Raw genomic sequence first — 72,089 nt, 5'->3', positions numbered from 1 at the left:
TTAACACAAATTCATTAATGAATCTGAGAAGAAGTGGATGATTCATGTCAAATATCAGGACTGCATTATTAAGTCTAGTCCAGTTCTTATTCCCAGAGTCCATGCTTTGTGCTCCAATAGAATTCCTCAACACAGATAAAGGTTTCAAGACTATAAAATCCGTGTCTAGGTACACACCACCATATTTGTACAGAACTGCAAGTCTCATCAAGTTAGATAGGTTCTGAAACAGAGAAATCTTACCTGGGTCCTTCTTCCCTTTCATCAACTCATTCAGCCATGCTTCAGCTGGAGTTCCCTTGAAGAGAAATGGCAAGTCTGGGGCCACTGCTTGAACTCTGAACCTCCTATCAAGAAGTGGCTTCAGGATCCTATAACCAAGAATGGAATCCAAAGTCCTTGATAGAATCGCCAAACAAGCCTTGGGATGCACCTTGAAAAGACTCTCTATAGACAACAACTCTCTTGCTTCAAATGAGCCTGCAGGGTACTCCCAAGTCATGAAAAATTGAGACTCACATTCATGGCTGAAAAATCCCAGAATCCGAGCATGAAATTGCCTACTCAATCCATCCGACTGGAGAATCTTGAACTCGTGAAGCTTCCCTTTAAACCAAACAATTCTTTCTTCTTCTGTGGAATTAAATGGAGCAACTAGGATTCCTTGATTTCCTTTGCCAACTCCTTCATTCTGTTGCATGGAACGTAAAGGGGAGTGTGTGAGAACAAGAGTTGACCTTATCCCCTCTCCATTTCTGTGAGGTCGAGCTTGCAACACTTCTTCTGGTCCTTTGGTTGCAGAAGGGCGTAGGGAATCCTGGTAAATAAGATCATCACAAAGGATAAAAAAAATTATGGCTGAGAAAGTGATTAGACAGAAGATAGCTATCTTAGAACGTTTGAGAAGTCGGTCATCAAACATTCTGTTACAAGTTAAAACTCTTTTTGCGATGAGAATTGCAATTGGAAAGAACTCATGCAGAAGCAACATAGCCTCCCACGCTGGACATTGAACATTAAGACTTAACTTCAACACGGGAAGTAGAATGTTGAAAATGACGATCAAATATGAATATTGTTTGAAGTCTGTGATCCTTTATTTTGGTCATTGTTTGAAGCATTCAAAGTGTTTATGTCAGATTTCTTCAATTCCAATGTAACATCCCGATTATATACGTCATGCATATATAATAAAGACGTCATCATGCATAATATAGGAAAGCAGTCAAGAGTTAATTCAGGATTACAGTCATCCTTAGAATAGTACAGAAATCACGACTAGAGTACAAGGGTTTCTCCAAGGGAAATACAGGGAATTTAAAACTTAAATTACACACGAGTTCTCCCAAACATTAAGAATTCACGAAATAAGACTAGTTATTCTGAGCTGCAACACTGCCGTCTTCATCAAGAGCTGCTCCCAAAGTATCCTCCTCACCATCTGCTCCCATCCAAGTGGATGATCATCGCCAAAGAACATACGCAAGCAAATACAAACAAGCAAGGGTGAGCTAGATATAAAAAGCATGTTATAAAATTTCACATGGCATGCAAAAGTCATCCAAACCTAGTAAACTCACATCACTAGACTTATTACTTTATACCCCGACTTGTTGCTTTATAAACTGACTCGTCCGGACTAGAATGATTGCCGAGCTATGGTGGGTCGTGCACTTGTGGTGGCCTCTACTGCTTTGCAAAGCCATTGCCAATGGGTTTCACCCTACCACACTCACGAGGTTAGTCCGTTATTACTCACCTTGGAGCATACTGGAAGCCTCCAAGACTAGGACCTCCTGCTACTCCTCACCACATGAATCAATCTTCTCTAATTGAGAATGACAGACCATTGGAGTTTCAGGATAACCCCCAAGACTGAGCTCCCATGCAAATCATCCCACACACAATAAGGGCAACACCATGTATCCTCTCCTTGAAGATCATGGAATTACGTCCAATAAAATAGGGCACCACCATGTAATCTCCCTTGAGATTCATGGAATTACGTCCATGAATTATAGTGTTACTTTGAACCTTATCCCAAGTCATGAATAACCCGAAAGTACCGTATTATCCCAGTAAATCTAACATACCTCATACTATTCACATATTTCATATCACAGCATATATATATATTTCAAACATTCTGCACATAATTCAATTAAGAGAGAAATGAACTTAAAACAAAATTACTATTTGGACGAACGTTATTCGCCGAACGGTACTGGACGAACGCTTTCACCAAAGGCCGAACGCTATTTCCCAACAAAGCCGAACGCTGAGATTGATATTTAGGCCGAACGCTGGAATCGAGTACTGAGGCCGAACGCTATACTCACCAGAACGAACGCTCGAAGAACGCTCAATATATATCTTAAGGACGAACGCTCAACATGTCACTAAGGACGAACGCTCACTGGGACGAACGCTCATTGGTACGAACACTCACTGGGACGAACGCTCACTGGACGAACGCTCACTGGACGAACGCTCACTGGACGAACGCTCACTCAGATTGAAGGACGAACGCTACACTTTAAGAACGAACGCCAACGCTCGTCAAACTGAAAAGCGAACGCTCAGCATATTATGGCCGAGCTTTGTGGACGAACGTCTCAAATTGGCCGATCCGGACGAACGCTCAGAACGAAAACCGAACGTTCAGAATTTGGTTATTTTGGACGAACGTTCAGAAAATACCGAACGTTCAGAAATTTGGTCGACCACTATTTGGTCGAACCCCAATTTTTAGACGAACGGCGTTTCTGCAGAATCGCGTGCAGTGTTCCAGAAACTCAGAAAAACTTCATTTTTCAACCCAAAAATACCCAGATTTGCTTCAAAGACAGTAAAATTCAATAATCAAACGAATAAAATCTAACTCCCCTTACCTCTTGAAGACTTCCCTTGTGAATCTTTGAATTTATCCCCCTCAAGGCTTGCAGCACCAAGCAACTCCAGCAACTCTAGCAACTCTGAACTTCACCTCCTTCACCAATTTTTGCAGTAAGGCAGCAAGGATTCTTTTCCATTACAGAACCCAGCACCCCCTTATATCTTCCACGTCTGCAGCTTGTTGAATGGTGCCAAAACATGAGAGGGGAATCACGGACGTTTGTCTCCCTTATTTTCTCAATAAAACAAAACTTCATTTCTTTCTATAGCCTCCCACGCTGGACATTGAACATTAAGACTTAACTTCAACACGGGAAGTAGAATGTTGAAAATGACGATCAAATATGAATATTGTTTGAAGTCTGTGATCCTTTATTTTGGTCATTGTTTGAAGCATTCAAAGTGTTTATGTCAGATTTCTTCAATTCCAACGCTGTCATCACATCAAGTCTATGAATTGTTATTGACCAATAGTAATGAAAAAGAAAATTCTTCACAAATTCATATTATTTTAAACAAAATTTAGAAATAAAAGTTTGAAAATATTGAATATAGTAAAACTAGGTATAAAATTAATCTATCTTGAGTCTAAAACACACATAGAGTAATACATTTACAATAAAGACTGATACAACTATATATGACAACTAAACATAAATACGGTGAATAGAAGATTTGTTAAAAAACAATATCAACAATATCTACCAATATCAAACAATATCAAAAGTTCATATTTCCTTAATGGGTTAAATATGTTTTTCGTCCTTTAAGTATCACATGAATTTGGTTTTAGTCCCTACTTGAAACTTTGATGGTTTTTAGTCCTCATAGTTTTGAAACTCTTACTATTAGTCCTTAAAATTAGATGGCGTTAACTTTTAGTAGATGTAGCAAACGGCGAGGCCACGTTTTATGTCAGCTGTCCTCTTCATTCTCTGCTACGTTGGTTGTTTAAGTTTTGAAATGAGATTAAGAGTGTTAATTGTGCATTTGGTTGAAAATAGGTTAAGAGAAGAGAAAAGGGAATTTGAGCACTGGGAAGATGCATTTGCGAAAATTTGAAGATTCATTTGGCCACCAATCTCGACTCCCCTCACTCTCATTTTTCATCATTCAATCTCACACTCCTCTCTATCAACTCAATAGAATCACCCCATTCGAAACCAATCCCTTCATCACGCACACACGCACAATCCCTTACCTATTGATTTTCCCCTTCAGCCAAAAACACATCACTCTTCACTCACGTTTGCTATGCTTTCCTGGCACCCAATAACGCTACCTACCAACGGGACATTCCAAAAAAAACTCCAACCTTCATCACCTATTTCTCCCCATTTTTTCAATCACCAAGCCAAACTCTCACAATGGGAAACCTAAACCTCTTCTTTCTCATTTACCTCCGCAAACATTTATCATTTGGCTTCATCCATCTAAATTCTTGAAGCATCAAATCCTCTCTTCCAGTTCATCACACATACAGTAGAATACATACATCGATCAAACAGAGAAGGAAGCCTCAAATCTCACCATCTTACTTGTTAATATATAATCAAAACAGAGTTAAGAGAGGAAGGAAGGTGGTGTCACCAACACCTGCTCCATTCGCAGTAGCGGCCTTGGGCGGTGACTAGGGGTGCCAATGAATGCGACGACGTTATGGTATGGCGGTATCGCGGCGTTGTGTTTGCGAGTTCGTGGAAGAGAAGGAGAAGAAGGAGAAACCCCTGCTTTCGAGCCGCGCTGAATCAGAAGTTGACTAGGGAGATCGTTCTCCCTGAGGTTGTTCCGGTAGTAGATGATGGACTGGCGCGATGTTGGCGAAGAAGGCCTATTTCAAGTTGTTCTAGCAAGCGGCGACCGACGTCGTTCAAGAAGGCGGGGGCACTTCCCTCTTACGGTCAAAGATGTGGCGCGGGGAGAAGAGAGAACCTCGGGCGAAGAGGAGAAAGGTTGGTGTGGCGATTGGCAGAATCTATGGCGGCGATTGGCGACGCTGGCGAAGTCTTGGGCCGCAACTAGCGGCGGCCGATTAGGTGGAGAGTGAAGAGAGTGAAGAGGGCACTTAAAACCCTTAAGTCTTGGGCTGCAGCTTCAACCAAATGCACACTTAACATACTTAATCTCATTTCAAAACTTAAACAACCAACATGGCAGAGAGTGAAGAGGGCAACTGGCATAAAACGTGGTCTCGCCGTTTGCCACATCTACTAAAAGTTAACGCCATCCAATTTTAAGGACTAATAGTAAGAGTTTCAAAACTATGAGGACTAAAAACCATAAAGTTTTGAGTAGGGAGTAAAACAAAATTCCTGTGATACTTAAGGGACGAAAAACATATTTAACCCTTCCTTAATTAATACAAGTTTGATGGAGAATAGTATGAGAAACCATAAATTGTTTAAAAGAAATTGAAAAATATTCACAATCATTATCACTTCTCAAAGTTTGAAAAGAAATACCAAACTAAGTTTTAATTTCATTATAAAATGATTGAAAGATAAAAAATAAATAAAAACATTTTTTCATTAAAAATAACCAAGTACATTTGGAATAATAATCAACAAAATAACAAATAATTGAAAACATAAATTAGATTTAATACAACTAGGACCCTAAATGTCAAAGTGAACTAAGGAAAAGGGGACAAAACATGTTATGAGACACTACTAGGAAAGGAACTACGACTATGTTTCCCTAATTGACACGACTCACATACCAAACTAGACAATTTGGAAAAATTGGGAACAAGTTGTTGCAATTTGGCCAGACTAGGATGACCTTGCTAATCATGAAGGAGAGATGGAAACTCTATAACTGTGCCAAAATGTGTAGAAGGACAGAGCTGATAAAGACCATGAGACTCACATTTGTTGCCAGTCACCTGTCTCAAACTCCAGTCTTGTAAACAAACAGAAGTTCTAGTAAAAGAAATAGCACAATCAAGAGAACGAGTTAGATGACTAATGGATAATAAGTTAAAAGGAGACCCAGAAACATAAAGAACATTATCAATAGATAAAAGAGGAAAGAAGGTTACCAGTCCCAACTTCATGAGTTAAAACCCTAGACCCATTAGTCATTATAAAAAAAAGGTAAATTATCCCAAGAGAATAAAGTGGAAAACAAATATTTATAACCAATTTTGTGATTTGTGGCTCCTAAGTTGACAACCTAAGGTTTAATAGACGAAGATTGAGTCAAACCAACAAAAGATGTACCTATGCGTGCAAAAAAGCAGTGGAACTAAAAGGTTGATTATCCTCACACCATTTAAGAAATTAATCAAAAATAGAAGATGATTGTGAAGGGGAATCAGTCTGAGCAACAACAACAGAGTGAGGAGGACAACCATGTCATGTATAACACTTGACAATCCTATGGCCTAGCTTGCCACATTCACTAGGAGCAATATCAGTCACTTTTTGAGTAAGATGATCAACATACCCTTGAAGCTCAAGCCAAAGTTTAATGTTTGACGCCCAAGTCGCATAACTATTGTCATCTAACTTATCAATGGGAAGGTGCACATTGACATAGTTGTTGGTATCGTAGGGGGTATTTTTCGAAGAGTATAGCGCAGCGGAATTAAAACTCAGAGAGCGGAAAGCGTGTTCGATCACAATTAAAATTAATTTGGTCCTTTTAGTAAAAATAATTTTCTTTCAGAAAATTAATCAAACAGTTGATATACGTAAAATAATATGAGTGTAGGGAATAGAAAAATCACACAGATATTTTTATACTGGTTCGATTCAACAGAATCTACGTCCAGTCGTTAATCACTATAAATAGTGATTAACAGTTCCACTAAAAATGGTTTAACAGATTACAATCAAATGAACAGGAATAAAACGAAAAGAACCACTCTACCAACTTGAAGAGAACCGCATTGGCAATCGACCAACGATTCACAAGCTTCTCCTTTCACAAGACCAGACAGAGTACCTTGCTAACTTGAAGAGAGTCTGCTCCGACTATCGACACACGATACGCGAGCCTCTCCTTTCACAAGACCAAGCAAGGGAACAATGAACAAAAAGCTCTCTAAGAACGTTCCTCTGACACACAGTGTTCTAAGCTTTCTCAGTTCAAAAAAAACATTACCTTCTGATTTCTCCAAATCAAATTATATAGCCAAGTACACTGAATGCCAAAGGTCTGCTCCCAACTGCCATGAATAATCGATTATTGTAAGTGATAATCGATTATTCAAGTCCATTACAGAGTTTTCAAAAAAGTGATAATCGATTATATGAAGTGATAATCGATTATTCAAGTATGACTTGTGATAATCGATTATTGCTTAACCATAATCGATTATACTAGTAAAAATTACAATGTTTAACATTTTCCTACTACATTCAAAATCTACAAGTTGCTTTTTTTAAATATTTTCCTACTACATCCAAAATCTATAAGTTGCAGCATCATCAAAACACATCTTCAGGTTTTACCAATACTCCTTATTGGTAACAATAGTTAATAAAGACTGATGGGTCAGACACACTAGTGGTAGAAGAGATACCAAGAGACGACATGGAAGAAGATAGAGAAAAACCCTAAAACACCAAGGTTCTTCATTAATTGTTGCCCAAATGATACAATCCTATCTAGGAAAGAGTACAATCGTTTTTGAATTTGATTCCTCCTATAGGATAAACAAAGAAAATCATAGAAGAATACGAAAATAAGATAGAAACGGAGACGTTACAATCTAACAAATTTGATACGCTGTCATTGTAGCTATCAAATTAATACTACTTTTCAAGACAACTTTAGTATTGTCAAGTCAGTAGTCAAGAAAGTAGATAGGGTTAAAGTAACCCTAAGTCGTCTCCCAAAGAATACGTAATTACTTTTCAATATTTGAATCTTATGAATGTTATGCAATGCTCAAGAATAAAAGTGAGAAACTAAGCTAATAGAATTAATGTTTGAAGAATGTTTCAAGAACAAAGAGGAAACTTAGAAACAATTATGATGAAATAGGCAAGTTCCACTGCTTTCCCAAGATAGATTCATCATTGGTTATCAACAGATCATTGCTCAATTGATTATTGTTCAAGTTTCAAATTAATTAAAGTACATTTTTAATTAATGTGAGAGCGATCATGCAGTTAACCAAAGTAGATTCTCAATAAAATGCAAGACCTTTCTAGATTATTCACAATGAATTCAACCAATGTACATTCTGAATCAAATTCTATTGTGTTTAATCATGTCTATTCTTATATCTCCTAACCAAATTAAAAGCTAATTAATCAAATTAAATTCTCAAAATGACATAGATTCCCTTTTCACTCATAGAGAGCTTCCCTTAGGCACACAACTCTAATACTCTCAAAATGAAAAGTTACTTCCTAAGAGTTGTAGAAAACACTATTTATAACCCAAGGTTCAAAAAATGAAAAGACAACTCCCAACTGCCAAATATAATCTATTATCCTAAGTGATAATCGATTATTTGTGTCCGTTATGGGATTTTCAAAAAGTGATAATCGATTATCTTGAGGAATAATCAATTATTTGCGCAACTTGGGCAATACTGACTCAGACTTGAATAATCGATTATTCTAAGCAATAATCGATTATTTGTGCGAGCAACTCTTTTCGAAACAGGCTCGTAATAATCGATTATCTACGCAAAGACTCTCTAAACAGGAAAACTTCTAAGAGTTCTTACATTAACAAAGTAATTCCTATACAATTAATTCTATAAAATGCTTGTAAATAAATACAACAAAAGTCTTCACGTTCTTCATCTTGTAGCATCATCAAAACCATAATATCTTCAAGACACCAATGCTCCTCATTGGTAACAAACTTGTCCTTCTTGTTCTTGACCATCGTGATTCCATATTTCTTGGGAACCATATGTATAAGGCTTACCCAAGTGCTGTCAGAATTGGGGTATATAATACCTGTTTGGAGCAACTTGATGTCCTCTTTCTTTACAACCTCCATTAGTTGAGGATTTGGTCTTCTTTGAGGTTGTTGAGGATTCAGTCTTCTTTGAGGTTGTCTCACTGGTTTAACATCCTCCTCCAAAAGTATTATGCATGCAAAAAAACGGGCTAATACTTGGAATATCTGCTAAAGTCCAGCCTATTGCTTTCTTGTGATCTCTGATAACTTGTAATAGCTTTTTTTTCTTCTCATCAGTAAGCAGTGCAAATATAATAACAGGGAGTTTCTCATCCTTCTCAAGATAAGCATATTTCAACGTCGAATATTTTGGGCTTTTAACGGAGAATTTGCAAACGACGTTATATCAAGAGACTTTAAATTGACGTCGAATTTAAAAAATTCGACGTTAAATTAACGTCGAATTTTGTCAATATACGACGTTAACTTAACGTCGAATTTTGTCAATATACGACATTAATCAATTTTTTTTGTTTTTTTAATTAATTGTGATCCTTTTTACAACTCTACAAGTCCTGAAAAGCAGAAAAATAACAAATTTCAGTTTTTGGTATTTTATAAAGAAAGAACTATGAACGTGTAGTGTAGTATCAACAACAAACAACAACAACCAAAAACAAACAAGTTCAATCAAACAACAACAACAAAAAAGTTCAACCAAACAACAACAAACAAGTTCAACAAAAAAATAACAAACAAGTTCAACAAATAAGTTCTTCAAAACGAAAACGAAAACGAAAACTAACCTTCAAAAGGTGGGTTCGTCGGAATAAAGTATCGTCACCAGTGACAGAGAAAGCAGAATGCGCCTATGAAAGGCAAAAACACAAAAATAATCGATCAAAACAAACAAAAATCATACATAAAGTAGTTAATTAACATGCATTTCTATCAAATGAGAGAAAGATTACATGTGATGGTCGGCAAACTTCGTTCGAGAAAAGTTTGAGAAAAGAAGAGGGTCTCGCGCGCTAAGATAAAGTGAATGAATTTTCAATTTCCCGCTCAAATTTTTACTGAATTCACTAACCTTTTAACGTCTAACGTTGGGGCATTCGACGTTTTATATCCTTTTACTTCGAATTATAATTCTAAACGACGTTTAATAATTGCATTTATTTACAAAAATGCCATCGGTCATTTTTAATGTTGGCTATTCAGTGGTTGGACGTTGAACGCGTGACGTTATACGCTGTTTTTGTACTAGTGTATATTGACACCGCGTCCTCAATATCACCTGCTTTACAGTTTTCTTTGTCGTCCAAAATTAGGCACGACATTTTTGAAAAAGAAAAATGTAAAGATGGAGAAAAAGATGAAAAAATGTCTAAGAAACTAAAAGAAAAAGTGTTTGCAACATCACTCGATAAGTCAATACAAATCAAAGAATGATCTTTAATCGGGTGCTTCCCAGCTTCCAACACGTTGAAGTGAACTTTCTCGTCTCCTATCTCCATTGTCAATGACCCTGCATGCACATCTATCTTGGTTTGTGCTGTCATCATGAAGGGTCTTCCCAAGATAATAGTTGTTGGACTAATTCCTTCATGATCCTTCATATCCAAGATATAGAAATCTGCAGGAAAAATTAACTTGTCTACTCGGACAAGCACGTCCTCAACCACACCTGCAGAGTTAACTGTGCTATGGTTGGCCAGTTGAATGATGATGATGTTGATCCAGCAGAGTTGTGGTTTGAAGGTAGTAGAATGATGAATAGAATCATAAGCAGAGTTGCATTTAGATCACGAGAGGCAGTGGCAGCGGAAAGAAGTGAGGTGTAACAGCAGTGGCAAAAGTGAATTTAGTGGCTGCAGTATAGTTAATGCAGTGGAAACAGATCTGGATGCAGAGATGGATGTAGAGATGGATGTAGAGCTCTATGGTGAGTGGATTATCTAACTCAGAAAGCCTTCACTGGAAGGAAGCTAGAAGGAGAAGGAAAGCTCAATAAGAGGTGACTTTTGGCAGAGTTCTGGTTGCTGGAAAAATGCATCAGCATAGTAAAACTCAATGTATTCAAAAGTGAGATACAAGCTTTGCCCATGAGATTTTATAGATCAATCTCCCAGCTTGAGCAAGCCTTTTACACGTTTTAATTGTGAAATGTTATTACTAATCATGTGCTAAATGAGTAGCTTCCAGTAAGTGTGCTAAATGAATTTTAACATGTGGAGAAAACAATTACTAATGCTACCCCATAGAAGGATAAGCACACCCCTTCTTGTGTGGCAATGTCCACTTTACCCTTCTCCATGTTTTGGCAAATTGGTAGCATCTTCTTGTTCTTCAATTTTCCATCCAAAAATAGCAAAGAGGGTGATGAATCATTATTTTCTTCACTGCACTTAGTTTATTGTGCTAGATTTAATCAGGAAATTGTGCTTAATTGTCTAGTATTTTCCCATTTTACTGAATTGAGCTTAATTCGATCAGAAATTCTTATTTTAATTAATTTGAATTATCTGAAACTAATTATTTATATTATTGAGTGCAGGGAAAATTCTGGATAATATTTTAGGACATTTGGAAGAAAAAAATTATTTAAGAAAACATTGTTTGGCATCAGTACAACACACAGCTATTTCAACCATCACAAAAAGGGAATTTGATTTTTTTTAAAAAAATAGAAAGCATTCATGTTTGGAAAATTAATTTTGGCAAAGGGAAGTTCTAAGTGCAGCCACGGTTTTGGCAAGCATTTGGCAAAGTTGATATCCACCTTTAGAAGCTCACGGCAATTACATCTGCAACTCATTTCTTTCAAATGAAAAATCTTGCAAAAGGACAAAACAAAAGAGCAATTGGAGTCAAATAAGGGATCAAATTTGGTGGAAATTTACGTTGGGAAGTTGCTATTCCCTTGCCATGTCACGGTTACATATCCTAAACCCATGGACAAGTTATTTTGGTGAAAGCATTCAGCAAAAACATCTTTTTGAATGAGGGGGCCACCATTTGGGTCACATTCACGGTCGGAACTGTAAAATGCTGATAAATACTTGTTGAAGTGTAAAGAGAACACGGTCCCACACTTATGCACATCCATTATTCCTAGAATAAGAATGGGAGCCACCAATTATTGGAAGTTCACGGATACTGATTTGGAAGCTGGGAGAAGATGGAGACGGAAGGGGCATCAACTTGGTTGAGCACTTCACGGTGGCTGCTGAAAGAGAAGAAGACTCCCGTCCAGTAGTAGCCATCACCGAGAGGGAGAAGAATGAAGCGTGATGCACGGCCAGCTAAAGATCACCAAAGCAGCTGCTACATACAGTAGTGTAGCTGGTCCAGCAACCCATCGAAGGGAGAAAATGGAGGTGCAGCTGCCCACACTTGCACGTACAGCAGCCTGTCCAGAGATGATGGAGAAAGTGTGCAGCAGCCACACGCCAGAAGAGAACCACGTCCATTTTCATACATCCAGCAAGGGAAGAAGGATTGGTCTTGTCGGTCCAGCAGCTTTGGAGAGCACCATGGTGATTGATGATGGAAGCACGTCCACCAGCAGCAGCAGCCATCAAACGTCCAGCAAACTACAAGCAGCCTCCACGTGCACAGCAGCAAGCTTGAAGAGAAAGGGAGAAGGAGATGTTGAGAGAAATAAAATGAAGAAGCATGGATGAGCTGCACCTTGGTCTTGTCTCTAGAAAGCTCACGGCCTTATCCAGAAAAGTAGAGAGGAGAAAATGCAGCAGCCACCACCTTCATTATTGGTTTATGTGTGCAAATCCAGCAAGGAGATGCAAGAAGGACCTCTCGGTTGAAGCACAAGTTGTTCACGGGAGTTGATCTGGAGGCTGTGCAGTTGCTCACGGTCAATGGCTTGGTAGTAGCTGATCAGAGTTGGAAACGGATGAAGCACACAGCAGCTGGTCCGAGCAAAGAATGGAGGTGTAGTGTCCAGCTTCAACCACACCAAGAGGAGGAGGCCGTGAGAGTCCAGCAGCCCACACTTGGGACGTTCCAGCAAGCTGAAACAAGAAGACAAGGATTAGGGGCCCACTTTATTTTTGGTATAGACAAAATGAAAGAATGTTTTATTAATATGGGTGGAAAAATTGGCTGAAATGGAGAAGTCACGGGAGGTTGCAACAAAAAGAGAAGTGGCTATAAAAGATGAAGAGCAGCAGCAGATTGGAGTATTAGATTTAGGAGTAGATTTTGGTGTTATAGTAGAATTAGTTTAGGAGAAGTCACGCCTCTTCCTTCTTTTCCAGTTCTATTTTCATCATCCAGTTCTATTTTCATCAGTACTTGAATTTTATTTCTGAAGCGTGCATTTCACACTTTGATCATTTCATTTTCATTTTATTTCAAGTGATGAATTTTAATTTAAGAATTGAATCTTCGATAAATTTTATTTTGAGTCAAGTGCTTTTAATTTTATCGTCTCTTTTATTTTACCGCTTATTACTTTTTGAGTCGTTTAATTTTACCGTTTCTCAAATTTACCGCTTTCCGTTTTTACCGTCTTTTACTTTTTGATTTTACTATTTTTAAAATTTGCTTCAGTGTTGTTAAATTCAGTTATTGTATTTAAATTCCAGTTTAATTTATTACCGCAAACAAAAACATCACAAACCCCCCCACTTCGTGTAAAAAAATCTGAGACTAAACCACCAAAATTGGTCCTTGAGAGACGACCTAGGAGTCACTTCCTAGTCCTGTACTGCATTAATTTTGTTGTATCAAATTTGTATGACCGCGACAGTCGTAGCAAATTTTGGCGCCGTTGCCGGGGACCAATGAAGGTTTGGTTTTAGATTTTTGTTGTGTAAATTTTTGTTTTGTTAATATGTTTGTTTTGTGTGTTTTGTCTTGTATATTTTTGTAGGCGACAACGACACCTTCAGCAAATTTTGGCGGCGTTGTCACTTCAGTCCAGGTTCTTGTTTTTGATTTTTACTGTTTTTGTTTTATTACGTGGTTGTAATATATGTTTTGTCTTTTATATTTTTATTGTGTTGTGTTTTGTATTATGTATGTTAATTTAAAAAAAAATTTAAAAAAAAAATATTTATGTTCTGTTTTGTGTGTGCCTGTAGCATGTATAAATGTGTTGTGTTTTGTTTAGTGATTGTTTTTGGAAGTTTCAATTGATGTAAATACTGGTTTTACTCCATGTTATGCTTCTGTATATTTTTTATAATCCTTGCTTGAAGTGAAAGTCCAGGTCTGAGATAGGTTTTGAACTAGAATAGAGAAAATGACAGATTCTCAAGACTGGATGTATGATTTAGTCAAGTGTCTTCCCAAATTCCTTGGGTTGGCACATGAAGATCCATACAGGCACCTCAAGGAGTTTAGCTTGGTGTGTTTGTCTATGAGGCCTGCTGGTGTTTCAAAGGAAACAGTGTTGATAAAAATGTTTCCCATGTCCCTTCAAGATGAAGCAAGAGACTGGTTCATATACCAGTATCCTTTTAATAGTTGGCAGGAAACACAACAAAAATTCTTCGACAAGTTCTTTCCAGTAGCAAAGGTGACCAGTATTAGGATGAAGATCACTGCCATTGAGCAGTTTCAAGAAGAAAGCCTGGCAGATTATTGGGAGAGGTTTAACAGGCTCTGCACAACTTGTCCAAACCACCAAATTCCAGAGCATTTGCTCTTGACTTATTTTTATGAAGGGCTCCTGGACAATGAAAGGATACTTGTGGATGCAGCTATTGGTGGATGTTGGATGGATATAACCCCAACAGAAGCGAGGAAGTTGCTCTGCAAGCTGGCTGGTGAAAGTCCAATTGAGGTAGCAAAGGAAGAACCTGAGCAGCTTGTTCTGGATTCTGACACTGATAGCCCTGAGGATGCAGCTGATAACTTGGAGTTTGGTAAGAAACTTCTCAGTGAGCAAAAACAGGTTTATTCTGAACCTGAGATTCCAATTTTACCTGATTTGCCTACACATTCAAATGCATGTGATTTGATGCACACTGATTCTATAGGATTTATGACTGACACTGATACAATTTTGATTGCCCATTCTAAAACTTTTAATTCAGTGTCAGCCATTGAACCCATTGGTGAAAGTAGCGTCAATATTGATTTTGAAAGAGAAACTGTGCATTCTGATGACTTTATAGAGTTAGGACTAAATTTTGATTTAACACAGTTTTCTGAAAATTTCGAATGTGATTGCAAATCTGGTTCTTGCTCTATTTGTGCTGAAATTGATTATGCATTACAGGCAAGCTCTAAGTTTATTACCGATGCTATTAATTGTGAGTTTGATGACAAGGATGCAGAGTTCAAAAAGAATGCAGGTGATGACATTAAGGAATGCATGATTAATGAAGAAGAGATATTCCTGCAACAGTTTGCTGTGAGAAGAAAGAAGAAACATCTTGCTATGGATGATAAAGCTATACTGATGAAGCAGTTCCTCTTAACATTTTCTCTGTTGAATCATGTGATGGAAAGCATATCCCTGATTGTCCAAATTTGGCAACTGCCACCATAACCAGGGAAGTTTTCCTATTCCTTCTTCCCTTAATTTTCTTAGTTTATGAATTAGGGGAGAATTCTGATTTTCTTAGTTTACGGCTTGTTATTTTTTTATATTTAAAAAAAAAAAAAAACAAAAATTTAAAAAAAAATGTATGTTCTCTTTCACGTGTGTTATTTTCTTAATGTATGTATTGTAAATATGTGTTTTGTCTGTTGTTTTTACATTTGCGTTTTATGTGTTTTAATTTTTTGTGTTCGATATTAGGTCTTTTGTTTTGTTAAATTATGTGTTCTGTTTTTATTTATTTATTTAGTTTTTTTTTTGTTATAATAAAAAAAAATCAACAAAAAGCACAATTAACATGTAATGGCAGAGAGGTGAAGTTTGAGCAGAGAAACTAATCTGAGTACTTTTATTGATAAACATGATACACCGAAAACATCTGTCTTAAACTGTTAATTATAAAATTAAAAAAAAAGCAAAACATAATAAAACATGGGCAGTGATCGATCAGTAATGATCGTTAAGGATTACAGTCCAACAAAAAAAAATAATAATAATAAAAATAAATACATAAAAAGCAAAATAAAAGATGTTCGGGGGTCGATCTTTAGTGATCGTTAACATTACAGACCAAATAAAATAAAACACATAAAAAAAAACATAAAAAACATAAAAACACAAAATAACATAAAGCATTAAAAACGAAAGTAGTTGCTCGGTGGTGATCTTAGGGAGAGCTCCGTTGAGGGAGCCCTGGTTCGGAATGTAGGAGGCCTAGGCGGAGGGATTTGTCGCTCATCTCTGTCGTCGTCGATGATGATCGGGATGGGAAACAGGTCCAGCAGCCTCGGTGCCCTCATTACCACCCAGCCATTTTCTTCTCAAAAAAAAAAAAAAATTGTGTTAATAATTATAATAAAAAAAAAAAAATTTTCAATAAATTGAGATCTGATGAGAGTTCTTACCGTACATATACAGCGGCAGTTGTGAAAACTGAGTGCCAGTGGGGTCTATCTCCGCTTGCCAGCGCTTGACCCGATTGCCGTGGTTATTGAACCAGCAGTGCACGTTGTATTCGCTGGCATCTCCGTAGGTCCTTAGTCGAGACGTGATCTCGACGACTTGCGCTCGGCTTGGATGAGTGACCCCATAGTTGAAGATGTTGGTCATCATCTTGACCTGATCATCTGTTGGGCGCCACCGCTGACTCGTGTATCTCTCGATTTCCATCTCACTCATCATATTTTCTAAATAAAAAAAATATATATATAAAAATAAAAAGAACAAAAACATAAAAAAAAACAAAACATAAAAAATAAAAAAAAAACAGAAAAATAAAAAGCATAAAAAAAAAAAATTAGTTTAGTTCTGTGTTTTCTTTATTTGTTCTTGTTTCCTTTTAGATTTATTTGTCCTGTCTGTCTTTGATTGTTTCTGTATTTGGTCTCAGATCTGTTTCACGGTCCTTGCAAAAGGGTCCTAAACGGATCTACGTCCAGTTGTCCAGTTGTCTAGTTGTCCTTGTCCATATTGTTCTTGTATATTATGTTCTGTGTTTATTTAGTTTTAAGTGGGGTACGTGGCGTTGTTCTACCCGATTGTCTCTGCCATACCTTCAATCGAAGGGAGATTAACGTCTGGTTTCCAGCCGATATACCCCTTAAGTTTTAAGACAATTGTGTTTTATGTGTTTAAGTGTTTTATGTTTAAAAAAATGAAAAAAATTGAAAAGGAGATGATAGAAGCAGGAAATAGAAAATAATCGGCAGAAGAAAAAAAAATATACAAGAAAGCAGGAAAAGGGAGAGGGTGAGAAAAGCTGAGAAAGTGCAAAAAGAAAGAAAAATGTAAATGAAAGCAGAAAGAAAGGTAGATCTAGGTGCAGATGACTTACCTGGAGTAGTAGGCTGGCAGAGGAGCTCCTCGCTGATCTCAGACTCTTCAGAAGGCGCAGTGGCAGAGGCTCCGCGCAGGCTCCAGACGCTCAGAGGAGGAGAGAGAAGAGAGAGAAGACAGGAGCAGAGAGAGTGAGAAGTCAGAAATGTTGCTCGACGCTGAGGAGGTACCCTTTTATAGCCAAAAATTCTGCCACTGTAGCAACAGTTCCGGTCATTGCCACCGAAACTGTTGTCACAGTGCCGGTCATCTCCTTTTTCAGAAAAAAATAAAAAAAAATTAAAAGTTAAAAAAAAAATTTAGCATCTACTGATGGATGCTAGGTGATTTAGACATCTGCTGATGGATGTCATTGACAACATCTACTGATGGATGTTATTGAAAAATTTCTTCCCTTTTTCCTACTTTTTATTGCACTTGTCTATATTATTTGACTGCTCTGAAATTGATAATCTGATGATTGTTACACACTGAGGACATTGTGTGATTTAAGTGTGGTCTACTGGGAAGAAATTCTAATTATTCTGTTATTTCTGTTAGTTTCTGTTAGTATGTATTTTGTGTGTTAAATTTTTTGTTTTTGTGTGCTAAATTTTTTCTGTTTTAAGTTGTTTTAGTGTGTCTTTAGTGCAATAAATTTTACATTTTTCTCTTGATTTCTGGATTATCTAAGTTGTAGATTTTTCCTTCACTTACTTACTACTTATAGATTGTAATCCTTGCTTTTCTTTGCTTGGAAAGATGATTATACGTTTGAGAGGTTGATTTGATTGTGACGAATACCCTGTGTGAGATTTGAGCCACTTAATTTTCTTTCTTGTGTGTGATATGTATCTTGAATGCTTGCACATATGCCTTGGCTTGATTCTTTTTGATATAGTTGATTGATATGCATGTTCAGACGTGATAAAGGCATTTTTATTCTTGAGCCTCTTTAGCCAAATAAGCCTACCTTGTTATTATCCTTTGATACCCCTTTTGAACCTATATTGTATTCATTTCTTTGTTTAAAGCTCATACACTTATCCTAAGTGAAAAACAAATGATTACCTTAACCTTAGGAAGGTCTGGAGCTATAAGAGTATTTTGTGAATAAGTGTGGTCTCCTTGGGAATTCTGATGAATTGGCTAGTTGGTTCCTCATCATGTTTTGAAATGAAAATTTATATCCTGTTGTGTGATAAAAAAAAAAAAAAAAAAAGACAGGATAAAAAAAATGATGAGAAAAAGAGAAAAAAATTGAAAAATAATTTTGTGAATAATGGAGTCGAGAAGAGGATTGAATTAGAGGTTTGGGTGAGATTTCACTGTGTTTACATTTTTTCCCTAGTGCACCTCTATTTCTTCTGAGCTATAGCTACTTATCCAAATTTATCCTCCCCTGTCCTTGGCCCCATTACAACCCAGTAAAGACCTTTTGATCTGAACATGCATATGATTTAAGTATTGATAATTAGAAGCTTGCCAAGTCTACTTGTGTTTGTTTTCTTGAGTACATCGAGCTGATATTATTATTTACCCTAGACACTTGAGAGAAACACTGTGAGTGCATCTGTGAGGTTTTGTTATTTTTAAATCACCTCTTAAGCTGATTAATCATTTTGCTATGTATTGAATTGCTTGGATGATTTCTGTAAGTATGTGCTTTTCTTGACTATGTGTTGGATATTGTCTACTTCTTTTATTTGTCTAGAATTCTTGAGAACTGTGTAAAATTCTGTTTGCTTTCTTGCGAGTTTTTATTTTTCTGTCTGCTGAGTTTGTGTCATTATTCCCAAAGTCCTTTGAACCATTCCCTGATTTGCGTCTTAATTTTGCCCAGGAGTGCAAAAGACTAAGTGTGGTCTATTTTGATGAATCATTATTTTCTTCACTGCACTTAGTTTATTGTGCTAGATTTAATCAGGAAATTGTGCTTAATTGTCTAGTATTTTCCCATTTTACTGAATTGAGCTTAATTCGATCAGAAATTCTTATTTTAATTAATTTGAATTATCTGAAACTAATTATTTATATTATTGAGTGCAGGGAAAATTCTGGATAATATTTTAGGACATTTGGAAGAAAAAAATTATTTAAGAAAACATTGTTTGGCATCAGTACAACACACAGCTATTTCAACCATCACAAAAAGGGAATTTGATTTTTTTTAAAAAAATAGAAAGCATTCATGTTTGGAAAATTAATTTTGGCAAAGGGAAGTTCTAAGTGCAGCCACGGTTTTGGCAAGCATTTGGCAAAGTTGATGTCCACCTTTAGAAGCTCACGGCAATTACATCTGCAACTCATTTCTTTCAAATGAAAAATCTTGCAAAAGGACAAAACAAAAGAGCAATTGGAGTCAAATAAGGGATCAAATTTGGTGGAAATTTACGTTGGGAAGTTGCTATTCCCTTGCCATGTCACGGTTACATATCCTAAACCCATGGACAAGTTATTTTGGTGAAAGCATTCAGCAAAAACATCTTTTTGAATGAGGGGGCCACCATTTGGGTCACATTCACGGTCGGAACTGTAAAATGCTGATAAATACTTGTTGAAGTGTAAAGAGAACACGGTCCCACACTTATGCACATCCATTATTCCTAGAATAAGAATGGGAGCCACCAATTATTGGAAGTTCACGGATACTGATTTGGAAGCTGGGAGAAGATGGAGACGGAAGGGGCATCAACTTGGTTGAGCACTTCACGGTGGCTGCTGAAAGAGAAGAAGACTCTCGTCCAGTAGTAGCCATCACCGAGAGGGAGAAGAATGAAGCGTGATGCACGGCCAGCTAAAGATCACCAAAGCAGCTGCTACATACAGTAGTGTAGCTGGTCCAGCAACCCATCGAAGGGAGAAAATGGAGGTGCAGCTGCCCACACTTGCACGTACAGCAGCCTGTCCAGAGATGATGGAGAAAGTGTGCAGCAGCCACACGCCAGAAGAGAACCACGTCCATTTTCATACATCCAGCAAGGGAAGAAGGATTGGTCTTGTCGGTCCAGCAGCTTTGGAGAGCACCATGGTGATTGATGATGGAAGCACGTCCACCAGCAGCAGCAGCCATCAAACGTCCAGCAAACTACAAGCAGCCTCCACGTGCACAGCAGCAAGCTTGAAGAGAAAGGGAGAAGGAGATGTTGAGAGAAATAAAATGAAGAAGCATGGATGAGCTGCACCTTGGTCTTGTCTCCAGAAAGCTCACGGCCTTATCCAGAAAAGTAGAGAGGAGAAAATGCAGCAGCCACCACCTTCATTATTGGTTTATTTGTGCAAATCCAGCAAGGAGATGCAAGAAGGACCTCTCGGTTGAAGCACAAGTTGTTCACGGGAGTTGATCTGGAGGCTGTGCAGTTGCTCACGGTCAATGGCTTGGTAGTAGCTGATCAGAGTTGGAAACGGATGAAGCACACAGCAGCTGGTCCGAGCAAAGAATGGAGGTGTAGTGTCCAGCTTCAACCACACCAAGAGGAGGAGGCCGTGAGAGTCCAGCAGCCCACACTTGGGACGTTCCAGCAAGCTGAAACAAGAAGACAAGGATTAGGGGCCCACTTTATTTTTGGTATAGACAAAATGAAAGAATGTTTTATTAATATGGGTGGAAAAATTGGCTGAAATGGAGAAGTCACGGGAGGTTGCAACAAAAAGAGAAGTGGCTATAAAAGATGAAGAGCAGCAGCAGATTGGAGTATTAGATTTAGGAGTAGATTTTGGTGTTATAGTAGAATTAGTTTAGGAGAAGTCACGCCTCTTCCTTCTTTTCCAGTTCTATTTTCATCATCCAGTTCTATTTTCATCAGTACTTGAATTTTATTTCTGAAGCGTGCATTTCACACTTTGATCATTTCATTTTCATTTTATTTCAAGTGATGAATTTTAATTTAAGAATTGAATCTTCGATAAATTTTATTTTGAGTCAAGTGCTTTTAATTTTATCGTCTCTTTTATTTTACCGCTTATTACTTTTTGAGTCGTTTAATTTTACCGTTTCTCAAATTTACCGCTTTCCGTTTTTACCGTCTTTTACTTTTTGATTTTACTATTTTTAAAATTTGCTTCAGTGTTGTTAAATTCAGTTATTGTATTTAAATTCCAGTTTAATTTATTACCGCAAACAAAAACATCACAAACCCCCCCACTTCGTGTAAAAAAATCTGAGACTAAACCACCAAAATTGGTCCTTGAGAGACGACCTAGGAGTCACTTCCTAGTCCTGTACTGCATTAATTTTGTTGTATCAAATTTGTATGACCGCGACAGTCGTAGCAGAGGGTTTGACCTTTGGGAGAGTACTCATCTTGTATTTTCTTGATCATCCCTCTTGTGATAGGTCCAATGGTGCTAGGCCTTCTTGTATCATCCCCTCCATCTTGACAGGGATTTGCCCTCAAATCCATAGGGTCTTCATTTTCACTTGCATAACCTGCAAAAGGTTTAAGGTCAGATACATTGAAGGTAGCATGAACACCGTATTCGGGAGGAAGATCAATTTGATAGGCATTGTTATTTATCCTCCTTATTACTCTAAAAGGTCCATCTCCTCTAGGATTGAGTTTGGATTTTCTTAGTTGAGGAAATCTTTCCTTTCTAAGATGAACCCCAACTAGATCACCTTCATTGAAGATTAACTCTTTCTTGCCCTTGTTGTGTTGCTTGGCATATTTCTCATTTTGTTGTTGAATTTGATTTTTAACCTTATGATGTAATTCTTTGATAAACTTGGATTTAGATACCCCATCTTGATGAACAAAATCAATAGCATTTGGAAGGGGTATTAAATCCATGGGTGTCAAAGGATTAAAACCATAAACAACTTCAAAAGGAGACAATTTAGTAGTTCCATGAACTACTCTATTGTATGCAAACTCAACATGAGGAAGATACTCATCCCAAGATTTATGATTGCCTTTTAGAACTACCCTTAGTAAAGTGGAAAGAGATCTATTGACTACTTCAGTTTGACCATCTGTTTGAGGATGGCAAGTAGTAGAAAAAGATAACTTAGTCCCTAATCTAGACCATAAGGTCCGCCAAAAGTGACTAAGAAATTTTGTATCTCTATCCGAAACTATTACCTTAGGTAACCCATGAAGTTTAACAATATCTCTGAAGAATAACTTTGCAATGTTGCTGGCATCATCTACTTTGTGGCAAGGTATAAAATGAGCCATTTTGCTAAATCTATCTACCACCACAAAGATAGAATCAAAACCCCTTGAAGTTTTGGGAAGACCTAACACAAAATCCATACTTATCTCTTCCCAAGGGGTGGAAGCAACATTCAAAGGAGTATACAGTCCATGAGGCATTGCTTTAGATTTAGCTTCTAAACAAGTTATACACTTAAAGCAATGCCTTTGAACATCCCTTCTCATGTGAGGCCAAAAGAATTTTTCTTTCAACATGCCAAGGGTCTTTTCTACCCCAAAATGTCCCATTAATCCTCCCTCATGTGTCTCTTGAACAAGGAGTTTTCTATGTGAACCTTGGGGAATGCAAATTTTTCCTTCTTTAAAAAGATACCCCTCTTTCACATAGAATCCTCCTTGAGGCTTATTGAGACATTCCTCATAGATATGAGCAAAATCAAGATCTTGTGAATATAATTCAAGAATGTTATTAAATCCAAGAATTTGAGCTCCCAATGTGGCTAATAGATTAATTTTTCTTGACAAAGCATCAGCCACCACATTGGATTTTCCTTTCTTGTATTTAATAACATAGGTGAATTGTTCAATGAATTCCAACCACTTAGCATGCCTCTTTTGTAACTTGTGTTGACTCTTCAAATACTTAAGTGATTCATGATCACTATGAATGATAAACTCCTTGGCAACAAGGTAATGTTCCCAAGTTTGAAGAGCCCTCACAAGTGCATAGAGTTCTTTGTCATAGGTGGGATAATTACAAGAGGCACCATGAAGTTTTTCACTAAAGTATGCAATTGGGTGTCCTTCTTGTAATAATACTGCACCTATGCCAAATCCTGAAGCATCACATTCTAGCTCAAAAGTTTTGGAAAAATTTGGCAAAGCTAGAATGGGTGCTTGTGTGAGCTTCTCTTTGAGTAGCTCAAAAGCTTTTTGTTGTTTATCCCCCCAATGGAATGTAACATCTTTTTTCACCAACTCATTGAGGGGTGAAGCAAGACTAGAGAAGTTAGGAACAAATCTTCTGTAAAAGCTTGCCAACCCATGGAAGCTCCTTACTTCTCCTACATTCTTTGGAGGAGGCCAATCTTGGATGGCCTTTATTTTTTCTGGGTCCACATGAACCCCATTTTTGGTGACCACAAATCCAAGAAATATGACACTATCAACACAAAAGGTACACTTGTCAAAGTTTGCAAACAATTTGTGTGTTCTAAGAATTGTTAAAACAATTCTCAAATGTTTTTCATGAGTTTGCAAATTTTGACTATATACCAAGATGTCATCAAAGTAAACAACTACAAACTTCCCAATGCAATCCCTAAGGACATGATTCATAAGTCTCATGAATGTGCTTGGAGCATTTGTAAGACCAAAAGGCATAACTAGTCATTCATATAATCCAAACTTGGTCTTAAAGGCAGTTTTCCATTCATCACCTTCCTTAATTCTTATTTGGTGATAGCCACTTTTTAAATCTACCTTTGAAAATATTTGTGCTCCATGCAATTCATCCAACATATCATCAAGCCTAGGAATGGGATGTCTATACTTGATTGTGATGTTGTTGATAGCTCTACAATCACAACACATGCGCCACTTCCCATCTTTTTTTGGAACAAGCAACACTGGTACAGCACATGGACTTAGACTCTTTTGAACTAAGCCTTTATCTAGCAACTCTTGGACTTGTGTCTCAATCTCCTTAGTTTCTTGGGGGTTTGTCCTATAGGCTGGCCTATTAGGAAGAACTGCCCCTGGAATGAAATCAATTTGATGTTCAATTCCTCTTATGGGTGGAAGCCCTTTAGGAATTTCTTGTGGGAATAAATCATCAAATTCTTTCAAAAGTTTTTGAATGGATGGAGAAGGAGTTGAAATCTTTGAATCACTAGATGTGCATGTAAGTGTCCCTTGACAAAGAAGAAGATATGAAGGTTGCTCAACTTGAAGTGTATTTATTAAAGTCTTTTTGTTTAAAAGGACTTCATGTTGAGTGACCTTAGGTGGCACACTTGTTTCTATACCCTCCTTTCTTTTTGACTTTTTCTTTTGAGCATGTTCTTGCTTTCTTAAAGACTTCATTTGTGCTTGATCCTTAGCCACTTTGGTAGGAGTCAAAGGATGAAGCACAAACTTCTTGTCCTTTTGATGGATAGTGATGGTATTGGTTAGACCATGATGGATAGTTTGATGATCAAATTGCCATGGTCTCCCCAATAACACATGACATGCTTCCATGGGAACTATATCACATAAAACTTCATCTTTGAAGTTCCCAATGGAAAATGCCAACTTCACTTGATTCTTGACTATTATATCCCCATCTTCATTTAGCCAATGAAGTTTATAAGGTTTTGGATGGGGTATAATATCAAGTTTCAACTTCTCAACCAACCTTGTGCTACAACAATTGCAACAAGACCCACTATCAACAATGAGAGAACAATGATTTTCTTGAATTTTACATCTTGTGTGAAAGATGTTCTCTCTTTGTGATATGTGTTCAAGACTTGGTTGGTTGCTAAGTATCCTTCTCACCATGAGAAGTTGCCCATCATCAGCATATATTTCCTCTTCCCTCTCTTCTTCCTCACTCTCACTTGTACTAGTTGGGGTGTCACTTTCACTACTATAAATGTCCTTGCCTTTCAAAATAATGTTTCTTTTTGTAGGACATTGAGTAGCTACATGACCCCTTCCTAGACATTTGAAGCATTTGATTTCACTTGTTCTTGTGTGTGAGGGTGTCTCTTTCTTGGGTCTCTCTTCTATTTTGGCTAGAGGTTTAAATGGCTCTTTTTCTTTAAAAATTTTCTTTTCAAAAGTAGGTTGAACTTGAATTCTTTTAGAAGAAGATTTTCTCAAGTTTTGTTGTTCTACCTTTATACACATTTGAACAAGATCATTCAAATCTCTATAAGGTAGAAGTTCAACCTTATCTCTTATGTCAAAATTGAGCCCACTTAAAAATCTAGCTAAAGTAATTTCTGGACCCTCCACTATGCCTGCCCTCATCATATACAACTCCATCTTTTGTCTATATTCCTCAACTGTCATAGACCTTTGTTGTAACCTTTGGAGTTTATCCATGAGTTCCCTATTGTAGTAGGAGGGAATGTGTCTCCTCCTAAGGGCAGACTTGAGATCATTCCAATAGTGGATGGGAGGGGCTTGATGTCTAAGCCTCTCTTTGACTAAAGCAGTCCACCAGTACATTGCATACCCTTGAAAGCTTAGGGTAGCTAGAGATACCTTCCTCTCTTCACTCACTTGGTGGCATTCAAATAATTGTTCTACCTTCATCTCCCAATCAAGATAAGCCTCTACATTGTCCTTCCCATGGAAGTGAGGCAACACAATATTGACTTCTTTAGGGGGTGGAGGTGCATGTGAACTTCTCCTATGCCTTCTAGAAGTAGAAGGCTGATGAGGGTAATAATCTCCCAGACTCATAGACATCCCTCCCTCTTGAGAGTTTTCACTCTGACTTCCCCTAGACTTACTTTTCCTTATCATTCTCAACTCATCTTGAATAACAGCATTTTGAAGCTCTCTATTGACTTTCTCTTCATTCATTTCTCTTCTCATTTCTTTGAATTCATTAACTAAAGTTTGAAGAGAAAAATGTTCTTTTTCACTATCACTAATCCTAGGAGAATGCCTTCTAGACATTATGATGGATTTAAATGTTGTTCTTGAAGTAAAGACTAGAGATTTTCACTTGAAGCAATATTCCAGGTAAGGGAGGTGATTCACTAGGAATGCTTAAGTACCAAGCCTTTTCCTTGCCAAATATGCTTCTTGCTACTTACTAGAGTCCTTAGATCAAAATCACTCTTAAATCCACTTAAGTCTTAAAGAAAGCAAAGAAAACACAAAGTAAAGAAAAGGCACAACCTAACTCTAAATTCGGACCCCTAAGAGAGCTTCCTATTCGCACAAGATATAGGCTATCTAGTCGAGAATGGAACAAGCAATTAAAGTGAGGTCTCCTAGGTGAGGCTTAGATTTTGGATCTAAGACACTCTCACCGTCTACCAATTTTAAAGTGATGAGACTTTTAGTCAAGTTAGCAAATGAGAGAAGAACACTTATGAGCTCTTCCACTTCACTTGCTTGAAATGGCCAACTTACAGAATTGAAAAAAAAAAAGTAAACACCAAAAATACAAGGGCAACACAAAATTTGGTAAAACAAGGATGTGGTTTGAATGTGGCAGCTTTGGTTGCTCTCAAACAAGTAATGAATCAGCTTGGATTCATGCAATTCTCTCAGCTGCAAGTGAATTATGCTGCTGTTGCAGCAACCAGTTTGATGCAGACCAGTGAAGAATTTGGTTCTGCTGCACCAAAAATTTCAGCCTCAATGTTGATCTTTCCTTGCTCCAATCCACTCCCTAAGATGCTACCAGTGTTGTAGGACCACCTGAGATGATTCTGCACCCAGCAAAGAGCTCATACAGACCACCAATTGATCAATTGTTAAGCCAAAAAAATCAACACTGCTGCTGCCAAAAACTGTTAAACCAGAATGCACAACTGTAGTTTTATCAAACAGCTTATGTGCAGGATTTTCAAACAACTTAAATCAATCAATTAATTGGTTTCCAATGACTGGTGGCACTCAAAATGAACTTAGGAAAGGCTCTAGAGTAGATTTGAAAAGCAAGAAACAAAGATAAGTTGCAGCTTTGATCAATTTCGAAATCAAATGTAAAACTAGGCAAAGTGTTTGATAAAATGCCTAGAAGAAAGCTGAAAAAAAAATTGTGCATCAGATTTTAAATTTTGCTTGGCACTGGTTCACACAGCTTTTTACAATGCAGTTGGTAAGATTTGAATTGTGCACTTCTTTTAATTCAATTGAACCAAGCTTTTGCTACCAATCTAACACTGAATATGATGCATTAATAATACCAAACTCTGAATTTCGAAATCTGCAACTTATATCAGAAAAAGTTTTGAAAATTTGGTGGTTTGAATGGCAATTTTACACAAACACGTTTGCACACTTAATTTTATGATTTGAGCAACTTTGTTTAACCAAATGTGACTTGTTCAAACTGCCAGCAGAGGCTAAAAACTTGGAATTCTGATTTTCACTACTTCAGTTGGTATTTAACACCAAAATTAAACCAAATCACCAACCAAACTTCAGCAGAGGATTCAAACGAAACTGTAAGCAACTTTTATGACTCCAATACAGCAAATTAAACTTGAAAAAGACTCTAGAAATTCATTAAGAGATGTCCAGAAGTGAGTTCTAATCTGAACAGATTCAAAAACAGGAAAAAGACTCAATCAAAATGTATGTAGCTCGGTCCAACTGCTCTAGCAATGAATTCTGGATTCTGCTGACTGATGCAACCAGTTTTTATTGTCTTAGACAATACAATGTTCATATTGTATGCACACAACGCAGTCCAAGAATTCAAACACAACCAGAAAGCAAATTTTCACACGGTGTAGTTCAGAAAATACATTTTAAATCAGATTCAAACCAGATTTAAATTCTGCATTAACGGGAACTGCACTGTGATGGAATTCAAGATGCACAAGCTCATTCATCATTGCTCATCTCATGTGCTTCTATTGAAAATCCAATCAACACAGCAGATTTATCCCAAACCAGTTTCAACTCAGAAATTTGACAAAATAAACCACAACACAGTACTAGACATGACAGAATTGGATTTCCAAATTAAAAGACTCAAAGCAATGGAATGAACCGATTAAAATGATTAACAATAAAGCAATTAAAAGCTGGAACAACGAAATCCAACATTGGAATCTACTGGAATTAAAATTTCAATGAAACAGTGTGCACAGAATGAATACACGAAGGGAATGTTGATGACAGTATATATGGAATGGAAAGAACACTTAGCTGGAGCGTGATGCAGAACCTAGGCTCTGATACCACTTGATGATGTTGATCCAGCAGAGTTGTGGTTTGAAGGTAGTAGAATGATGAATAGAATCATAAGCAGAGTTGCATTTAGATCACGAGAGGCAGTGGCAGCGGAAAGAAGTGAGGTGTAACAGCAGTGGCAGAAGTGAATTTAGTGGCTGCAATATAGTTAATGCAGTGGAAACAGATCTGGATGCAGAGATGGATGTAGAGATGGATGTAGAGCTCTATGGTGAGTGGATTATCTAACTCAGAAAGCCTTCACTGGAAGGAAGCTAGAAGGAGAAGGAAAGCTCAATAAGAGGTGACTTTTGGCAGAGTTCTGGTTGCTGGAAAAATGCATCAGCATAGTAAAACTCAATGTATTCAAAAGTGAGATACAAGCTTTGCCCATGAGATTTTATAGATCAATCTCCCAGCTTGAGCAAGCCTTTTACACGTTTTAATTGTGAAATGTTATTACTAATCATGTGCTAAATGAGTAGCTTCCAGTAAGTGTGCTAAATGAATTTTAACATGTGGAGAAAACAATTACTAATGCTACCCCATAGAAGGATAAGCACACCCCTTCTTGTGTGGCAATGTCCACTTTACCCTTCTCCATGTTTTGGCAAATTGGTAGCATCTTCTTGTTCTTCAATTTTCCATCCAAAAATAGCAAAGAGGGTTTGACCTTTGGTAGAGTACTCATCTTGTATTTTCTTGATCATCCCTCTTGTGATAGGTCCAATGGTGTTAGGCCTTCTTGTATCAAATGACCACACCAGTAGTCTTAAGAGGTCCCAGAGAAAGTGTAGTAAACATTGATAAAGGCATTACATTTATGGAAGCCCCTAAATCTAACATAACTTTGTCAAACTTTGAATTTTCAATAACATAAGGAACATAAAACATACCTGGATCTTTGCATTTAGGTGATACATAAACTCATTTTAATTCTAGAAACTATTTTCATTTCCGTTATTTTTTTCTCTCTCCAAAGTTTTTATAAATAAATTAATCCCAACGTATTTGGACATGTCTCTTGTAAGCATTTGTAGAAGAAAAAAAACTTACTTTCTTTATAAGTTAAAATTACCTTGAATGTAAATTAATTTAAAGTATTATGTTTAATTACGAACAAGACCCATATATCTATGATCACAAGTCTAAAGGTGGTGAATAAAAAGTCAGGTTTAGAAAAAGTAGCAGCTACGAGTTTTCTTTAATATAAGTGTTTTAGGGTGTAGGGTCGAGGTCAACGGTCCAATATTCAGTAGATCGTTCAAGGGTCCAAAGTTGTCTTTAACTCCATGTCCTCTCATAGTCGTTCGTCCAAACCGTTCAGAGAGTACCTGTAAAAGGTACTCTAATGTCAAGGTCAACTTAACATTTGGTAGTTCAAACACTAATGATGTAGTAAATGAAAATCACTTACCTCCTTACCTTAAACCTATATTTATAGATTTTGAAGTAGGTTTTTGAAAAACCTAATTATAGTCAAATTGTTGGTAATCATACTTTACCTTTAAGTTGTTCAACATTAAAGTTAATTGTCTTGACCATTGACCAATCGGTTTGACCATTTGGTTTTATGGCTAACAGGCGATTTGCAATGGGATGAGTGACACTCGCCATTTAGGTTATTCATGGGTGGTTACGATCCCTATTCGTCCATTTAGGGAGCCTTTAGATCGTTCGACCAAGCGACTGACAATCTTTCAAATTGTTTGGAAAATGTGACCGTTAAGGAAAGGGCACATGACACTTCGAATCTCACACAAACCGAAATTCGAAGAGTCAGATGCTGTAAGTCATTGGATCTGGCTTAATCCAGTGGTTGAGGGCAACTAACTAGGGAGCCCTTTTTGGCTATAATACAAGTGAGTCTTGCTTGTCATTTTCACTTTCGCTTTTGATTCTCTTCTACCATGCAAACGTTCTTCGCATTTTTAGGTAATAATGTAGACTATTAACTTGTCTTCTTATGAGGAGTCTACGGAAGGGACGGCCAAGGGAATGTGGACGATGTGTCTTTGTCCTCGATGTCATTGTCGGTCTCGTCTTCGATTTTGGGATCAACCGAGCAAGATGCAGATTCAGTCAGAAATGTATATACAAATAAGGTCGCACCTACCGTTGATGTTGAGGTTAATATCGCATTGGAGATCGATGTGGCCAATGAGGGGGATGTGGCTGCTTAGTCGCTCCCAATCATTGTAGGCTATGACTGGGCGTCCTGCGAGGTGGAGGAATATGTCACCTATTTCCGCATGGGACGTTAGTTACAATGGTGGGATGATACACTATCGTTGAAGCTATCAAACTAATACTACTTTACAAGGAAACATCATTATTGCCAAGTTAGTAGTCAAGAGAATAGATAGGGTTAAAGTAACCCTAAGTCGTTTCCCAACGAATACGAAATTGCTTCTCAATACTTGTTTCTTATGGAGACTCTGAAAGATTGGTAAATGCTATGCAATGTTTAAAAATAAAAGTGTAAAGATATGCTAATGAAATTAATGTGTGATGAATGTTTGAGTTTAATTGAAGAACAAATAGGAAACTTAGAAACAATTATAATGAAATAATTTAATTCCACTACTTTTCCAAGATAAATTTATCATCAGTTATCCACAAATTATTGTTTAAGTTTCAGATTAATTGAAGTACATTCTCAAGTAATTTGAAGGCAATCTTACACTTAATCGAAATAGATTCCCAATGAAAAGCAAGACCTTTCTAGATTATTCACAATGAATTCCACCATAGGACATTTTCAATCGAATTCTATGGTGTTTAATAATGACTATTTTTAAATCTCTTAACCAAATTAAAAGCTAATTAAACAAAGTAAATTCTCAATTAATTATAGTTGAAATTCTTATCACCAATCAAATTACATTCTCAATTAGTAGTAAAAGCTCATTTAATAATATGAAAGTTCCTAAATTCAATCAAAGTACATTCTCAATCAAACCTAGAAACCCTTGAACTCATATGATCAATATGCATGTAGATTCAAACACCTTGTGATGGAAAAATCATCACTTTTAATGTGATTGAGAGATGAAAGACATAGAAGAATGATAACTCAAATCAATTATCAAAAGATACAAATACATTAACTCAACTTAACCTCAGAATCCCTAATGAAATTACAATGGAATAACCTTAGAAGCTTAACCCTCCATGGATAGAGTGGAGTACAAGGTAAAATAAAGTGATAGGAATGGTGGATGATTGCTTCCCAGTGGGAGGAGTCTGAGTGAATAAATGAGTTCTCATTTCTGCTTCCCCTAGGTCTCTTTATATAGGGCTTGATTGGGCTTGAAATATGAATATTTTGTTGATAAAATATTTTATATTATATCTTCCAAATAATTAATAGATTTAGATAATTATAAAAATATTTGGAAGATATTTTCTGTTGATAACCTTGTCTTTGTCCATGGACAACCCGGATCCTGAAACTAAATGGCCTAAACAATCTACATTTTGCAAGCTAAATGAACATTTAGATAGTCAAGCATATAGTTGATGTTGAAGTAGTAGCTGCAAGACAATTTCCAAGTGCTGTAAATGAGAATTCCAAGAGGGGTTGTAGACCAAAATATCATAAAATAAAAACCCACACAAACTTCCTCAACAATCCATTAAAAACATCATTCATCAAACATTTAAATGTGGTTTGTGCATTAACAACAATCTCAACTATCTCAACTACATGCTTCCAATACTATCTCAACTACATGCTTCCAATCACATATTAACAACAATTAAACACTACTCTAACCCATAATCCAACACGAATCAACCACCTAAGCGAAGGTTAATCTGGTTTTCAAAATTGCAAACTAAGCGAATGCAATGCACAAATTCAATCAATTTTGCACCATACAGTCCAATCGACTGAGCGAAGATTAAACACCAATTAGGCAACTAAGCGTATACCCAATCGCAAGCGCTAAATAGATTGAATATTGAGCCAAATCAAAGCAGCAAAATCACAATTACAGTCCATAAATCTCAAGGAAACGATGGAAGTTCGCTAATGACCAACCAAGCACACCTAAGCTACCATTAAAACGAAATTCAACATAGCAAAATAAACTTCAAATATTGAACACAAAACAACATCTAAACTGGAACGAAATTGGCACAAGCGAAAGGGGAAAACGAAAGTAAACTATAAAACGAAATTGAACCTAAATTGAGTGCAGCGAATAGAAAGGCAAATTACAATGAAAGCATGAAACGAAACAACACATGAAATTGGAAGCAACAAAAGAAACAACAAAGGAAATTGGAAACAAGAAACAAAATTGCAATTGAAATTAAAAACGAGATTCATACATTAATTGAAAGGAAAAGAGAACAAAACCTAAACCCCCAAAAGTGGGGGTGGAAAAATGTCCTAATGCCCTAAACCTTGAAGAAGAAAACGAAAACGAGGGAGAGAGGTGACCTAAATCTGATTTGGGTATTTAAAATCCCCAAAAGACGAAAATTCCCTCTAAATGGGCTTCTCCTAAATGTTGACCAAAAATGGGTCCAAAGTCATAAAGTTTGACCCAATTACATTATAAATGAATTCAAAATGAAATTAAACTATAATGTTGACGTGGCCAGGCTCTTCTTGTCCCAAAATATGATTCATAAATTGCCCTGCAATTAATAATTGGAATAATTAAGACCAAATAATTCAAATTAATTAAAAGGTTTAATACCCTATTTTGTCCCAAGTTTCGCTCGAAAATGTCAAATTAGTCCATCCTTTAAAAAGTGCGTCAATTATGTCCTCACTTAATAAAATTTGCATCAATGAAATCTCTTCCGTTAAATCCGTACAAACGGCGTTAACTATTTTTCTCTCTCTTCTACTTTTCTTCTATTTTTCTGTGCAATGCAGGTTTTTGTCAATTTTTTTTTCTCTTCTACTTTTCTTCTACTTTAAATACTTTCTCCTCCCATATCACTCAAATACTCTCTCCTTCCATATCACTCACGTAGCCCCTTACCTCCCATGCATACTCTTCTTTACTTTCCATGTGAGGGTTCAACATGTTGTTTTTTTTTCTGCAATTATTTTGTATCAAAATGTTGTTTGTCCCTTTCGTACACAAAATTTAATGTGGCCCGTTTATTTTAAATAATAACCTGTTTAATAGAATTTATTTATGATTCTTACTTTTCAATAAATTTTAACTAATAATGTTATTATAATGTTATTATTATTTTTCTATATTTTAGTTCTTTTATAACTTTAAGATATAATTGTGTATTTTTTTTTTCAATTATGAGCTATTTTTAGACTAGAAAAGAAACGACTTTTGTATAATAACCTGGTTATTATTCTTCCTTGGGACAAAATAGAGTATTAAACCTAATTAAAATAAGAATTATTAGTCAAATTAAGCCCAATTAGTGAAAATGAGACAATAATGAATAATTAAACACAATTCACTAATACAATATGGTGCGGAAAGCTAAGTGAATAGTATAAAATAGTGATTCATCAATCTAGTGTATTGTAATAATCGAAAAATTGTTCCGCCTTGAAAATCTACTGCAATACGTTGGAACCATCAAAGCACGAAAAATCGATTTTCACATTATGCACCTAAAACGAAGGGGCCTTCACGGTTGAACTTGACGAGGCATCAATAGTGTTCTTCACAATATCATCGATGGTCGTTTCAAGGGTGTGAAAACGCAAGTTGTAGTCAGTGTTCCCAGACTCCATCAGCTCCAAAATCTTTTTAATGTCATTTGTTACTTCCTTGAGACGGGTGTTGTCAGCCATGAGCACACGAGAGCACCAAATGTTAAGGTAAAAGTATCAGGACAAGTAAAAACAGAGCAGAATGGAATATAAATGAAAAGTTTATTGATGGCAGGTTCTATTTTCTTTCTTCTGCTACCATGGATAGTCAGGGTACAATGAAAAGCAAATAAAACAACAATAACAGAAAGTCACAGAGAGAACTTTCTAGAGAGATGAGTCAAGTTTTCCTTTTCCTTCCCTTTCTCTCTTTCCTTTAACAGAATTTGTACTCCTTGTCAACACTCAAATCCACGTAATTTTGAGCTAACCCACTTCACACGTGTGCTTCTCCTACACTCAACCCCTCATTTTGGTCCCACCTCTTTTTCATCCATTACACATAATCAACTTTAAAATAACAATCATTGTTCAATAACAGCACTCAAAAGTAAAATCACTCAAAAGTAAAATACTCTAGTAAAGACTCAAATCAGAACTTTCACCAATGCGATCAAATTCGCCTACAATAACATATCACCTACCAAAAATTATTAAATATACAACAATTATTAAATATCCAATACACACTAAACTCTCCACTTTCCTACTAATCCTCTTATTTATGGAACAAAGACAAGGGGAAAAGGGAAAACAAAGTTAGAGAAAGAGAAAGAAATGATAATACAAGTCACTTAATGATTTGTTACAAGGGTTTAACATCTGAATCCATACACACTAAAGATTTATTTTCAATAGAAGGAAACGAAAATTCTAACTAAGTAATAATTAAAGAAAAATGTTGCTACAAGAGAAGTTCAATTGAAACATACAAATATGAACTATCCATATCATAATTTTTCAACAAAGTCATCACAACTGTGTGAAGGAAATAAAATAAATAAATTTATATCGATAACAACATAATGTTTATCTCCCCTAATTCTAAATAAAAATAAAGCTATTAAGTATCTTCTAAATAAGTCTGTTGCAAGCTTTCAAAAATTTTAAAAGCGTCAGCTCATAAGATACCTCTCTTATGTTGGGGGCAAGGTACAAACAGGGAACTTTGATAGTGAAAGTATAAACAAGGTAGTGATTACTACTAATGATTTTACCACATCTACTATATGTGTGTGCCTAGACATGCTTCATAGTTATAGACTAAGCTTGGTACATATGAAACTAATTTAACTAAGAAAAATCAAATTCATTCCATACATCAACAACAACATTATCATTAACAAAATGCATAAACCTTGAGTTCATGGTTCTACCAACCTTAACACTGCGAATTCAAACTTTTGAGAAAGAAGACACATTTACTCGTTGATGAAGAGTGCGAGAGAGGCGGAGAGACAGAATGCTACAACGCTGGTGGAGCAACATTGGGGAAGGTCACCTTCGAGCTCGCAATGGATGAGAAAGCAAAGGTAAATTGTGAGAGGGACAAAATGGGAAAATGGCGGCACACAAACGAAAAGAGAGAGAAAGGAAGAAAGGGGAAAATGCTGGCAGAGAAGACGGAGAACGGTAATGGGACCAACTTCATCGGCGATGGGGAGAGCAAGAGCGAGACAAATACACGAGGGAGAGAGAGTGAGAGCTTCAGTATACAGAGAAAGTGAGAGCAATGATGGTGTTCACGAGACGAAGAATATGCAAAGCAGAGGGGTTTTCTCAAATGAAATTGCGAAACTTTTCCCTTTCCAAAAGACCCTTATATCACATTATACTTGTTAAAAAAACATTTCAAACAGACCAATCCACACCAGTCACCTGATGTTGTCAAAAGATTGACAAAAATTTATTGTTAAAGAAACATTTTCTTTTATATTCTCTCCACATAGAAAGTGAGAGCAATGGTGGTGTTTACGAGAGGAAGAAGATGCAAAGTGAAGAAATTTTCTCAAATGAAATTGTAAAACTTTTTCCTTCCCAAAAGACCTTTTACGTCACATTACACTTGTTAGAAACACATTTTAAACAAACCAATTCATACTAGTCACCTTACATCGTCAAAAGATTGACAAAATTTTGTTGTTAAAGAAACATTTTTTTTAAATTATCTCCACAATTGCACGCACAAATTATTATCTATATCTATTAATTTGGTTCAGTTTGACGGATGGTGGAGGAGTGAAAACAAAAAGAACTCAATTTAGTTTCCTTTTGTCAGATTGAAAAGAAATATAATTAAAATTGAACACAATTTATGAATACGTTTTATCATATTTTCACGTATTTATTTTTATTTTCAAAATTAAATATTTATTTTATACTTCAATTAGTATCATGATAAAGTGTTTGTTAGCTGATATTATCGTTGAAATTATTATTATTCATTTTCGTAATATCTTCAAAAAGGACTTTTTAAAATAAATAAAATAAGCTTTTATGCAAATTAAAAAAATAAAGGTTTAGAGAAAGTATGTGAATTTTTTTTTATAAATTAAAGTTTACATAAATAAATTAATTTTAACTTATATGAAAAATCATTTTATTTTATTTTTTCATCATAAAAAATATTTTTAGGACTGTAGTTTTCACATTTTGGAAACCAACTTTAGTACCTTGGAGCACGCAATACCATTCACACCAATAAGAAAGAAAATTCTACAATGTCTGCAAATTTTATGTATAAAATGTGCATAGAGAAGTATAATGACATTACAATTGAATTGTTTTGTTGAACATCTTTGATTAATTTTTCTATAAATATTCTATTAACTCAAATTATAGTTTCAGAAATTTCATTAAGATCCTCTCAAAGACTCCAAACAATTATATGATCGTAATTTGATGAAATTTGATGTTCATTTGTTAGTGGGATTTTTCATACTATTATGAAAACATTTCATATAATATATTTGAGCACGATAATATTACAACAGATTATGTCTCTGCCACACAATAGGTATATTATAAATTAAAGTTGCATAAATACACAAGTTGTTTTCATACCTAACACAGCTCCGAATCATAAATTAGTGTGTGGAGATTGTTTTCAACAGAAAATAAATGTGAAAGTGCATAAGAATACTTTTGACTTAAATGGAAATGGACCATCTCTTACCTTATTGATGCAATTGGCAATCTCAATTACTTTTTTTAGTAGCATCATCACCTTAAAACATAACCTGTATCATTTCAGAGTTAGCATCAAAATTTTGCACTTAAAATATGAATCATCCTTGTGCAAGCTCTAGAAACCTGTTGTCACAAATCCTGAATAGATATCTTCTAGTATGGATGATCTTAATGAAGGAATCAGCAATTGCTGCAACTCGTGCAGGAAATGAAACTGATTTGCAAGCTTTACTTGACTTCAAGAATAGGGTAGTAGCAGATCCATTCAACATTATGAGTTCTTGGAATGACTCCCTCCATCACTGCAATTGGATAGGAATCACATGCAACATCTCCAATGGAAGGGTCATGGACCTTAGCCTTGAGCAACTGAGACTAGGAGGCACTCTCACACCATTCATAGGAAACCTCACATTCCTCAACGCACTCAACTTGTTAAACAATAGCTTCCATGGTGAAATTCCTCAAGAGGTGGGTCATTTACTCTATCTGGAACATCTAAACCTCAGCTTAAATAACTTTGGTGGGAGTATTCCAAGTAATCTAAGTCACTGCACAAAACTAGAAGTACTAGGTGTAGGAGGAAATAATCTTACAGGAGTAATCCCAACTTGGATTGGAAACCTTTCTTCTTTGTCTCGCATTAGCTTTGGATTAAACAACTTGATCGGAAGCATACCACAAGAGGTAGGCCTTTTATCAAGCTTGACATATCTTGTGCTATATGGGAATTACTTGTCTGGATCAGTTCCTTCTTCAATCTATAACAAATCTTCCTTATACTATTTCACTTTTACTCAAAACCAACTTCATGGGAACTTACCGGCCGATGTTGGGTTTACTCTTCCAAACATTCAAGTATTTGCTGGTGCGGTCAACAATCTTACAGGTTCTGTCCCTGCATCATTGTTGAACGCATCAAAACTAGAGATTCTTGACTTCTCCGTGAATGGTCTCACTGGAACACTGCCAAAGAACTTAGGGGTCTTGAACAGGTTAACTAGACTTAGCTTTGAACACAACAGACTGGGAACTGGGAAAACAGATGATCTTAGCTTTCTTGATTCTTTGGTCAACTGCACAGGTCTACAAGTTTTACGTCTAGGAGTAAATAATTTTGGTGGAGTATTGCCTAAATCAATTGCTAATTTCTCAAGCCAAATGCACACATTTGCCCTTGGAAATATACCTGGAATTGGCGACGGAATACATGGAAATATACCAGTTGGAATTGGCAATCTTGCTAACCTGGCCCTCATAAGTTTGGAAGGAAACCATCTAACTGGGAGTCTTCCTCATACATTGGGTAGGCTGAAAAATCTGAGAGAATTGTATCTGAATGTCAACAAATTTTCAGGTAGAATCCCATCCTCCTTGGGAAATTTGTCTGTATTAACGAAAATTTTTCTGGAGGAGAACAACTTCGAGGGAAGCATCCCTTCTAGTCTTGGAAACTGCCAAAATTTATTGGTACTCAGCCTTTATAGCAACAAGCTCAGTGGCACCATACCACCTGAAGTTATTGGCCTTTCTTCACTAGCAATTTATTTAGATGTATCTCATAATGCTTTGTCAGGGACTCTTCCATCTGAAGTGAGTAAGCTACAAAACCTTGGAGAGTTGGTGTTGTCTGAGAACAACTTTTCTGGAGTCATTCCATCTTCTCTTGGCAGATGCATTAGCTTGGAAAAGCTGCATTTGGAGGGAAATTCTTTTGATGGAAACATTCCTCAAACTTTAAAGAATTTGAGAGGTTTACTTGACATAGATCTTTCACGAAACAACTTGTCTGGCAAGATTCCCGAGTTTCTTGGGCAGTTCACTGAGCTCAAGCATTTAAATCTTTCATACAATAATTTTGAAGGTGAAATACCGAAGAATGGAATATTCAAAAATGCTACATCCCTTTCATTGTATGGCAACAGCAAGCTATGTGGGGGTATTCCAGAACTAAATTTCCCTCCATGCACTGTCAGGAAAGCTTCTATGGCAAGAAGACTCCTTGCTCCTAAGGTGGTTATCCCTATAGCATGTGCACTTGTATTACTGTTAATTCTATCGTGTTTTCTTATATTGTTCCCCATAGTAAAAAGATCAAAGAAGAAAATTCCTACATCAACTACTGAAACGGGTTTGGAATTTGAAATTTCTTACTCAGAAATTAACAAGTGCACTGGTGGGTTCTCCCTGGATAACCTGATTGGTTCGGGAAGTTTTGGTTCTGTATATAAAGGAACTCTCTCAGGTGATAAATCAAGTGTCGCAGTTAAAGTATTAAACCTTCAACAGAAAGGAGCACCTGAGAGTTTCATTGATGAATGCCATGTTCTGAGAAGTGTAAGGCATCGTAACCTACTCAAGATCATAACTGCGATCTCAGGAGTTGATCATCAAGGCAATGACTTCAAAGCTCTAGTGTTTGAGTACATGCCTAATGGAAGTCTAGAAGACTGGTTGCATCCTATAAGAAATTTGCAATTTCAGAAAAAGACATTGACATTCACTCAAAGACTGAACATAGCAATTGATGTTTCATGTGCACTGGAATACCTCCACCACTTCTGTGAAACTCCAATTGTTCATTGTGACATAAAGCCAAGTAACGTGCTTCTTGACAATGATATGGTTGCCCGTCTTGGTGACTTTGGATTAGCTACATTTCTGTATGAAGAATCAAGCAAGTTATCCACACAACCAGTTATATCAGCTAACCTAAGGGGTTCTATTGGCTACATCCCTCCAGGTGTGTTATACAAAATTCTAAGTGCTAAACTGTAATTATATTACATTGATTAAGAATGACCAACAAATAGCTCACATGCAGAATATGGTATGGGTGGGAAGCCTTCCACACTTGGAGATATATACAGCTATGGGATACTGTTACTGGAAATTTTCACTGGAAAAAGGCCGACAGATGAAGCATTTGAAGGTGGCACGGGAATTCAGCAGTTTGTAGCAATGGCTCTATCTAACAATGTCATGGATATCGTTGATCCTTCATTAGTCTGTGAACAAGACTTTGATGAGGAAAGTGAAGAGTCTGAGTGTGAAGAGAAAGCTATAAGGAGGAAGAACGAGATTGAAGGAATGGCTAAAGGTTTGATTGAGGATTGCTTTGTGTCTCTGATGCAAATTGGAATGTCGTGCTCTGCAAATGCACCTGATGAACGAATGCCAATCACTGTGGTCATCAACAAACTGCATACTATCAGGAACGTTTATACAGATAAAGCATAGTGTCATATGAACAGCATCTAAGCGAAGGAAAAAAGGATAAGATAATGATATCTAAAATTGCAAGATTTTATTATAAATTCTTATGTAGCCATGCAAATGCAATATAAGCTAACTTTTAAGTATTCAATATTCCCAAATGAACATTTTAGCTTATTTGTTGCCATTTTAAATTCTCAAAGATAATTTGTATTACCATTAATTCTATTGTGTTCACTTGAATTGTTCCCCATAGTTAAAAGATAAAAAAAGAAAACTCCTACATCATCTACTGAAAGGGATTGGAATTGGAAATTTCTTACTCAGAAATTATCAAGGGCACTGGTGGTGGGTTCTCCTAGGATACGGTGATTGGCTCGGGAATTTTGGTTCTGTATATACATAGGAATTTCTCAGGTGATGAATCAAGTGTTGCAGTTAGAGTATTAAACCTTCAACAGAGAGGGGCCTCTAAGAGCTTCGTTGATGAATGTCAATTTCTGATAATTGTAAGGCATCGCAACCAAGGTTGCAATAAGGGAAACTATTTTCAGTAGGCAAAATCAATCATTAAAGCATATACAATTTAAGAGTAACTTGACAGGTTAATTTACTAAAATGTTAAAAATGTGATTACAAAGCTTATTTCAATTCTTTCCTTAACAAATGGAGAAAGGATTAAACCTTTAAAATCATAAATAAGGAAAAACACCGTATACAGGTCCAGACAATTGTAGTGGTGGTCTAAGAACTAGGTTCACTGGGCACACAGGACAGCTGGGCACACAGGACAGTGACTGTGACTGCAGCAGCCTGTTATCCCTCCACTGTCAGGAGAGGGAGGTTTTCGCTGCTCTGTGAAACCAGCCTCACGCGGTGCCCTCCACTCTAGGACCCAAGAGACCTACGCCTTCGCTCAGATCCCGTGGGCCAGCTCTCAACTTGGAGTGGGCAGGCCAGCACTTTGCTATCAAAGCCCAACCCAGCTAAATCAGAGTATTATCCCACCACTATGATGCCCTCACTTGAGTGACAAGTTGACGTTACCCAACTCGGCGAGCTGATTTCCTTGTCAGAACATTTATAAAGACTTGGTTGGTCTATGTTTTGGCCAATGTGGGACTTATGAACATGGAGACAGAACATCTTCGGAGGTTACATCCTTTTGTCTCACAAGGTAGAAAAGTGGTTAAAAGAATAAGTAATTTGTAGATTGTGCTAACCTATGAAGTGTTAGTCACACTTTGGAAGAGTCACTGTTGTCCCTGGTGTTAGTTACTATGGCATAAGAATCTGTCCCATTGAGAACACCTTGTTTCTGAAGTCTTTCTGGATATGCAGAATTAGTTGAGCATGCTAAACACAGAATTGTTCCATGCTTTAGCTTCTTTAGTAACCTTTTCCCAATCTCTACAAAATCTTCTTCAACTCTCATTTCTTCAACTTCTCGTCATGTTGTCACCCTAATTACTGTCACTTTTGCTTACATCTGTCACTAGGAGCGGTTAATGCATGTTTTATTAAATTAAAATTAGTTTATAGATAAGTTAGTTTGTAAACTAATCTCCATCATGGCTAATTATTGTTTAAGGGTGTTGTTCAGTATGGTAGAGTCGCTCGATCTCTTGAGTGGTCTTCATGATGTTCCTGACTAGATGATGCTCAATCCAAGGTTAACCGGACAGTCATCACATACCTCCAAGCACGAGCATATCGTGATGTGTAAAGCAATTTTTTGCAAAAAAAAATGTTGGGCACATCGTGAGAGTTTTAATCGTCTTTTCGATTGATCTACTGAGCGGTGTAACCGTTGGCCATGATTTGCAAAGATGTGATAGTTGAAGGGAAGCTACAATCACTAGGAAGGGCACACGTGGGACGTTGGTATTCGTGTATCCCGGGAAACGAAGGGTTGTAAGATGTGGATTGTTAGATCCTTCTTGATTCGACGGGTAAGGGTAGTTCGTTGGGGTACCCATTTTGGCTATAAATAAAAGTGGGGTTGAATGTCATTTTCACCATTACTCTCAACCTTTTGTGAAAACCGATGGTCTAAATCTCTCTCTAAGGTAATAATGTGTATCATTCTCTTGTGTTCATCCAAGGAGTATGACAGAAGGGAGGCCAAGGATATTCCGATGGTGCATCGTCATTATCAATATCGTAATCGGCTCTTCCATTTTTGGATCAATCGAGAGGGACATGGAGTTAGGAGACGAAGTGGCTAATCTAAATGGAAATAATGTCGTCACTCGAGACAATATGGGAGAAGTAGTCATGATTGACGTGGATGCTACGGGGGAGTGGGATGAGTCTTGTGTGCCAATGTCGCCTTTTCCAAAGTACGTTAAGGCTTCTCATGAAGTTGGGGAGTATGTGTCATGTTTCAATACAAGGTACTCTTTGAAGAAATTTGTTGGAAAGATAGCCTTGGTTAGAGTTGTGGAGGACGCCAAACACTTCAAGTTTATTGTGTGCAAGAAGAACGAGCAGGTTTTCCATGGAAAGGAGGGAGTTATACAAGATTTTGTTACAAATTTAATTAATGCATGTACAAATTTATCTAATTGTATATTGTCATACTCATATAATGATTTTTACTATATTTATTTAGTGTGTTGTTAAACTCGTTTAATATTTATCCAATATATATTTGTAGACTCAATCATAACAATATAAATATATTAGTATATATTTTAGTACATTAGTTCGTTAGATTTTATTTTTTTGTTTAGATGATGCTAAAATCTTATATTCTATATCTTCAAATTAAAAATAGTAAAATATTAAATATAATATTTCAATTTATTTTGTTACAAGTATAATTTAAAACTTTATGTTAAATTTTATGTATGTACTAAAAATATGAAAAGTATTCAATAACAAACTATTTATATTATAAATTAAAATAAGAAAGATAAATGTAATTTGTTTAAGACAAAATTATTACATTACAATTTATTTTATATTATAGTGTAAAATATTTATATTATCAATAAATATATACTATTATTTAAATGATATTATTTTAACAAATAAAAGTAAAATATATTTTTCTAAATTTTATTTTATTAAATGATCAAGTAATTAGAAATTACAAAAATAGAATTAAAAATGAAAAAAATATTATCTTTTAAATAATATTATTTTAAGATATAAAACTAAAATATATTTTTTCTAAATTTATTGTTATTACATGAAAATGTAATTAAAAATTATAAAAGGATAAAATAAAAAATAAAAAAATAGTAAGAAAAAAAATTAATACTTTAAATATAAGATAATTATTAATAATTTATTAAATGATATGAAAATATAAAATTGAAAATGAAAAAAATAGCATAGAAAAAAAAATATTTTAAATATAAATTATTATTTAATAATAAGTATGTTAAAAATACATTAGATAAAAAATTTTAATTATGATTGAAATATTTAAAGACACATATTAAAAGAAGTAATTATTTATTTATTCTAAAATTAAATAATTCTAAAAATACTTTTGAGAATGGATATCATGATTTAAGTTTATTATGAAAAAAAATAAATGGAGAGAATTTTTTGTATGACAGTATAAGAAGTTCATATTGTTAATAAGTACATACTATTTTTTAAGTAATACTATTATAAAAAGTAAAAGTGAAATATATTTTTTTAAATTTAGTTTTATTTAATGACAAACCAAGTAATTAGAAATCATAAAAAATAAAATTAAAATAAAAGAAATAGTATAAAAGATAATTAATACTTTAGTTATTCTTTACTAATTTTTTAAATGATAAAACGATTTGACATCCTAATATTATAGTATAAAACTATATAAAGAGTCTATATATATATATATATATATATAAAACAGAACAGTTATTCTAAAATAACCATAAAATTTACAGTTATCTAAAATAATCATAAAATTTAAATTTTATATACAATCTATCTAATACAAAACTATATATAATTCCATTCTAACTAAACTATGATGTCGCGTTGCCATCATCCAAAACCTGCTCCAGAAACACTTCATTTCCTTCTGTTCACACCCATAGGATGATCATTGCAAAGGAAAGGACACCAACACATACAAAACACAAGCACACACAACAGGGTAAGCTAGCTTAAATAAAAGAACAATCAATACATTTATCATCTATATTACATACAATTCTCCAACACAACACACTTTACACATGACACCAAAATGAAATATGACCGTCTGGAGTTAGAATGATTATTGAGCTAGCGGGTTGTGCACTCGTGGTGGCTTCTACTGCTTTGCAAAGTCATTGCTAATGTTTTTCACCATACCACACTCACAAGCTTAGTTTGTTTCGGGCCTTGGAGCATACTGGAAGCCTCCAAGACTAACACTTCCTGCTACTCCTCACGACATGGATCAATCCTCTCTACTTGAGAATGAAAGACATTGGAGTTTCAGGATAACCCCCAAGACTGAGCTCCTACATTCATTCTAAACATACTTGAACCTTACCAAGAGGATTCACTTTGGAACTTACTTTCACCACTTTGAAATCATACTTTCATTTTGAAACATAACTCATGACATGATCAATCATATACCTTATTACACATTCATACATACTTCACAATGAACCCAAACTTCATTTAAATCAAACTAGAATAAGGAAATAAAGAGGAAATTAACACATGGACTAGTCGCTCAACGCACACACTCGTTGAGCGACCATAGACTTCTTTCGCTTAGCGACTCAGCTTGTTATGCGAATCCCTTGACAGTACCCCCAACCTCCAAGCCACTCGCTCAGCGACCACTAGTACAAAAATCGCGTACAACATCGAATATTTTGGGCTTTTAACGCATATTCGTGAACGACGTCATATCGGAAGACGTTAAATTGACGTCAAATTTCAAAAAATTCGACGTTAAATTGACGTCAAATTTTAAACAATTCGACGTTAAATTAACGTCGAATTTTGTCAATATACGACGTTAACTTAACATCGAATTTTGTCAATATTCGATGTTAATCAATTTTTTTTATTTTTTTAATTAATTTAGATCTTTTTAACAACTCTACGAGATCTGAAAAGCAGAAAAATAACAAATTTCATGTTTTTGATATTTTATAAAGCATGAACTTTGATCAACACTAAACAACAAAAACCAACAACAAACAAGTTCAATCAAACTACAACAAACAAGTTCAACCAAACAACAATGACAAACAAGTTCAACCAAACAACAACCATAAACAAGTTAAAAAAACAACAAACAAGTTCAACAAATAAGTTCTTCAAAACGAAAATGAAAACTAACCTTCAAAAGGTGGGTTCATCAGAATAAAGTGTCGTCACCCGTGAGAGAGAAAGCAGAATGCATCTATGAAGGACAAGAACACGAAATTAATCGGTTAAAACAAACGAAAATCATACATAAAGTAGTTAACTAACATGCATTTGTATCAAATGAAAGAAAAATTACATGTTATGGTCGTCAAACTTCGTTCGAGAAAAGTTTGAGAAGAGAAGAGGGTCTGGCGCGCTAAGATAAAGTGAATGAATTTTCAATCTCCCGCTCAAATTTTTATTGAATTCACTAACCTTTTAACATTTAACGCTAGGACATTCGACGTTTTATATCCTTTTACGTCGAATTACAATTGTAAACGACGTTTAATAATTGCATTTATTTACAAAAATGTCACCGGTCATTTTAAGCGTTGGCTATTTAGTGGTTCGACGTTAAACGCGTAACGTTATACGTTGTTTTTGCACTAGTGGGCCCAACTCGCTAAGCGAATTAAAATACCAGTGGTACCAGACTCCAACCTCTCGCTTAGCGCCCCAACTCACTATGCGAGAGTTCAAACAGTGGTCCAAACCCCCTAAACACTCGCTAAGCGCACCCATTCGCTATTCAAATAAAACTCTTAGTGCTCCCAAACCTCAACCAATCGCTCAACGCACCTTCTCGTTGTGTGAATCATCAAACAGTGAGTCAGCCTCCACAACCACTCGTTGAGCGACTTCACTCGCTCAACGAGTCTGCATACTCAAGATGTTCTCTACCTTTAACAGCCCCATCTATATAGTTTAAATTCATCAACATCAATTCCAACATCACAAACATACATACAACAGATTTCACTCATTAACAACATCCATTAACATACACAGTATACATTTTATCCAATTACTCAAATGATTATTAACACAAAACCACATTTTCTAACTCAAGAATTTTAATCATCATAAACCATTTCACACCATATATTTCTATTAAAAGTAGTTCACTAGCTTCCCTTACCTTTAGCAAACTTGCACTGCTCAAGCAAACACCCCGACCGTGACGTGTACTGCAAGAAACTTCTAAAAACACCTACAAATCACCAAATGATGATAGAAGATGAACCTTAGAACTTAAATTGAGTCAAGAATAGAAGAAGAGGGACTCTCGATCCATGGAAACAGAATTTCTTCACAGGATCAAGAACCCTAAACGCTAAAGAAAGGAGTTAATCGCTTACCCGCTCGATTCGATCAATTGATCGGTCAAATAGATGTGATTGTCTAGGTACCTCCTGATCGTCAAACAGATGATCCAATCATAAGAAAACTTAGAGAGATGTGAGAGAAAGGAAAGAGAACAATATTTTAGAGAGATAGAAGATATTTAGATAATGAGACGAGCTTTAGAAATTTCTATTTATATTATACGATTATTTTAAAATAAAATACCCAGTCTCATTATTTTAATACACCTATCTACTATAATACTCTATTTTTTAGATTCTTACAATAAACAGATAAAATAAGAATTAAAAAAATAGTATAGAACAAATGCCTTAATATTTTAAATATAAATTATTCTGTAATAATAAATGTATTGAAAATACATTAAATTTGTAAGAACCTAGAAAATAGAGTATTAGAGTAGATAGGAGTATTAAAATATTCAGACCGAGTATTTTATTATAATATAATCCTATAATATAAATAGAATTTCTAAAGTTCGGTTCATTATCTAAAATATTTTTATCTCTCTAAAACACTATTCTCTTCTCTTTCTCTCACTTCTATCTAACCTTTCTCACTCTTCAATCATTTGTTCAACGATCAGAAAGTGTTTAGGCAATCCTTGCGTCGAGGGCTACCAATTGGACCAATCAATTCGTTGAATCGAGCGAGTAAGTGATAAACCCTTTTTCTTAGCCTTTAGAGTTCTTGATCTTGCGAAAGAGTTTTATTTGCATGGATCAAGAGTTCCTTTTCTTCAATTCTTGACTCAATTTAGGTTCTAAGGGTTGTTTCCTATCACCAATCGGTGATTTATAGGTATTTCTAGAGTTTTCCTTGCGGTGTAAGCATCAGTCGGGGTTTCTTTTAGAGCTGTGCAGAATTTCACTAAGGTAAGGGAAGCTAGAATATGCTTTAATTAGTAATTGCTTGTGCATGTTTGTTAGTGTATGACTCTTGAATTAGTTGAGCTGAATTCATGATTCTAGGGTAGATGGAAAATGTGCAATTTGATTGTTTTGAGTATGAAATTATGAACTGTGATGATAAACTGTGTGGAATGATGTTTTGGTTGTAATTGAATGCATGAAATGTGTGAAATTTGTGATAAGATTGAGTGTTTAAGAGTATAGGTAAATTGTCCTGTTTTAATGTTAGTTTTGAGGAAGTGGAATAATGAAAATGTGAATTTGGGATTTGTTGCTCAATTGGACTGTTACGAGAGCTTTAATAAGTCAAATGAGACTTGTTTGAGTCCCTAAGTTGCTCAAAATAGTAATAAAAGTGGTAGAATGCAAATTGAGTTCATAACTTGAAGTTATGTAGATTTTGGAGTGGAATGTAGTCAGGAAACACTTTAGCTTGATGTTAGTAAGGTTTAGAAACACTTATTCAAGTCTAATTAAGTCCATAACACAATCTAGGAGGGCTAGAAGTTGGAAAAATAGTTGGAATTGGTAAACTTGGTGTAGGTTGCGTAATTCTATAGATTTGGTGCTGCAGATTATGCAGACTCGCTAAGCAAGTGCAGTCGCTCAACGAGTGGTAGTGGAGGCTGGCTCACTGTTTGATGATTCGCACAGCGAAAAGGTGCGTTGAGCGACTGGTTGAGGTGTGGGAGCACTGTGAGTTTTATTCGAATAGCGAACGAGTGCGGTCAACTAGTGTTTGGGGGGTCTAGACCACTGTGTGAACTTTCGCATAGCGAGTTGGGACGCTAAGCGAGAGGTTGGGGTCTGATATCACTGGTAGTTTAATTCGCTCAACGACCTAGGTCGCTAAGCAAGTAGTTTGGAGTGTGGATGTATTGTCTATATATTCGCATAGTGAGTTGGGTCACTATGCGAGAGAAGCTGGGGTCGCTTAGGGCGTGGGTTCGCTGAGCGACTAGTCCAGGTTATAGTTTTTTTTGCTTTCTTTGTTCCCTAATTTGGTTTGTGTTATGTCTTGATTCAATTATGAATGTGTATGAGTTATATGAGTATCGAAGTTATGAGTTGTGATTCAAAGTATGGTTTCTAAGTGGTGAAAGTAAGTTTCAAAGTGGAATCTCTCGGTGAGATTCAAGTATGTTTAGAATTATTGTAGGGAGCTCAGTCTTGGGGCTTATCCTGAACTCCAATGGTATTTCATTCTCACGTAGAGAGGATTGACACATGTGGTGAGGAGTAGCAGTAGGTCTTAGTCTTGGGGGCTTCCAGTATGCCTCAAGGCCCGAAACAGACTAACCTTGTGAGTGTGGTAGGGTGAAACCCGTTGGCAATGGCTTTGCAAAGCACTAGAGGCCACCACAACTGCACAACCCGCCATAGCTCGGTAATCATTTTAAGTCCGGACAGTCAAGTCTAAGTCATAATATGTTTAGGATGTTTGAAGTTGGTTATTCCATATGCATGAATTGAGCATGGTGTCTGTTATATTAGTGTATGAATATTTTTATATCTAGCTTACCCTTCTGTTTGTGCTTGTTTTTGTATGTGGGTGTGTTCTTTAATTTGCAATGATCATCCGGTGGGTGTGAGCAAAGGGAGATGAGCTATCAGTAGAGCAAGCTCTGGGTGATGAAGATGTTGCAGTGTAGTTAGCTTTAGATTAATATTGGTGCATAGTTTTGGTTTATCCAATATGCGTATAAAGTTTGACATTTATAATTGTTTTTGGATGACTATAAGTTCCACTTTATATTCCAGTTTACAATTGTTCTATAGTATCATATCTCTGACGACTCTTTGATATAGTTTTATGCTATATTTTTGGGATGTTACATTAATGGTATCAAAGCAGTTCTTTCCTTAGGAATTTTGTAGGTTAGGGGTGTACTATGCTTCTGCTTGTGTGCTCATAGTATGTCTAGTGGTTATCCTTGTTTCTTTGAGTTGGACTGATGACTTTTCTCTTTGTGTAAGTAGAAGATGACACTTATGCCTCATCCTCCCTCACCCACTAATCCTAATGCACCAAAAATGATGAGAATGATAAAGGTTGTATTGAAAGCCATGTAGCAACAGAACGCTAGATTGGTGCAACAAAATAATGTGACATTATAAGAATTTCATATTGTTAATAAGTAAATAGTATTTTTTAGTAATATTATTATTAAAAGTAAATGTGAAATATATTCTTTTAAATTTAGTTTATTTAATGATAAACCAAGTAATTAGAAATCATAAAAAATAAAAGAAATAATATAAAAGATAATTAATACTTTAGTTATTTTTTGCTAATTTTTTAAATGATCAAGTGATTAGAATTATAAATAGATAAAATAAGAATAAAAAAAATAGTATAGAACAAATAACTTAATATTTTAAATACAAATTATTATTCTGTAATAATAAATGTATTGAAAATACATTAAATTAATTAATGATGATTAAAATGATTTTGAGGCACACATTAAAAAACGTAATTATTTATTTATTTTAAAAATTAATAAATATTTAAATTAATTTTTGAAAATGTATATTATGGATTAAATTGATTAATAATATAATTCAAACTTTATATTATATTTTGAATTGATACGAAAATTTTAAATTTAAGAAAGTAATAGTTCCATATAAAAACTAAAATAATAATTTATTATATATTATAGAATTGAAATATATGATTATTGTTACGATAAAAATCAATTTAGAAACAAATCAAAATACATAAAATTATAAAATATTTTTTCTAGAGATGATTGTTTATTAATATTATATATATATATATATATATATATATATATATATACATTATTTTTTATTTTTTATTATAAAAATAATGTGAAATGAGGGTAAACATTGGCCGGTTGGCTAACATAGGACTTGTGAACATGGAGAACAAAAAAAAGTAAAAAAGAAAATAGTAATAAAAATTAAATGAGAATGCTAAACTACATTTATAATCACAAAGATTAAAATATGTGAAAACATATTATACAAAGAAATATGAATGTGGACTGTTTATGTTATAGGCTTATGTAATTATTTGTAAGATATTATTAGAATAATTTTGTAATAATTAATGCAATTATTAATAATATTTTTAAAAATTATAAGTTTTATGTTTTTGTTAAAAGAATATAGGGAGGGGACACAGTAACTAACAAAAAGAAAAGACAAAAAGATGAAGCAGGTTTTGATGAATGAATTCAAAGTTGAGATTCGATCTTCAAGGGTTTTGATGAGCATACAGAACCATTCAGCACGAGACAGAGGCGAAGAAAGTGAGAAAGAGTTGCTAAGGCAAAAAAAGCTCCGAGAGTTGAGTGTAGCCACTCACGTGGAATAAAAAGCAAAAGGAATACGTCAATTTTTACATCTGTTTTATTTTTAGCATGATGCTTAGTTTCAAGTGCCACAAACTACTCTAACTCCACCACTATAAAACGAATCCCACTTACACTTTCAATAACACAACCACTATCACAGCTGTTCACTACAAAGGAATATACATTGTTTATTTTCAGACCAAACATAACTCAGATGGCTCTCAACACCTCTTGCTCTAAGCCCATTCTAGGAATCCATCTTCCTAACTCTGTTCCTAATGCTTCCAACACACCCAATTTTTTCTTCACCACCAATGACAACAAAGCCTGCAACTTTGGCTTCCCAAGACTTGTTCAAAACAAGGGTCTTCTCCCACTTCATGCAGTGCCATCCAAAACCATGGTCCTTTCTTTTTCATATACTTTTGCTTTCCTTCCTTTGTTTTAATTGTTTGATGATGGATATTGGTTTTGGCCTTGCATGTGTTTGTAAAAATTCTCCATCGGATCAAACTTACAACTTCTTTCTCTTATTTGGAGATATTTGTAACGAAATCAAACTTTTATGAATTAAAAAAGAAAAGAAACTGATCTCATTGTTAAATAATGAAACTAGAGGTGGTTTATGAAATTTAATCTTGGTTTGCATGAGATGATGCAGGTGGATTTGGACAGTTTGGTGGTCCAAACTCCAGAAGAACAACCGAGTGAGTTATAACTCTTAGCAAAACATCATGTAGTATCTTTCTATGAATATATATATTCTGTCTAAGTCTCTAGAAAAATGTCAATTTCTGTGATGCAGAGGAAGAAGGAAAGATTATCAATGTCAAATTTCAGATGCATCGCAACTGCAAATTTGGGGAGCAATTTCTAGTAGTTGGTAGTGAACCAATGTTTGGCTCATGGAACCCTGCAAAAGCCATACCAATGGCCTGGTCAGAAGGGCATGTTTGGACAGCAGAGATGGTGAGTCTTATTGTTAAAATTGTTATAATATTTTCAAAATATGGAAACTGTTGTGTGCTGAGTATTATTTCCTTGTCGCATTTCATGCAATCAGGCCGTACCTGCTGGAAAATTCCAGTACAAGATCATCTTGAAGAGAAGAAATGGTGACATTGTGTGGCAGCCAGGGCCAGATAGACTTGTTCAGACATGGGAAGCAATGAACAGAGTCACTGTTTGTGAGGATTGGGAAAATTCCAAACTTCAGACAGTAACAGATGACGATGAGAAAGTTTCCAAGACATCAGTGGAAGATGAACATGGTCAGACAGACAAGGATTCCAAGATGGAGTCAGAAATTGCCAATTTGGTTGAGAATGCCAATTTGGCTGAGAATGCCAATTTGGCTGAGAATGCCAATTGCTGAATTTTGTTTCCTTCCACAAACAAAAGTTTTATGATTTTGCTGCTACAAAGAAAGCCCAAGTTAGTTTTGAGCTACTTATTTCCATTCGGCTCATAGTATTACTATTTTCTTGTTAGAGAAAATAAGAGTCTCTTTTCTGTTTTGTTGTCGCATATCTTCATCAATGAAATTTATTATTTATTTTCACTTATATCCTTCCCTTATATTTTATTCTTCACTATATTTAAAGAGTGCTACATTAAATTTGACCATAATATTCTCATATATTTAAAAAAAAAAAACATGTAGGGAATTTATATAAAAAAAATGAAAGTTACAAGTATATTCGATAATAATTTCTTATAATCCCGTGAAAATATCATATTTTTCCACTCTTCCTGGTAAGAATGGAACTGTAGTAAAACATTATTGAATACAAGATGTGAAATAATCGCCGATCATATAATTCTTAAATTAAATCAAACCAATTTCAGAGTTCAATCACAACGCAAAATGTAATCATTGGACATGACATGATAAAGGGAATGTATTAAAGAAAATATCTCTCATGATTCATGAAGCACCTGTGAGGTTTCATTATTAATCATCATCCTATTTTTTATTTAATGCGTAATTATCAACTCATTGAATTCATATTCATTGATTTCAAATATAAAATTTACTAAAAAAATTTAATATGGTCACCGTTGATATTTTAAAAGATAATGAAATTAAGTTTGCAATTTAAAATTAATCTTTAACTTGGACTTCTAAAACATGAATGGTTTTAACAATTTTATTGAGCAAATTAATACTAAAAAAACTTTTATAAGATATCCATCTCATTGTTTTTTTCATTTAAGTGTTAGTAAGGAGCTCGTGCAGTTTCATCCGTTCTCTAAGAATTTCTTTCAAATCTTACTTGAGAAATAACCATGTCCCATTTGAAAAATAGTCTATGTTATCATAAAAAATAGTGTATACTTTTAGAAGAAACGAATTATTTGTCTATGTCTACAAAGACATCATAAGATATTCCAAATCTGATATCTTAAAAATTAAAGACAATCATTTAATATTCTGTTCAACAAATACATCATTTAATATTCTGACGTGATTTGACTCGGAACATTGTCTAATGATGAATAAAGGAAGTAAAAACCCTAAAAACTTCAATGATGTATTTTGGACAGTCACATGAAATAAAAATCTGAAGTGCTGTCAAAACGTGTAAAAGTACAGTATACAATCCACCGAGCAAGTTATTACAGACACATAAAACAGTCATCAACATTTAATATACACAAAAGAATAAAAGTTATAGATTTATAAAATTTGATGAAATAAAAAAAATATTTAATAGGTGTATATAAAATATATATATTTATAAATATTAAAATAAGCAAAATAATTTTTGTGTCCTAAAATTAGTTTTTTTAAAAAGATTTACTTATATATATGTATATCTTAAGAAGGAAGCTACAGTAATTCTAGACTTGATTGCTCAGTAGATTTTGATGCACTTGGATTGGATTATCAATATCCAATTTTCAGCAAAACAACTTTCTAATTTAATTTGCTTAACAAATTATGTTTTGCTCAATGATTTGACTCTGTTTTTAAATGATTTATTTAGTTTAATGGTATAAATTAAAACGATAGAAGATATTTATAAGTGTTATGGTGCTTTCTCTTTCCGTCTCTTTCAATTGATACATGATGATATGTTGGAATTGGATTGATTAACAAATATCAAGATAGACTAATATTATAACATGTAAAAGTATTGGAAAAAATTGAAATTTAGACGGTTTAAAACACCAAATTTAGAAGAAAAGAAAAAAGAAAAAACTCATTTCCCTCTCTTTTTTTTTCTAACCGTCTTTGCATCTTACACAATATTAAATCCTTCAAAAATTCATTCAAATATTAGTATATCTCCAATCAAAATATTAAAATTACTTTATATCTTAAATAAATCATATATATAATATACATTTTTTTAATCAAGAAATGATAACTAAAATATTTAAAACAGAATTAATTGGAAGATGAATTTTAGTCTACCCAAAATTGTTAAAATGAGTTAAAATCTTGAACCAGTCAAATTCACATGTTTGAATTGGGTTAAGTTAAAAAAATTTACAAATTTTAGTACGGAACAAAAATAAATCCAATCTACTAAGAATATGATTCATACAAATGATGAATGACTCAATAATCTATACATAAAACATAAAAGCATTCACATAACTCTTAATCCAACCCAAAACACAAACAAACTAATTTTTTTTTTTAATTTTGGAGAAAATTGACCCATGTTTATGACATTCTATTCACTTTCTACCTTTTTGTCTCATTAGTTATTTTTTCTCCTAAGTAACAAGTTATAATCTAATTTTTTTTTAAAATTGTGATTTAATATTTAGAATGAATGATTTATTTATTTTCTAAAGTAAACTCTTAGAAAATGATATTTAAAAAATGACAGTGATTTTAAAATAGTGAGATTTTATTATTTCAATATTAAAAGATTTTTATATAAATAGTTTTTTTTATGAATAAGTTTTATTATTTTAAAGCATACAATCTCTCTATAAACTACTTTTCTAGAATTCTCTCTAAGATTTCTTTCTCTCTTCTCGTCTAATTGAATAACTGAAGCGTATGATTGATCATTGCGGCTAACTCTTCAATTTAGACTAATCATTGTGGCTAACTCTCTCACGTGTGCTGAACGTTTGTCCTTCCTCTTGCCCTGCGCGAGGGGTGACCTACAGAATACACTCTGACGCTTAAGTCAGAATCTTTCTCTAGAGGTCTTTAGTAATTTAAAAATGAGTAAAAGGTGAGTTTACCTCGAAATTAAAACCTTATTTATAGAGTTTAAAGGAATTTGACAAATTAATTTACCTCTTAATGGTAATTTAATATCTGCCTTAACCATCCATTAGTAGCCGTTACCGTATTGATTGCGCTTTAACTGCGCATAACTACTGTTTAGACCAAGCGGCTTAGAGGCTTCTTCCTGCATGTTGACCGTTCGGTCCTTTCAAACCAGCATATCATCTTAACCGATCGATCGGCCTTAAGTCCATAATAACATAAGCCCCCCAAGACCTAGCAAAATCTTAAATATTGCATAGGGCTTGCCAAGCTCCCCCGATCGATAAGAGAATTTACCTAAGTTTCCAAGGGTCATGATGATTCACCCATTGGCATGTCCCCTTAGGCTTTGCAAAAAGGCAGAAAACCGTTTGTCCGTTCGGTCCATTAGCCTAACGGGTACCCATACAATACACAAGTCCCCCAAGTCCAACCACACTCTTTATTGCAAGTAGTGCGCAAGGGTTATTGCAGGTTTAAGAAAAGCCGTGTATGTGGTCTTAGGGAGTCCGCACTTCCCTAAGTCGAATAGAATCAGGTGAAAGTTACGAAAACGTTCCTCATCAAGCGGTAAACTCTAGGCGTTCACTTGGAATGTTCCCTAAGTCGAAAATGTTAAGGTGAGAGCTACGAAAGCGTTCCTCAATGAGCACCAAACGGTCGACACTAGGAGTTCGTTTAGAACGTTTCATAAGTCGAAAATGCTAAGATGAGAGCTACGAAAGTGTTTTTCACCGAGCACCGAACGATCGACACTAGGAGTTCGTTTGGAACATTCCCTAGGACGAAAATGCTCAGGTGACACCTACGGAAGCGTTCTTCATCGAGCAGGGAACGATCGACACTAGGAGTTCGTTTGAACGTTCCCTAGGTTGAAAATGCTCAGGTGAAACCTACGGAAGCGTTCCCCACTGATCATCGAACGGTCGACACTAGGAGTTTACTTGGAACGTTCCCTAAGTCGAAATAGCTAAGGTAAGAGCTACAGAAGCGTTCCTCACTGAGCACCGAACGGTCGACACTGAGAGTTCATTTGGAACGTTCCCTAGGTCGAAAATTCTAAGGTGAGAGTTATGGAAGCGTTCCTCACTGATCACCGAACGGTCGACACTAGGAGTTCGTTTGGAATGTTCCATAGGTCGAAAATGCTAAGGTGAGAGCTACGGAAGCGTTCCTCACCGACCATCGAACGGTAGACACTAGGAGTTTGCTTGGAACGTTCCCTAGGTCGAAAAGGCTAAGGTGAGAGTTATGGAAGTGTTCCTCACCGAGCACCGAACGGTCGACACAAGGAGTTCGTTTGGAACGTTCCCTAGGTCGAAAATGCTAAGGTGAGAGCTATGGAAGCGTTCCTCACCGAGCACCGAACGGTCACACTATGAGTTCGTTTGGAATGTTCCCTAAGTCGAAAATGCTAAGGTGAGAGCTACGGAAGCGTTCCTCACCGATCACCGAACGGTCGACCCTAGGAGTTCCTTTGGAACGTTCTCTAAGTCGAAAATGCTAAGGTGAGAGCTCGACCTAGGAGTTCACTTGGAACGTTCCCTAGGTCAAAAATGCTAAGGTCAGAGCTACGAAAGTGTTCCTCACCGAGCATCGAATGATCGACACTAGGAGTTTACTTGGAACGTTCCCTAAGTCGAAAATGCTAAGGTGAGAGCTACGAAGGCGTTCCTCACCGATCACCGAACGGTCGACACTAGGAGTTCGTTTGGAACATTCCTTAGGTCGAAAATGTTAAGGTGAGAGCTATGGAAGCGTTCCTCACCGAGCACCGAACGGTCGACACTAGGACTTCATTTGGAATGTTCCCTAGATAAAAATTGCTAAGGTGAGAGCTACGGAAGCGTTCCTCCCCGAGTACCGAACGGTCGACACTACGAGTTTGTTTGGAACGTTTCCTAGGTCGAAAATGCTAAGGTGAGAGTTACGGAAGCGGTCCTCACTGATCACGGAACGGTCGACACTAGGAGTTCGTTTGGAACGTTCCCTAGGTCAAAAATGCTAAGGTGAGAGCTACGGAAGCGTTCCTCACCGACCACTGAACGCTTGACACTAGGAGTTCGTTTGAAACGTTAGGTCGAAAATTCTAAGGTGAGAGCTACGAAAGTGTTCCTCACCGAGCACCGAATGGTTGACACTAAGAGTTCGTTTGGAATGTTCCCTAGGTCGAAAATACTAAGATGAGAGCTACGGAAGTGTTCCTTACCAAGCACCAAATGGTAAAAACCATTTCAAATAACTTGCTCAAAATTGTGATGAAAATCCTTTAATATTATTAATAGCAGTATTTCAAATACATCATAATTTTTTAACTAAAACATGTTAACTGGAAGACTCATCTCTGTTCTTGCCACGATTATGTCGTTGGTCTGGCACAGATGGTCGCTTGCCCACCTTTTGTTCCTGGCCTGCTGAGGGTGAAGCATTCTCTTCATGCTGCCCCTTTTGAACAACTTGCATCTCCCTGATTCGAATGAACTCAGCAGCCCTCTCCTTCACTTCTCCCAAATTTTAGGGTGCCTGAGAAAATAAGCTATCCGCAAAGGAGCACAACCTTAAGGCTGTTGACAGGGTGTTGATGATGAACTCTTTGCTAACACCCTTCACCTACCATGCGGTCTGGTTGAATCGGTCCATGAAGTCCCTCAAGTCTTCATCTTTCCCCTGTTTGATTTTAGTTAGTTCCATATAGGTAGGGTTTTACGTCTTACTGGAAGCAAACTGTCGCTCAAACAGGCGTCTCAAAGTCGCAAAACTTTCAATAGTTCTGGGACGAAGAGAGTGAAACCATGCCAAAGCTTCTCCTTTAATCGACAAGGAAAAAACCCTGCACTAGACCCTTTCACTGGGTGAATAGATCGTCATGGCATCCGCAAACGACCTCAAATGCTCCTCTGAATCCCATGATCCATCATACTTTTCTAGAGTAGGAAGTATCATATCTGGCATTTGCTCCTCCGTAATTGCAGCTGTAAATGGGTGAAGCGTCCTGGCCCGAGCGGCATTACCCAGACGGGCGGAGTAGCTCCTGGAACTGTTCTAACTATTATCCTCGATATCAGTGCCTTCCTAATCAGAGTCTGGGAATTCCACTATGGGAGTCCGAGTGGGTGTAGTCGAGCTTTGATTTGATGGGGTCTTCCGCCCCGCGTCGCGGTCCCTAAGTGTTGCATCCCGCTCGGCCCTTAGAGTTTCAATTTCAGCCTACATGGCTTCCATCCTTCTCTACATCTCCTACATAAACGCCATTAGGTCTTGAGCCATCCTTATGGTCTTGTTAGGGTGTCTTCGAAAATCCTCGACCCCACGGAGGGCGCCAAAATGTTTCGGGTGAATTGGGACGAGGATAACCTCCTAAGTTATGCTTCCGCGTGTCGAACGTTTGTCCTTCCTCTTGCCCCGCGCGAGGGGTGATCTACAAAATACACTCTGACGCTCAAGTCGGAATCTTTCTCTTTAGGTGTTTAGTAATTTAAGAATGAGTAAAAGGTGAGTTTACCTCGAAATTAAACCCTTATTTATAGTGTTTAAAAGAATCTGACCAATTAATTTATCTCTTAATGGTAATTTAATACTTGTCGTAACTAGCCATCAGTAGTTGTTACTGTATTGATTGCTCTTTAACTGCGCATAATTGCTGTCTAGACCGAGCGGCTTAGAGGCTTCTTCCTGCATATTGACTGTTCGATCCTTTCAAGCCAGCATATCATCGTAACCGATTGGTCGGCCATAAGTCCATAGTGATAGTGTGTATGCCTAAATTGAATTGTATGGTTTTGAGGATTTATTTGCGTTTAATTGTTGCTTGGGTTTGTGTGATTGAGAAAACTAAATATATGAGCAATTGAGCAAATTGGTATAAATTTTAATGTGTAAAAGCTATTTTTAACCAACCTATTAAAAAAGAAGTACTAATTTGAGCAATTGATGAGGTCCAAGTTCACTTAAAATCACAAAATATGTTTGTTGTCAACTGATATAGCGTTGAGCAGTGCTATATTGGCATTAAACGTAAGCTTCGTCTGAAACAATTTATCTTTAGGACTCTAAGAGCCAAAAAGTTTCATTGAGCATCCATTTTGCAAATGGTTTTGTGCTAGCAACAGTAGGGCGTCACTGCATTTTTTTGTACTACAGGTCTCCAGGACGCTAAGCATCAAAAAGTGTCATTGAGCTCCCATTTTTGCGAGAAGAATGGCATTAAGCACCAGGATGTCGTTGAGCGCCACCTTTTGTGAAAAGTTTGGCATTGATCGCCACCTCCAAGCGTCAATTTGTATGTTGAATTTGTTTTCTTATTCAGTTGTTTGAGACCAATTTAAATGGACTATGTATTTTTGTGAGTATCATAGCGTTTTATTTAGATGGTGATATTGTTGTGGATTTGTGTGGTGATGATTGTTGAAAGAATTTTAAGGAGAAATGTTTTGTGGTATTATATTAGTACATGCATTGACATTTGGGAGGTTAGTAAGAAGGTATCCTAATATTCTATCAACCATTCAACTTGTATAAAAGAGGAGTGAGGAGAAAGAATGACAAAAGGTCCTAACCACTGAACCATTTTGGTCCTAAACACAAAGAGGAATAACATTGTGAATGATATGATGATAACTCCTATGTTTATAACACTACAAAGTATAAATACTATTACAAGTGCATGCTCATAATGAATTTAATTCAAAAACATGTATTTAGATAATGGCGTCTAATATCAACTATTTGTGTAAATATATGACTTGTATCTTTATACATGTTTAGTTTATAATTGATATATTTTAATTAATTTTAAAATAACTCTTTTATACACTGTAATGTTTCTTTTAGTGTTTGTTTATCTCTTTTGAATAATTAGTTTATCATGTGAGCATATGACAGATAGGTCTTAACGTGCCTGTGGTGGAAGACATTAATGGGACAGAGTAATTTTTTTCAATTTGCAATAATTATTTTTACAATTATTTATTTTTAAAGATAATTATATTAATTATATATATATATATAAACAATCTATTTTATTTTACCAATCCTATATTGTCTTATTTTATTATTTTTTATAAATTGCAAGCTACTAAATATAGAATGTTACATCTAAAATGAAAAAAATAAAAATTAAAATAGGTTTGAACGTTTTAAATTTTGATTAAATATTTAAAAATAAATAAATAAAAGAAAAGAAATTATTATTTTTTAATTAAATTAACCAATCATTTAAACTCATGATAAAAGAGACTAGGCCGTATGTCCCATTTTGACATCTCTTTACATCATACTAATAACTAAAACTTTTTATAATTTTCTTTAAATCTTTCTTTAAATATAATGCTCTCCACCTCCGGTAAATTTCCCCTCGCAGACACGATTATAATTACTTTCTACCCTTCTACCAAAAGTTACTCATTCAATATTCTTTTTTTGTAACATTTTACATTATGCACAACCGACACATCAAAGTTCACTCGAGAAATTAAAAAATTGCTTCTCTTTGAATGCCAATTTTTACCACATCCGATAAAAATCCTTCAAATTTAATTACTTCTCATTGTTTTTACTTCTAAACTAAAAAACATATTTTATACCCTAATTCATTATAAACTCGCCCAGATACTCTCAGAGATATTACATTCTGAACATTTTAAATGAAAAGAATTTGGCAAGGATAATTTTAAATTGGTCAAATGACCCACCGTAGCTCGCCTAGCAATACAAATGATTGAGCTTGTGAAAGAGACACTGAAACTCTTAACCGATTACTAGTCACATAATGAACCCAAAAGATCATACGAATATCTCAGGATACTAATTACAGTGACTACTACAAATATTAATCAGTCAAATCAGAATACACCAATGCTTAAGAAAAGCCGACTAGTGACAAAGGAGAAATGATTTTCTTGTAATTAATATTCCAACTAATATTGAAAAAGAGGCTACACAAACATTCTGTAAATGAGAAAAATAGTAGGGCAAAACCAAAAAAATGCCCTTCTCTATAACAGAATTTAGCCAAGGAAAATTTACCTTAGCATATCTACAACCGCTATGCCATAGATATTACAGGAGCAAATTACATCAAAACCTTTTCGCGTACAAAATGATAATGTGCCGTCCTGATAACTCAAAAGGCCCATTTCTAGTTGCTTCACTGACGGTAAATCTTGTTTATCTTCCAACATTTTCATTCCTTCAATCGTTTATTGGAAACTGAATGAGGCATCCTGAAAGCAAATAAAGAAAACTAAGCATGGACACCCCTTACGATATGAAATACTCACTCCTAAAAAAACAAGTTTCAGGAGTAATAAATCATTAAGTTTAGATATAGATCCTAATAAGTTTTTGACGGGCAGTCATAAAGACACCATTATATATTCTGGAGGAAGAAACTAAACAGAAACATTGAGAGGGAAAACATGAGATACAAGAGATCAAAACCAACAATTCTTGCTTTCACACTTTCAGATAAAATCTTATTTAAGTTACCTCGGGGAGCTGATACGCTTTTCCATTTGTTGATTAATGGCATTGGGTGTACTTGATCTAGTCTCAGCATCCGAAGCCTGAAAATCATAGTGAATTGACACAAATAATTAAATCCACGTGAGAAGTTAGGAAATTCACACAGCGCCTAGTATATCAACTTTTCCCCCCCCTAAAGCTATACAGCTAATCCCACAATAAAAATTCCAGAAAACAACCTAGTTCAAGTACTATCAACGGTACCAATTATTTGAGTCTGTACAAATTCCATGTGTCAACCCTTACACCAACTGTTAAGGAACTAATTAAACCAGTAACATATACCTTATGGAAAAAGTAATTGATTACTTGTTTTCCAACTGAACTGCAAGGCAATAATGAGACAAGCAATAGCAACAATAGGGTTGAAATGATATAAGGGTGTACTTGGATAATGGGTAGATACCAGGGGCTAACCACCAAACTATTACCTTTTAAGCCGGAACTTAAGAAGCCTGTCTAAGACAGCAGTACCAGACATGAAGCCAGTTCACTCCCCATTCAGTGATTTAGCCTTCACATTGATGCTACACAATTCCATAAACGATGTGATTTCTCTAAGCAACCACTTTCATCTGGAATTTCTAGTCCACATACCCCCCTTATCCAAGCATCACCTATTTCCTTAAATAAACAAGTCAAATCAACTACTAAAAACATTAAGAAAACCCACCTCAGAAGCATTTTCTCTGGGCATTCCATCTTCTGTTTGTGGCTCATTGGATTCAGGATTGACCACATCCCACAAGAAACCATTGTCACGTCCAAGAGAAAGCTTGTCAAATTCTCTATCAACGACTCTACACTGAGGCTCCACATGCGCCACATACTTCTCTGTAATTCCATACAGCAAAAAAAGAATTCAAAACTTACTATAGTTCTGTTAGAAGTGGACTTTAAGCCTAACTCAACCCCACAAAACCAGCTTGTAAGGTGAGATTTGCATCCACCTATAAACTATGAAACTGTAAAATAATTCTTGAGGGCTTAATTGATCCCTCTCATAATCTTTCTATTTATAAAAATAAATTGATACAAGAGTACATGATAATTAGGATAATCTTAGACATAATATAATCATGATAAATAAAGTAACCTAGACACAATATAATCATGATAAATAGAGTAACCTAGACACAATATAATTATGATAAATAAGGTAACCTTAAACACAATATAATCATGATAAATAGGATAACCCTAAACACAATATAATCATGATAAATAGGGTAAATATTCTAACACTCCCCCTCAAGCTGGAGCATACAAATTGTATGTGCCAAGCTTAGAATAAATAAACTCAATCAAACAAAATCAACTTGTCTAAAATATCGAGACAATAGACGTGGTAACTTTGGCTCCGAACAAGATGCACATATGCTTCAGACCATCGAGAGAATGTTTATAAACTAAATTGGACTCACAAACCACCAAATAGATTCCTCATAAGCTTATGGAGAATAATATTGGACAACCACAAAACTTCATCTACATGAACCTTCAAGTAGGATGACTTTGACAAAGTTGATTTCCATCAAAAGTGAATGACGAGTGAGAGACAGTGACAAACTGTAGAGACTGGATTGCCATCAAGTAAGGATGGGACCTGCATGGCTAAAAGCGACAAACTACAGAGACTGGATTCCATCAAGAAAGGATAGGGCTTGCAGTGGCTAAAAGCGACAAACTAATGGGGCCTGTAGTGGCTGAAACAAACTGCAGTGACTAAACTTCCATCACTGATTGATTAGGTCTGCAGTGGCTGAAACATACTGTAGGGACTAAACTACCATCATTGACTGATGGGGCCTGCAATGGTTGAAACATACTCCCCCTCACAGTGAACATGGAACTGTGAAGGTGAAAGATCATAATGATCTCCTTTATTCATTAAAGCACCAATAGGAACCATGGTTGGATTGTGTTGAGAACCTTAAGGATGACAGATTCAAAGAACAAAAAAATTGAGACTTATGATGACATTAAAGGCCAAAGGCAGGTTGGAGGTTCAAAGGTTTTGGTATTGTTTGACTCGTCGAATCAGGTTGAGTCCATATACATCCTTGGTTCCTAATTTCAAAGTCAGTAAACCACTCTTAACGCCACTTTATCACTTTTCTCTTCAATCATTGTTGGTCACTTTCTCCTTGGGCTCGAGTCTAGTTTGTTTAGCTCGTACTTCTTGTGATACAATGCAAAGTATCACCATTTGGGAGTAGTCTAACACAAAATTGGCTTGTAGGATGAGGTTTGCACTCAGTTATAAACTATAAATTGACTTTATCTCTATTCGATGTAGGACTTCCAACAAGTTCAAATAAAGGGGCAAAAAGTTAGTTAGACTTGTAACAATGACTTAGCATGATGCATCCACCAGTGTCATGCAGAGAAGCAATTCCTTGAGTCCAGACAATAAAGTACAAAAAATATTTACCTCTTGGACCAAGTATGCTGATATTTTCTACCCTGACAGTTAACATAGACTGAACATCGGGTACTACAAGATATTCTTGAACTCACTCCCAATTGTTCAATTTCCTTCAATAATCAATGTTTGCAATTTTAACAAACCATCAAAAATAAAGAACCTCGGAACAACTTTACAGGTATGCATAGTTGGAATGCAAGGGCAGATTCAAATACTTGTTGTCAAGCAACAAGTAAATGTTATCACTAACCAAAAAGCAAAGAAAATCTCCATAGATCCCCGTAAACATGACAACCAATGATGTGACACTGGATGCAGCAATAACTAAACCATCAGCCTGTATGTATTATTAGTATATCCCTATATTCCAATAAGTTTTAAACAAAAACAACAAAATCAGAATACATTTTTGGAATTGCTTGAACAGTGCTTACCTGCTAAGCTTCTAAGGGCATTCTCAGCAGCTTGTTGTTGAGCATCCTTCCTCGTCCTACCCATGCCAACACCTATTTTCTCACCGGTAAATAGTACCTAAACCCAATCACATGACAAATTTAAAACACAGGCTACGAATCACTTAAAACAGAGAAGACCGTAAATACTTCAGACCATGGGTAACAAATAGCCATATAACGAATTCTAGTTTAAAAACACTGTCAACTACTGCATATAATTTAGTATGACACAACTCATACTACATATGTAAAGAGTACTGCAATTAAGAATAATTGTTCACCTGACATGCATACACAGGCATAGCAAAGAAAAGACTAGAAAGGAAATTTCACTGACCTCAACGGAAAACTGCAAGTCCTTGCTGGTGCTTAGAATGGACTTAAATTCAACCTACAAATGAAAACGTCAAAATGCAATTCAAGAAAGAAAGAAATTGATCCAATAGGTGAAGAAGCCACGCACACCTTCGAGTTACACCGCCTTCCAATTTCCTGCAGCACTTGAATGGATAGAGGTGGTAATAAGTTCAATTTTCCAGCTTCATTTTGAAGATCTTTACAATTAGAAGATGCATGATTCTGAGATATCCCATCCTCTGCAGAATGTTGGGTCAATAACACAACACAGAAAACAGCAATTATTATAGGCAAATAAAATGTAAATGAGAAGCCCAGAAACTAGCTTGTCCATAGTATCTGGTCAATTTTCACACACTATTCATCATACATATAAGAGTATCAAATACAACTTAAAGGCTTAAAATCAGAATATATTATGAAAATAAAATTTACCTGATAGCAGAGGCTTAGATGGAGCATTCTGCCTCTGCAAATCAGAAACAGAAGTTGCCTACATATAAGCCATATTTCAAATCAGGAAATTTTACAGTATTCCTAGAACACTTAAACAGTAAAAAATAGGAGGCAACAAATGTTTATTGACAAACCTCTTCAGTCTTAAGTTGCAATGCTTGTTGATGCCCGACATTGGGAGGTGAACCTACGACACTATGAGAAAATGGTTTCAGTTGAGCCTGATGCTTTTCGGACTTTATTACATTAGATTCTTTACCAGATGCTATAGACCAATTATTTGTCTGAGTTCTGCTGGTAATATCATCTTCTACCAACCCACCTCCAAATGGCTGCATTGTTAAAGATGTTGATGCTTGATTGGGTGGCCTTGATATCAGAGGAGGTTCAGCTGAAATTTGACCTCTTATATCTGGACCATGTCTCATGCCTAGAACACCTTTTCGCATGTCATAATCACGATCAACAGAGCTGCCTTCATGCTTGACCGGAGGTCCAAGCAAACCAGGTTCTGAAACAAGGTTGGTAAAGATAAACATCAAAAGAAAGCATATATTTTCGAGTGTACAATGCAGAAATTCTAATAGCATGCGATGTTCCATACTCAATGAAGGCGGAATCAGTATTCTTGAAGATCCAGGGCCAGTGACACCTGAAATAATACCAGCAGTTGGCTGAGAGGGTTCATGTCTAAACTCAACACTGTTGACCATGGGTTGGGCAACTAAGTCAACAGGAAATTTATCACCCTGAAAAGAAAAATACAATAAATAAAGGGACAATTATTGTAGTATCTACAAATGTTCCATGCACGTAAATACCAACATTCCTCACACAGACAAGAAATCCCAACCAAGATTTACTAGAAAGTCTGAGAAAACATTGCTCCAACATAGATCAGAAATAATACATCGAAAACCAAGGAAACTTACAGGCTGGCTTAACCTCCGTTCAACTTCTGCACCATTGATTCCTTCACTTAGTGGGGCATTAGTATTACCATTTGGCACATCCTGTCATCCAGTGAACATGGTGATATTAGAGCAACAAATAAATAAGCATCTTCAACAGCAATATAATGGCACGTCTTCCTAGATGGCTAGTTATCATCAATAAACTAGAAAACACATATCTTCCAGCGTAATACCTCTGACATCAAGTAGTTGCTCACATCTGGAGGATGAGGTAAAATTCCAATATCATCTTCAAAGAAGATTTCAGCAATTCTTTGTAATAAACTCTCATCAAACTCTCTAAGAATATGGGAAAGTAATTATTAGTCATGGTGAGAAGTTTATTTGAGTTAATGAAACTAAATATCATATAACTTACTTGAAAAAACAACCTCTGACATTGCATGCAACATTTCTCGCTACACAAAGGACCGGAACAGCATTGGCCGTCTAAGAAAATAAATACTAAAGTTAAAGTCTCTACCATGGACACTCAGAAGAAAACAATATTTTTTGCAATAATTAAATAAAACTGCACCTCTGCTTGAGGAGAGTAATAAGGAGTAAAGGCAGGAACAACATGAACCCTAGGCTGGTCCTTGTCTTCCCAAACCTTTGACCGGTCATCAATTACCATTGCCATTTTGGGATGGCACATGCCATCCTGAAAAACATTAGGCAGAGATTTCCGAGAGCCTGAAAATTGCACAATAAGAAAATGAATTGCAGCCAAGAAGAAATTAGACACAATAAGAACCCACAACAGGACATAATAAAGCAAAAACGAAGTTGTGCAATTTGTATTTGTAAAAATACAAGATAGAACAATTTATTTTAAGAGGTTCTTTCATTTCAAAATAATTATCTTGTTAAAGAATGATTATTCACAGAAAGTTCAAATAGATAGGAAGAAAAAAGAATCATACCTGATTTGACACAAATGACACGTTCAAGGATTTGCTTTGGACCTATAAGATGAGCCTCAGGATCAAGAAGCCTCCACATTTCCAAAGCATAATCCCTTTCAGCCATAGTACAAACATATACTTCAAACCGCTTGCGTCCTTTCGCAGTTAAATAGCATCTTAGATCCTCCCATGCTGGTCGTAATCTCACTAATACACTAGTATCACGAATCTGTAAAAAATCAACATAAAAAGTCCCTACATATCAAAAGGCCGCTTCCACACACAAATACATCAATTAGGTGTAATCAATAACTACACCACATGCTTACAAATTCAGATGAAAAAAAATTTCAAGTTTGTATTCTGTTGATTTTCTAAAGAGAGAGAGAGACGGGATGAAGATGAATTAGAATGCTTAACTACAACAAAATTAAACAAAGCAATCCACTAAGAAACCCAAAGCCTTCCCAAGTACATTGATAGCATATACATCAATAACAAGGATAAGCATATGCAGGAATCCCAAGCAATTTAATCAATAATAGAAATATAGAATTAAGACTTAACGCAATGTTATTTGCCACTCACCAATGTTATTTAGCTCGTATCTTGTTTTTGTAACTCAACTGATAATTTAAAGTTACAATTTACACAAACAAAAACAAATAAGCAAAAGCTGAAACTGTAAATAGGAAGGAATCAACACAAAACATTAAACCATAATAACTCTTAAATGGCCAATCATCCAAAATACGAGATTACAGAAAGCAGAATATATCACATACCAATAAAACACAAAATGTTGTCATTCTTTGTCTCTCCCCCTTATAGGTAATAAAACATTCCTAATTCCGCCAAAAACTACCGAGCAAAACTCTACTCTTCTAACCCAAATCTCTGAAAGCATTCGTTTACATGAGTAAAGCAGTAATGAAGTAGATGAATATGTAAAGGGGTTGAAAACCTATGCTCTCATTAAACTTCGCCTATTAAAAAAAAAACCAAACTTAAACCCTAAATCTCCATCGAGAAATCTCCAACCACCACTCAACTCTCCATAAAAAATAACCCCAAAACTCAAACATCAGAAAACTAACCAACAACTAAAACCAAACACACAGACAAAGCTCTCACTGAGCAACTAAAGTCACAAAAGTCGCAGCCAACTAATAACCATAAAGTCACAAACCTCAGGATTGATGCGTGTGAGTACAATATTCCTATCTTGCAGCCTAACAACCGGACGAATCAGTTTCTCGTGGCTACCGGAATGCGGCAACACCTCCTCCATCTGAACCTTATACACCTTCCCGTTATCCACCACACAATCGCTCTCCGCAAACTGCTTCAGCAGCAACCGGTCTTCCAGGTAGCGCTTAAGTTCCGCGGACATCCCCTGCACCCGCAACGGGTCGATCTCGCGCGAAAGCCAACTCCTCAAGGCCTCAATTCTATCCTCAAACGACTTCATCGTGTTTGCAACGATGAGTGTCTCGTCCAAATCGAACACAATCGCCAGACACCTCAGGTTAAGCATCCCCAAGCAAGCGTCGTAGAGTCCTACAGGAACCGCGAAGCACCAGAAGCAGGGGAACTTCTTCCTTTTGCTCGGCATCGAAACAAGGTGAATCTCCTCGTCGTTCACCAGCACTACCGCCGTCTAAAACGCACCGCTTTGTCAGAAACACTACAATTAAAGAAAATAAAAGCTTTATTTACTTATTTCACGCATTTAATTTATTGATTTTAACCTTCATTTCGTAGAAGCAACTGGCGTGGATGGAGATTAGCTCCTTTTGCTCTGCAGCGACTGAGGAATCGAGCTTGCAATGGACGTTGAATGCGGCAATGGTTTGAAGGATCGACAGCGGAGGGCAGCGCTCGCTCTTGGCGCTGAAGTGGTGGATGCGAATCTCGTTGTTGGGGAAGCGGAAGTTGTGAAACGGCGTCGTCGGAAAAACGTCAAGTTCGCCGACGTGCTTGTCGCCATCGTAGACCTCATGTTTGAACCCTAAACGACTCATCACTCGCGCGCAAAAACGCTTCCGAGTATCGGAAATGGAAACGACGACAGTGGAGACTAAAACGCAAGACGGAGAGAAGAATGCTCAGGAGACGAGAGTTTCTAGCAGATTCGCTAATGCCGTTTTCCTCTTTCGTTGTTTGGTTCTTCCAATCGTCGAAGATACTCTTGCAGAGTAAACACTACCTCTCTCTCTATTACAGTCTCTGAGACTCGGAGCATTTTCTCACTTTCTCTCTCTCTTGTTTCTCTCTCTAGCCTGCGTTTTCAAACTATCACAAGGCTTCCATATATATAGGCCCGAAAGAGGGGTTCGGTTGAACAGGAAACGTGGATGTTGTGTGAGATTACGCATATGCCCCGATTCGCTTCCTGGGAGATGTTAAGGTTACACGGGTGGGGACAAATGATGAGACCCTCTGGGACACGTTGAACTACCATCCACTGTTGATCGCACAAAGAAGTGGGTCATGTATCGTACTATTTATAACCTCATTATACATTATCTTCTCTTTCAAAAAGAAATTTTAAATGAATCTCTTTATTTTTATCTCTCCATGAGTGTATGCTCCATACGCTACTTTAAAACATAAATTTTAATGTAAAAGGACATCTTGGTTATAAAAGTTTATGGCACTGTCATGTTATGAACGGTTTCATTTAAGATTCTAATTCTTTTTGTTTAAATCTGTAAATTTAACTATTTATTTTAATTGTCAAATACATTTTAATATTACCACTTACATAAAAAAATTTTCCCTGACCAAAAAAAGAGAGTTAAATAACACTTTAAATATAATTAATATATTAAATTAACGAATTTCACTGATTTTAAGTTTGCTATTTTCGAACATTAAAACATTTTTATGCACTAATTTATTTTCCCGATTACTTTGTCTTATTTAATTTTAAATAGGTGGGTTGGTAACTGTTTCTCCAAAATTTCAAATACGAAAAAGTAATCATTTTAATTAAGAAAGTTGGTTAAGATTTCCGGTGTCTTAACATACAAAATTTATGGTTTTGGATGATATACCAATTGTTTTTATATATATCTTTAATTAATGGCTAGAATTCCTTTTTCTCCTTTAATTCTAATAAAAAATTTAATTAAATTCTTAATTCTTATTTGATTCTGTTTATTATTTTAGTTTTTAAAAAGATTTAATTAGATATTTAATGTTAGATTAATATTTGATTTTTGTTAGATTTTATATATAAATCATTCTATCTAAAAATGAAAATTAATTTAAATATTTTGGTTTTTAAAATTGAATAGTTTGATGTATAAATTCTAAGTGGAAATCTAACATAATTAAACCATTTTAAAAAATTAAAAGATTAAATTGAACCAAATAAAAATAAAAATTTAATTGAATTTTTCGTAATCATTAGGACTATAAAATGATTTTAACCTTAAATGAATTTATACATTTTTATCAAATATAGTAAATATTTGAAACAAATAGATAAAGTTTTGCTCTTCCAATCTTGTTAGAGAATATTAGTACTTCAGGTATTAAAATCATGATAACGATAATTTAGAAAAATAATATAAGTTATTTATTAATTTAATATTTTCAACTTTATTAAAGTGGGCGAATTAGTTAAAAAGGTGTTATAAATCGAGACTGGTAAGTATCACTTAATTTACTAATAATATTTAAAAATAATTTTCTGAATATTGAAAGTTGGTATTGTGTATAAGAAATTTTCATTGAAAATAAAATATTGGAAAGGATATGTTTCCATGGTATCATCAATTGGGATAAAAATTAATTAAATTTTAATTATATTTAATTCTAAAATATATTTTTGCAAATTAAATTTAGAAAAGTATGGAAAATTTTCATTATTTTATTTTTCTAATACCATATTTAATGGTTTTCTATTTATTTTAAGTTTCAGGTTGTCAATATTTATGTTATTTGTGATCCTTATATTGTATCTAGTCTATTTCTAGATTTTTTATCTTCGTCAACCCTTCAGGTGTATAGTCGACGACAACATTCTCATTATTCATCAAATAACTCACATCTAGTATTCAATCCTTCATCTCTGAAAACTGAGGTTGAACTTCTAATTATTCTCCTAAATGAATAAGTTCTACCTATAATCAATCTCTCCATTTCACTATTTCAAGTTACCATAGATTATCTTCATCTTTGTATACTTATCTTTTCTCTGTTTCTACTATGTCATTTCCAAAATTTGTAGGTGATGCCTTAGCTTATCTTGGTTGGCGTCGGGCCATGCTTGATCAAATCAATGCTCTTTGTAATGGTGGAACTTGAGGGCTCATCCTATTATTATATGGGAAAACTATTGTTGATTGTAGGAGGATCTTTGTTATCAAAGTCGGTCCTTATGGTACTATTGATTATCTCAATGCTCGTTCTTTAGCCAAAGGTTACACACAAATTTTTGGTTTGGATTATAGTGATACTTTTTTTCCAATGGCAAAGATGGCTTATGTTCACTTATTTATAGTCATGATTGCTCTTTATAATTGTCCCATTTCAACCTAATACCAAAAATGTTTTTCTTAATTGAGATATGCAAAAAGAAATTTATATGGAACCACCTTCAAGTTACTCAAAGGGAGTCTTCTAGATTGATATGGTGTCTCTACAAATCTTTATATAGCCCAAAATAGTCTTCTAGAACATGGTTTAGAAAATTTAGCAGTGTTGTTCAATAGTTTTGTATGACTCGTAATGAGGC

The 72,089-nt window shown here is 35.6% G+C and overlaps 5 protein-coding genes and 1 long non-coding RNA gene across 9 annotated transcripts in view; 2 read left to right on the top strand and 4 right to left on the bottom strand.

Moving 5' to 3' along the window:
- Positions 1-1,101, bottom strand: part of LOC108327324 (uncharacterized) — a 1,721-nt gene extending 620 nt beyond the window's left edge. The window contains exon 1 of the mRNA XM_017561040.2: positions 1-1,101. This exon is cut by the window's left edge and continues 151 nt beyond it. Coding sequence (XP_017416529.1) covers positions 1-991 — 991 coding nt within the window. The 5' untranslated portion in view covers positions 992-1,101.
- A 19,321-nt stretch (positions 1,102-20,422) lies between these two features.
- Positions 20,423-21,942, bottom strand: LOC128195296 (uncharacterized). The gene is made up of 2 exons (XM_052872538.1): positions 21,452-21,942; positions 20,423-20,678 (listed from the first exon to the last, which is right to left on the bottom strand). Exons 1-2 carry the CDS (start codon positions 21,940-21,942, stop codon positions 20,423-20,425), a joined length of 747 nt encoding a protein of 248 aa, XP_052728498.1.
- Positions 21,943-33,714: 11,772 nt separating this feature from the next.
- Positions 33,715-35,829, bottom strand: LOC108328519 (uncharacterized). Its single transcript, XR_001832119.2, has 2 exons — positions 35,249-35,829; positions 33,715-33,985 (listed from the first exon to the last, which is right to left on the bottom strand). It is a non-coding gene; the product is annotated as an uncharacterized LOC108328519 (long non-coding RNA).
- A 1,205-nt stretch (positions 35,830-37,034) lies between these two features.
- Positions 37,035-41,066, top strand: LOC108328279 (probable LRR receptor-like serine/threonine-protein kinase At3g47570). Its single transcript, XM_017562114.2, has 2 exons — positions 37,035-39,800; positions 39,882-41,066. Exons 1-2 carry the CDS (start codon positions 37,151-37,153, stop codon positions 40,295-40,297), a joined length of 3,066 nt encoding a protein of 1,021 aa, XP_017417603.2. The 5' UTR covers positions 37,035-37,150; the 3' UTR covers positions 40,298-41,066.
- A 9,885-nt stretch (positions 41,067-50,951) lies between these two features.
- LOC108328543 (ribonuclease E/G-like protein, chloroplastic) lies at positions 50,952-52,584 on the top strand. The gene is made up of 4 exons (XM_017562422.2): positions 50,952-51,426; positions 51,685-51,730; positions 51,829-51,992; positions 52,087-52,584. The coding sequence occupies exons 1-4, from the start codon at positions 51,238-51,240 to the stop codon at positions 52,396-52,398; spliced, it is 711 nt and encodes a 236-aa protein (XP_017417911.1). The 5' UTR covers positions 50,952-51,237; the 3' UTR covers positions 52,399-52,584.
- Positions 52,585-61,138: 8,554 nt separating this feature from the next.
- On the bottom strand, positions 61,139-69,642 carry LOC108329183 (RNA polymerase II C-terminal domain phosphatase-like 2). 4 transcript variants are annotated; one of them, XR_001832201.2, is made up of 18 exons: positions 69,094-69,642; positions 68,532-69,002; positions 67,361-67,571; positions 66,973-67,130; positions 66,814-66,884; positions 66,629-66,734; positions 66,414-66,494; positions 66,086-66,230; positions 65,616-65,992; positions 65,461-65,518; positions 65,134-65,264; positions 65,006-65,059; positions 64,648-64,744; positions 62,459-62,619; positions 62,217-62,312; positions 62,071-62,110; positions 61,750-61,826; positions 61,466-61,484 (listed from the first exon to the last, which is right to left on the bottom strand). XR_001832201.2 is itself a non-coding variant. In XM_017563272.2 (16 exons), exons 1-16 carry the CDS (start codon positions 69,364-69,366, stop codon positions 61,445-61,447), a joined length of 2,487 nt encoding a protein of 828 aa, XP_017418761.1. In that variant the 5' UTR covers positions 69,367-69,642; the 3' UTR covers positions 61,139-61,444. The 4 variants fall into 4 exon arrangements, 2 of the variants coding, with proteins under 2 accessions (XP_017418761.1, XP_017418760.1); XR_001832200.2 differs by lacking the exon at positions 62,071-62,110 and having other exon boundaries at positions 61,423-61,484; XM_017563272.2 differs by lacking the exons at positions 62,071-62,110; positions 62,217-62,312 and having other exon boundaries at positions 61,139-61,484; positions 65,461-65,494.
- Positions 69,643-72,089: the final 2,447 nt, after the last annotated feature.

The sequence above is a fragment of the Vigna angularis genome, chromosome 2 (assembly GCF_016808095.1).
Source record: "Vigna angularis cultivar LongXiaoDou No.4 chromosome 2, ASM1680809v1, whole genome shotgun sequence".
NCBI classification, from domain to species: domain Eukaryota; kingdom Viridiplantae; phylum Streptophyta; class Magnoliopsida; order Fabales; family Fabaceae; genus Vigna; species Vigna angularis.
Note: the sequence above shows the minus strand (reverse complement) of the source record. Positions and strands in the feature narration are given on the sequence as shown.

What these genes read in the sequence shown, in the direction of transcription:
- LOC128195296 (XM_052872538.1), bottom strand. Translation starts at nt 21,942, where the DNA reads ATGGATTTAATACCCCTTCCAAATGCTATTGATTTTGTTCATCAAGAT. An exon ending in ATCAAGAAAATACAAGATGA is followed by an intron (nt 20,679 to 21,451) that starts GTACTCTCCCAA and finishes TTCTTGTTTCAG; the next exon opens with CTTGCTGGAACGTCCCAAGT.
- LOC108328279 (XM_017562114.2), top strand. Translation starts at nt 37,151, where the DNA reads ATGAATCATCCTTGTGCAAGCTCTAGAAACCTGTTGTCACAAATCCTG. An exon ending in TATTGGCTACATCCCTCCAG is followed by an intron (nt 39,801 to 39,881) that starts GTGTGTTATACA and finishes GCTCACATGCAG; the next exon opens with AATATGGTATGGGTGGGAAG.
- LOC108329183 (XM_017563271.2), bottom strand. Translation starts at nt 69,366, where the DNA reads ATGAGTCGTTTAGGGTTCAAACATGAGGTCTACGATGGCGACAAGCAC. An exon ending in GTCAGAGGTTGTTTTTTCAA is followed by an intron (nt 66,735 to 66,813) that starts GTAAGTTATATG and finishes CCATATTCTTAG; the next exon opens with AGAGTTTGATGAGAGTTTAT. An exon ending in ACTGATTCCGCCTTCATTGA is followed by an intron (nt 65,993 to 66,085) that starts GTATGGAACATC and finishes ACCTTGTTTCAG; the next exon opens with AACCTGGTTTGCTTGGACCT.
- LOC108328543 (XM_017562422.2), top strand. Translation starts at nt 51,238, where the DNA reads ATGGCTCTCAACACCTCTTGCTCTAAGCCCATTCTAGGAATCCATCTT. An exon ending in AACTCCAGAAGAACAACCGA is followed by an intron (nt 51,731 to 51,828) that starts GTGAGTTATAAC and finishes TCTGTGATGCAG; the next exon opens with AGGAAGAAGGAAAGATTATC. An exon ending in ATGTTTGGACAGCAGAGATG is followed by an intron (nt 51,993 to 52,086) that starts GTGAGTCTTATT and finishes TCATGCAATCAG; the next exon opens with GCCGTACCTGCTGGAAAATT.